The sequence below is a fragment of the Ceratosolen solmsi genome, unplaced genomic scaffold, assembly GCF_000503995.2.
Source record: "Ceratosolen solmsi marchali unplaced genomic scaffold, CerSol_1.0 scaffold39, whole genome shotgun sequence".
In the NCBI taxonomy this organism is placed as follows: Eukaryota; Metazoa; Arthropoda; class Insecta; order Hymenoptera; family Agaonidae; genus Ceratosolen; species Ceratosolen solmsi.
In genome coordinates, this window is record NW_011948433.1 from 890,875 (window position 1) to 962,963 (window position 72,089).

General features: G+C 26.9%; 6 protein-coding genes across 8 annotated transcripts in view; 3 read left to right on the forward strand and 3 right to left on the reverse strand.

Moving 5' to 3' along the window:
• The first annotated feature begins 7,224 nt into the window (after nt 1-7,224).
• On the forward strand, nt 7,225-16,684 carry LOC105364467 (required for meiotic nuclear division protein 1 homolog). The gene is made up of 5 exons (XM_011502390.1): nt 7,225-7,343; nt 7,740-7,854; nt 13,457-13,676; nt 13,765-14,119; nt 16,413-16,684. Exons 1-5 carry the CDS (start codon nt 7,254-7,256, stop codon nt 16,605-16,607), a joined length of 975 nt encoding a protein of 324 aa, XP_011500692.1. The 5' UTR covers nt 7,225-7,253; the 3' UTR covers nt 16,608-16,684.
• A 4,264-nt stretch (nt 16,685-20,948) lies between these two features.
• Nucleotides 20,949-30,730, forward strand: LOC105364468 (Rho GTPase activating protein at 71E). 3 transcript variants are annotated; one of them, XM_011502392.1, is made up of 12 exons: nt 20,949-21,066; nt 21,624-21,851; nt 22,533-22,593; nt 22,662-22,933; nt 23,048-23,249; nt 24,370-24,381; nt 25,197-25,359; nt 25,539-25,616; nt 25,705-25,862; nt 26,747-26,869; nt 29,020-29,164; nt 30,018-30,730. In XM_011502392.1, the coding sequence occupies exons 2-12, from the start codon at nt 21,742-21,744 to the stop codon at nt 30,368-30,370; spliced, it is 1,677 nt and encodes a 558-aa protein (XP_011500694.1). In that variant the 5' UTR covers nt 20,949-21,066; nt 21,624-21,741; the 3' UTR covers nt 30,371-30,730. The 3 variants fall into 3 exon arrangements, with proteins under 3 accessions (XP_011500694.1, XP_011500696.1, XP_011500695.1); XM_011502394.1 differs by lacking the exon at nt 30,018-30,730 and adding an exon at nt 29,411-30,007; XM_011502393.1 differs by lacking the exon at nt 24,370-24,381 and having other exon boundaries at nt 30,018-30,729.
• A 3,111-nt stretch (nt 30,731-33,841) lies between these two features.
• Nucleotides 33,842-37,535, reverse strand: waw (Translation factor waclaw). Its single transcript, XM_011502395.1, has 8 exons — nt 37,462-37,535; nt 36,268-37,080; nt 35,958-36,194; nt 35,583-35,848; nt 34,769-34,983; nt 34,388-34,600; nt 34,170-34,302; nt 33,842-34,082 (listed from the first exon to the last, which is right to left on the reverse strand). The coding sequence occupies exons 1-7, from the start codon at nt 37,533-37,535 to the stop codon at nt 34,177-34,179; spliced, it is 1,944 nt and encodes a 647-aa protein (XP_011500697.1). The 3' UTR covers nt 33,842-34,082; nt 34,170-34,176.
• Nucleotides 37,536-38,377: 842 nt separating this feature from the next.
• LOC105364594 (uncharacterized) lies at nt 38,378-39,371 on the forward strand. Its single transcript, XM_011502574.1, has 2 exons — nt 38,378-38,959; nt 39,291-39,371. Exons 1-2 carry the CDS (start codon nt 38,420-38,422, stop codon nt 39,369-39,371), a joined length of 621 nt encoding a protein of 206 aa, XP_011500876.1. The 5' UTR covers nt 38,378-38,419.
• A 2,334-nt stretch (nt 39,372-41,705) lies between these two features.
• LOC105364595 (spondin-1-like) lies at nt 41,706-64,997 on the reverse strand. Its single transcript, XM_011502575.1, has 16 exons — nt 64,951-64,997; nt 56,772-56,970; nt 49,741-49,969; nt 49,300-49,483; nt 49,055-49,219; nt 48,856-48,979; nt 48,613-48,743; nt 47,987-48,200; nt 46,756-46,927; nt 46,281-46,692; nt 44,261-44,477; nt 43,002-43,181; nt 42,597-42,704; nt 42,106-42,272; nt 41,940-42,021; nt 41,706-41,777 (listed from the first exon to the last, which is right to left on the reverse strand). The coding sequence occupies exons 2-16, from the start codon at nt 56,965-56,967 to the stop codon at nt 41,743-41,745; spliced, it is 2,616 nt and encodes an 871-aa protein (XP_011500877.1). The 5' UTR covers nt 56,968-56,970; nt 64,951-64,997; the 3' UTR covers nt 41,706-41,742.
• A 4,594-nt stretch (nt 64,998-69,591) lies between these two features.
• Nucleotides 69,592-72,089, reverse strand: part of LOC105364470 (spondin-1-like) — a 5,646-nt gene continuing 3,148 nt past the window's right edge. Inside the window, exons 8-14 of the mRNA XM_011502396.1 lie at nt 71,996-72,089; nt 71,702-71,909; nt 71,366-71,461; nt 70,611-70,809; nt 69,987-70,166; nt 69,823-69,914; nt 69,592-69,754 (exon numbers count right to left, since the gene is read on the reverse strand). The exon at nt 71,996-72,089 is cut by the window's right edge and continues 66 nt beyond it. Coding sequence (XP_011500698.1) covers nt 69,647-69,754; nt 69,823-69,914; nt 69,987-70,166; nt 70,611-70,809; nt 71,366-71,461; nt 71,702-71,909; nt 71,996-72,089 — 977 coding nt within the window. The 3' untranslated portion in view covers nt 69,592-69,646. The remainder of the gene's footprint in view (nt 69,755-69,822; nt 69,915-69,986; nt 70,167-70,610; nt 70,810-71,365; nt 71,462-71,701; nt 71,910-71,995) is intronic.

A 72,089-nucleotide genomic window follows, 5' to 3' on the forward strand; every position in this document is an offset into this window, starting at 1 on the left:
CTTTAATTAATTATGTTAGATGTCATATTTTATCACAATTATAACGCTTGGAAAGTTGATATAAGTTGATCGAGGAAAAAGTACAATCTTTTAAAAACAATAATACGATTCAGCATGATTTTTTAAAGCTATACATACAGGAAGTAGATTGTTAATCATTTTGAATAAACTTTATCGCTATTTTTGCGTTCTTAAAAGTGTTATTATTCTCTATTTTAGATGGATATTCCGAGTCGCCTCTTCTTGAAGTCACATTTGTATTGCAACTTAACAGAATTGAACATTAGTTAAAGATTGTATATTTGCGTTGTATTTTAATAATGAATCTAAATATCGTTTGCTCGTTAAACCAATGCAAGTTTATATTCATCATTTAAGATCTAATAAAAGCTCATATAAAGAGTTTGACTCGAGTATAATGCATATTTGACGCTGTAGATAGTTTATAGTGACTTTCACACGCTCACTACTAATGCTGATAAATTGGAATAAATAAGTTTATTTCTATGAACTGCGAATCCTCGAAAATTATTCTTATTTATTTCCTGCTTATATATATATATATATATTCGATAGAAAACTCCTCGTTTAATTATTGAAACAGTATCTGATAATTTACCAAACACAGGCAATAATAACAAACTCAATTGATTAGAAATATTATAATTTGATTCTTGTATAATATTCAATGCTTTTAAATAAATATTCTTTGATGATGGTGGAATATTTTTTACACTCGGAATTATGACGGAAATCAACTTGAGTTTATAAAACTTAATCTTCCTGTGACTTACAATCTTGGAATTAGTCGTGTTAGGAAAAAATAATATTACACTGATAATCCATATTGAGAAAATGTAAATCGAACAGTCCAACAAAGTTTCAAACATCAAAAACGTATTTAAATAATATGTTTCGACGTTTATCTAAAAAAATACAAAGAATCCCAGTATTAGTAGGTGTACGAAAAAAAATATGAAAACAAAAATTAATCCCTAATAGGCTTTCAATTATAGAATACGTAAAGCGTTTTATTCTTACTAGTCTCGAATAATAATATTTTAATTTACCTAAATTTTTTTTTTTCATATATTTTCATCCGAGTAATTGTTACATCTTCTTTGTGAAATAATCAAACGTTGCTGATAGTTTATACCTTTATTATCAAATTTCGTTGAAATTCCAAATGCAAGAAAAGAGTTTTTATTCAATTTGTCCTGTAATGTCGTGCAATTCATTTCGACTCGCTAGTTAATTTCTTATCTCGTCGTTGAATAAGCAAATAAAACAGATAATTATCAACGGACGCGCTACGATAATCAATGTATGTGTAGGACACGATTACGAACATATGTAAGAAACATTGGATTATCAATTGCTTAATAAGAAGCTGGATATAAGGGAGGAGAAACTTAAAGTGGTCGGTTGTAATTGAAAGTGATGGGGTGGCAGCAGGCTTAGGGTAAGAGAAAGGCGCATGTCTATTGTGAAAGAATGTAGTTTCGCCGGAGAAGAAAAATCCGAAGGCATTCGCTAAAAGAAAAAGGCGTAGAGGAGTCGGTTGATGAGCGTGACGGTGGAGGGTGGAGGGGGATGGATGGGTAGTGGCAATGATTTCCGACGCTCTCGGACACGTGTAGTGGGAATGTGCTTTATGGGTAACGGGGGCCAGCAGCAGCCGTCGACATACCGACCTTTCGGTGAATTACGTATCAACCACGTGGGCCCGTCAACCGCCACGGAGTGACACGTCCGGGCGGAGTTCGGTGGTTATGTTGCTGACTACAGGCCGACGACTGCTGGCTGACGTTTGCCGAAACAATCTCGGTTACTCGAAAGTGACGAGAAGAATAAGGCAGAAGAGAGTATCGACAAGACGAGACGTCCAACGCCCTTGTGATATTCGCATCTGGATCTCATCTACGCACTTGGTTCTCTCTCTCTCTCTCTCTCTCTCTCTCTCGCTCGCTCGCTCTCTATCTCTATCTCTCTATCTCTATCTCCATCTTTATCGAAGAGCTGCTTTTTAAACGTATTTTTCGATTAAATAATAAACCACTCAAGGATTTAGCAATGGCTTTCTAATCCTTTTAAATCGAAATAAAATTATTAAGGAATTAAAATACTGATTTAAAATCGGTTTACAGTTTTATTACATTTAAAATTTATCTGGCAACGATATTATTCAAATTACATTTATTATGAATTTCTTCCTTCCTTGAATGTGCCATGTAATATGATATAAAAGGCAAATTATATTTAAATGACATTTTGAAATTCAATTTTAATATTTGTATCTCAAATTTCTTTTTTTTTTCTCTTCTTGTTTAATAGCAAAGAAACGAGCCATTGATTCTGTTAATATAAACAAAATATAATATTCTTAAACATATCGGTTTTATTTCATAAATGTGCTAGCATAGTTTTTAACACTATTATGATGAAGCATAAATAGCGAAAACCTGTGTGCACAGCATACTGTCAACTATAAATCTCACTGACATAATTATCACATTTAATATGTATACTTGTAAATTTAATTGACAATCTTTTAAAAATTGTGATAATTATGTTTTATTACCTAAAATTCAGGGTAGATCAAACCTTTGTTAGCCATTCGTTGGAACAATGAGCGGTATTTTATTATCGAGATTAACCATGTTTAAAGTGTCTCCGAGATATATCCGCGTAATTAAAAACCATTTCTCTTTAACTGCGCGTAATTTTTATTTAAAAAAAAAATAATAATAATAATAATAATAATAATAGTAATAGTAATAATAGAATGCAACATCAAAATGTCAGTTTTAAAATTTTTTTTTTACTTTTCTACGTAAATTTTAGTACTCTTTGTTTCTGACCCGCTACCCTTCCTCCCCCCTTCCATCCTGTTCCTCCTCTTTAGCTATCTTTTTTCCCCGGCATACGCACACTGTCTCTTTTTGGTGCCGATAAACACGTGGCATCTGGCAGATATAATTAGTGACTTCATGTGCGATCGTAAAGGCGCTTGCCCTTTGATGTCGTACGAAATAAGCGCCAGGAACGCCCGGAAAAAAACTTAGCTTCTGAAGCGTCAATCGTCAATTTTTCCCTTCTGACTTTTTCCTTCTCTTTTTTCCTCGATCAATGTTAAGCAGCCTCTATCTATATAATCGATTCATCTTCGATTTTACATTTCGTTTTATAACAGTCGTTTAAATATTAATTTTATAGTGCTACCACTTAAGAGAAACTATTTACATTTTTATGGTGCCTATAATGTATTTATAATACGTTTATAATATACTGCTTGGTCAGGTTAAATTTTCTTGGATATTTCAAATATATTTCAAAACAAGCATCGAATGATTACCATAATATATTTGACGAAAATATTTTACTCTTTTTACAATCAGCAATCTTGTAATGTTTCCTTCAATACTGTCCAAAGACAAAGAGACTGTACAAATGAAAATGCTTTCGACGAAAATACATCGTAAATGTCTGCAGTATGTTCGGTTTTAGTTTGTTAAAAAGTATCGAATGTTGCGGAGGGGCCAATGAGAAGCCAAGACGTGACCATTGAGAGAAACAAATAAGCGGAGCCCTTATTTTTCGGACGCGTCTCGGAAAAATAAGAAAATGAAAAAAGCGGGAAAGTAGAGAGGGAGGGAGGGAGATAGAGAGAGAGAGAGAGAGAGAGAGAAAGAGAGAATACAAAAATAAAAATACGTGAAAGAGGCGGACCTGCAAAGGCAATTCCCAGGGCCCAGAGAGACTCGAAATTGCAGCGCCATTGAGTCGAAAAGTACCCAACTGAAAGAGAAACGAGTGCATATCAGAGACACGCCAGAGAGATTTCTTTTTCTTTATTTCTTCCCATCTCATCTTTCTTTTTTCCCCTCCTCATTTCCCTCTGTAGCTTTGACTTTTTTAATACGTGTATGCACATGCAATTTTGCACGGCTCTAATATAAATACACGCGGATCTATGTATATGTCCAGAACGATCGGATGAATCTTCGTGGCCTTCGACGTTTGCAATCGGAGAACCGTGTGCCTTTCATCATCATCTTCATCTTCTTCTTCTTCTTCTTCTTCTTCTTCATCTTCGTCCTCCTATTCTTCTTCTTTTTCTTCTTTTCCACGTCTCAAAAATAATAAAAGGTTTTTTACTTCCTTTTCACGTATGCCGCGAAATCGAGTCTTCCATTTCCACACCTCGTGTTCGGTCGCCCAATGCATTTTTATAATCGTTCCTTTCTAACGCAATCACTTTCCTTTCGATGGACCGGCGATTGTCAACGCAAAATTCTACGATGTCGCATTGACATTGATTCAAAAAGAAATGATATGGAAAATTAATTTTTATTTCATTAAATCACTCTAAGCACTATAGAATAAAGTAAATCGATTAATCGATCGTTATCCAGTTTATATTTATTACTGGCCGGTGTTGATTTTTTCACATAATTTCATCGACAAACTCGAAGCATATTACAATTATTCTTATGACTTATGACAATTATTTATAGAATGTAATAACATTTACATTTTATAAAGTAGCTATGTGCTTTAACGAGAGATTTATTTGCCCAATGACGATAAACTATGCAGTTAAATCGATTGATAAATGTTTGTCTTTCACGAGTGATGAATTCATCAAAAGTTTATAGAGCATCGGAAGCGGCAAATGTATTTTTAAGATAAACGAGTGCCTATTATCACTACAATCTTAAATCAAAATAATGCTACTTCTTTATTATCCTATGGTATGCGGTAATCAGTATTAATTGTAAGTGCAAAGACGGTCGACGTATTTTATATTTTATTTAAATGCAGCTGAGCTTTACTACGTATAGATTCATTGATATGAAGATAATTTATGTGGTCCTTTGATTACTCAATTGCTTGTCGTTGTAAACGTAACGAGTCCGACACAACTTACTAAGGACTAAAATATACAAATGTTTAAAATGAAAGGCATGCAATTCTTTATACACTCGCATTACCACGTTGGATTTGAAATAAAAATACATGGAAAAAATGTGTAATTGAATTTTTCAAAGTAGACAAACGTATGAGTAAGGCGCAAAATTTATTGGACATGAGAAACATAAATACAAAATAAGTTATTTGACGAAAGTTTATCAATAGGAGAATTAAGTTCCCTCTTTAATAAGCTAAAAGCCAGAGGGTAAATAGAAGATAATCCGGAATAGTCGGCTAAGTTGCATAAACGTCAAACGTAGCCGAGTCACTATTCAAAAAAGTAAATGTGCGGTAAGGCTGAACAACAAATTTTGTTCGACAATAGTAGGATGATAAAGGGAATGGGACAAATGTCGAAAACTTTTCGAGAAGACAAAGAAACGAGGGAGAGAGGCATAAAGGAAGTAAAAGGCGCGTATCGTGGTCGAAAAGAAGAAAGTAAGGATGGGAGAAAGAAAGAAGAGATATATGCAAAAAAGCTACAGCGGCCACTCACCATTGCTGAAGTCGACGATGCTGCAGAGGCAGACGGCTGTGAGGATGCCGAGAGGCTCTCGGAGTCTTGCCATATCTCCTATCGCTCTCTCTCTCTCTCTCTCTCTCTCTCTGCTTAAGTTTTCTCTCTTCGCACTCGTCCGTGTGTGTGTGTGTCTCTCTCTCTCTCTCTCTGTCTCACGCGCACGCACGCACGCACGCACGCACGAGTTATCTCTCTCTCTCTCTCACTTTCTTTTACTCTCTCAGAATCGACTGTGAGAGCTGGCTAAGTCGTCGTCGCCCACGTCGTCCTCCTCGAGTCGCATCTTCCTCGAATGCTTCTCTCCTCTCTCACTCTGACACGCACATCCGAGAGCCGCGTCTCTCCTCTCCTTGCTATCTTTTTCTCTCTTTCTCTTTCTCTGACGGTCTGCTTGTCGCCCCCACGCCGAGATTCCACTGCGGCTACCAGAAGACAAACCACGACGATGACGACGGCGACGGCGACGGCGACGACGACGACGACGACGACGACGACGACGACGACGACGGCGACGACGACGACACTCGCATCCTTCCTCACCGTAGTCTTACGCGTCGTTCTCAGTCACCGTTGGACTGATGCGTGCTCGAGCGCCTCCTTCGCGGAGTCCCGAGGAGCAACGTCGCGCACTAATGCCAAGCGCGCACTCCTGTGAGGGCCATACTTCCCTTCGGCGACTCTCGCCTCTGCTCCGCTCGATTCTTCCCCGGCGCTCGCAATTACAGAGACGCGCACGTACCAATAGATCGAGCGACTCGAACTGTCCCCCAACTCCGGAGCCACAGTCTGTTCGACTGGTTCGTCGCAACGGCGCCGCCAAAACTCGACCGAATCCCCCGAGTTCCCGCAACCCCGCAGCGAGTCGGTACTGAGGCGCTTCATTTTATCTTGAACGGAACTTGGGCGTCTCGTCTTTAGCCGCGGTCGATAATTTAAGCCTTCGTCATCCGTCCTTGTTTCGTACTCCCACTGCATGCAAACACAGGTGCAGTTATTATATATAAACAACCTTTACAAGCCCGTTGAAAATTGATCATGCTCAGGCCTATCATTGTGATGCTTTATTTTAGTATTTGGAAGGGGACCTTTTCTCTCGATCGATTCTTTTTTTGTTTCCATTGGCATTCGGCACTGTATTATCTATTTAACCGTTAATAAATTGATTAATTGTTAACGAATCCTATTAATGCTGGATACGATTCAAATAAAAAAACAAAATAGAATAAAAATGGGTATGCGCGTATGTTTATGTGTGTGAATTGCCACTAATGAACACGTGCCTTTGCGATACTATACATACGAGTTTGCACTGTTTGCATTGAAAGGTGGATAACCTTATTTCTCTCGTTGACAAACGTTTAGAAACTAACATATTAGAATTATCAAATTTTACAATTTTTATAAATAAATAATGTACAGTAGTAATTATAATATAGTAAATAATTTATACTGGTAATCTATTGAAATATAATCATTTATCCTCGTAATCACAGTTGTAGTAAATTTTTATAAAAATAAAGGTGCCGAAAGTGGTGAATACGGATAATTCCATTATAAATAATAAAATAATGTGTGTTAATTTATGTAGAAACTTAATATCACCAACGGCAAGCTTAAGATTTTGTCTTAATTTCTGCAGAAATCTTTCTAAAGTTTATGAAAAACATGATTCCACAGTTTTATCAAATAAAAAATTCAAGTATAAATGTCAAAGTGTAAGTGTGTTCAGTCCAAAATAATTTTAAACAATACTCAAGAAATGCAAGAAAACATTTCTGCAATGCAGATGAAAAAGAGACCAATTCGCAAAAAAAAGACACTCAAATCCGAGGCTGCATCTCCACTTGGTGTATGACTATTTATTATCTAAATACCGAAATTTAAGTAAAATCAGCAATTTGTACATTGGGAAATATTTATTATTAAAATAATTGCAAGAAAACTTATTTCAATTGTAAAACTTATTAATAGCTACAGATATATTGTAGTATATGATTATTAAGGCGACTCTAAAAATATTGTAAATTGTAGTACATTAATAATAAGACCTAATAGAGCATTGATTGCTTCCTTTCTTAGTTATATACTATTAAATATTAATATTAATATTTCCATTATTAAGTCTATATGCTAATATTTAATTTAAAATAATTAAACATTAGTTTTTCTGTAATAACAAAATTTATTCAAGTAATTTTTATAGTACAAATTTTAATTATACATATACTTATATACATGTTTGTAGTTTTGGAATGTAAAGGCATTAGCTACTGCCGAAGATTATGATTTGGAAAGCTTAATGGAGGGTTTAATCAAACAAAATCTGTATACACCCATGGAGATACAATCGAGTGATAAATGTAAGTATATACGACAAATTGAACAGTAAACCTCACTACATTTAGCCGCCATTTGAAAAATAAAATAAAAAAGAATTTTACTTTTTATATTTAATCTATTTCATAACGTTGCAATCAAACTGAATCACTTTGACAAACTTGAACAATTCATGGCATGAAATTAAAAAAAAATAATTATAAATTATAACTTTTTCAAATTACAAGTTATATTTTACCTTAAACAAATATATTAATTTTTTTATCAATTTAAGCTCTCGTTTTAATTGTAATTTCATTTTATTAAATTGTATTTTAAATTGAATTATATGTTAAATAATTTATTCTTCTTAAATTCGTATTACATGCTTCTTTCAATGTATACTATAACATTTTGTGACTTGAACGAGGTGTGTATTGTTTCGTATATAAAATAAACACGTTAGTATTCAAAATAAAAAATTATTATCTAACAATTCCTTAACAATTATTCAAAAATGGTTGACTAAAATATAAATTTTTAAAGTTTTGAATCTTTTTTAAATGGTAATCCGCTTCCGAATTTAATGATATTGGGAAACTTAATCTATAGAGGTAAATTAAATGTTCGAAAACCAATTTTGTTCAAGAAATATTATATTTTTTCGGAAAATGTAATGATAGACTGCCACAGTTACATAAGGTATAATTCGATATTTTTATTTCATTTTCATTCATTTCTACATTTTTATTCAATCAGTAATGTTTATAATATGTATGGAAATAGCATTAGATATTTTACAAAAAATATTAAATATTAAACTTTTTCTTTATAATTTAATATGTATTTAACGTATTATTAATAAATAAAAATTATAAAAATATTTATAATGAGTTTATTGATATGCTCGTTTATTCCTTCTCTGAAATTCCTTCATTGCTTCTTTTCTTTTATTTTATTAATATCCAACTAATGTCTTATTTTTTTTTTTTGTATTATATATATTAAGTTTTTGTTATCTTGTAAAAACAATTTTTTATTTTATTTATATAATTAATTGTATTCCTTTGTCAATCACTGTAATTTTATTTATATATTAACTATATAATTTTAATTTCTTATGTATTAATATCTTAATTAGTGCTATAAAATTTATCAAAAATATCAATATACTTGCAAAAGAATCGTAATTTTCATAAAAATTAACCCACACTTTCGTTATATGATTTAACAGTGGAAGAATACCATTATCCGATTAAAGAAGCACTTGAAATAATGATTCAGTATATTTAAAATATAAAATTGAACCATCCAGTGTTGAAAATTATAAAATTTGATAGATTATTTATATAATAAATGAAACCTTTTGATCGCGTATTTTCTTACGATTCAAGGTCGCCTTTTTTCTTAGTGGCACATCGAAACTCGTCACCTTTAAGTCTGATCAAATGTTTAAACACACTTTTGCACATTTATATCCTGTCATAACGGTAAATGTACGCTTTCTCTCTCTTTTATCATTTTCTTTGTCCGCTTTACTCATTTTATCTGCCTATTGTTATATGCGCATATAATTCTTATTCATTCATTATTTAATAAGAAGCTTATTACGTTCATAAATGTATATAATGTAATAATAATATGCGGAGTTAAAAACAGCAACATACTATTATCATTTTTTAAAAAGAATTCATTATGATAATAAAATAAACATTATAATTACAGAATTCTAAGTATTATAAGACAATGGAACCTGTAGTTAATATGACGTGATGCGATTGAATTATTTTTTAATAAATTTTTAACTTAAACGACTTGCTGATTAATAAATATTTGTTTGTTATATTTCAAAAGAATTTCAGAAGTTATTTTATTATTTTATAATTTATTTTTTTAATTACAAAGACTTTGTTAGTCAAGAATTGACAAGCTGTATTATTTCATAATTTTTATCAAATATTCAATAACTGTATATGTTATTATTTTCAGCTATCTTGTTTAATTTGTTCAAATTGGTAAAAAGAACAAATTTATTTTTAAAAAATATACGAAAATTTGTAATTATAAGGAAAAACATATTGCATCAAAATCAGTTTAAAAGTATTTTCTAATATGATCCAAATCTGTTAATAATACAAATTTAAATTAAATAAAATTTGAACATAAATATTATTGCAAATTAATTATGAAAAGTAGTATAATATTTTTTCTCGAAGAATAAATAAATATATTGATTATTTAATAGTCTTGAATATATTAAGGATTTTAAATAATTTAGATTTTATTATTCGTTGAAGAAATCGTATTTATCACTAGCACAATTCATTGTAATATAAAATACAAAACTAAAAAGAATAATGAATTTCGTATTATGAAACAAAAAGAAACTTAATTGCTATTTTCTTTATGAATTTTTATCAAACTAATAATGAATTCATAGTCATTAAAAATACATTTACTTAACATTAACAAAAAATAATATTCCTTTCAAATACTATCACTGTAGTTTGTTTGAGTATAATCTTTTTTATTCTGTATGTAACCATGTGGTTATTTATACATATATATATATATATGTGTGTGTGTGTGTGTGTGTGTGTGTGTATATATATATATATATCATTGTCTATATATTTTAAAATTTTTAAATAATTTGTAATATTATAGGATAAAACTTAATATTAAAATTTTTCCAATAACTATAGTGCTCAATAGTCTTATACATCATTATTAGTTCTCAGATAAATAATAACAAATATATGTTCTTGGAATTTAATTCTTTTTATATTAAAAATTTTTAATAATACTTTTTGTAATGGGTGAAACTCCTTACTTACATTTTACTAAGAATAATTGAAATTTCTAGTAGTATAGTGAATATTGGTACTTTTAAAAACGAAACAATGTTTTCTAAATGTAAATTTAGAGTATATTACTAAATATTAAGAGTTTCGAAATTTTTTCATACTTTGTTAACCTTCTTTATAAAATGAATTAGTATTTTTACTCAAATTTTGGCTAATAATTTTATATATTTTTATATATTTCAATAAAAAATTATTTGACATTCAAGATCATTAGGCATTAAATTAATAATATTTTCAAATTTTCAATCTTCACAAAATATTAAAAAAAAAAAAAATGTTTAAAAAAGAAATATTCAATCTGTATCGTAATACTTTTTTCTTAAAATCTGTACCAAATACTTATGGTACGTTACATATAATTATTACATTATAAAAGTATTACATTATATTTAATCGCCAAGTTGCTTTAGTTTTCTATCTTAAAATAATAAAAACATTTAAAACTTAAACTAGTTTCCCTTATTGTAATTTTAGCATTTTAATGGTATAAATTATTAAAGTGTCATTGAAATAGTTTCTTCAAATATTCTTATAAAATATTTAAAATTTATTTAATAATATTATTTGAAAATAATGTTAAATGATGGAAAGAACAGGAGCATCGGATACATTTTTTTAAATTAAAACCGTTACGAATCGTCTTTATAAGTAAGGGTTCGTGTGCTCAATATCTCTATTTTAAAGAACTAAAACATCGGATTAATAATTTCTTATTCGCTACAAAAAGTTGTAATCTCAAATTTATGTCGTATTTTAGTTTTCAAATCATTTAAAAATATTTATATTCTGAATGGAAACTGGTATATAATTACAAAAGGTAAAAGTTTCAAATTTTATAGAAATTGTAAGTTATGAAGTTTGAAGTATATCGATTGTTGGCATTTAAGACATTACATAATAGCTGTTGATTTATATATCAACCGCATGGGTATAATAAAATGAATAATTTCTATGTGTAGATATTTCTTATGCGAGACTAGTCAATGCAATGTTTTCCAGTAATCAAAGCCATGGTGTATTTAATTTTATACCCAGTTTCAATTAATTTTTACGATTGTATTTTTCATTTGTCAATTAACTTAGGATTTTGCATTACATTCTTTCACAAAATAATCAATAAATCATATTGCTTAAATGATTTTTCTTTTTTAAATAAACAACATTCCAAATTCCATTGAATGAAATGATAAAGCCGGATAATAATTAAATCATTTTTGACAATAACGACAGTTTTTCAATACATTATCCACTTTATAATTTGCAAAGATAATTGTTATATTGGATTAGATGTTATGGTTTATGACGAACAACATTAAGAGTAGTCAATACATATTCCAGTTACATTTCACACTATGTGCTTATGACTTTTTATTTATATCTTTCCATTTATATTTCTTTAAAGTTAAACGTTTAGTTTCAATACGATCGCAATCTGGTAAAGATGCACGGAATAGATAAATCAATCACTTTCGATATTGGATTTAGAAAGTTACCTTCTATTAAGTCTATAAACTTAGAAGTTAATTTTACATTGTTTGAAAATTTAAAAAATATACGTATCTTGATATTTATATATTTATATATTTATATTTATACATGTTTATATAAATATATATCGTCTGTCTTACGAAACAGTTGATAAGTATTATTAATTCAGTTTAATTAGTAATATAATTTAAAATTCTAATTGTATAAATATAAATATAAATATAAATAAAAAAAAAGAATTAAATTATTCAGTGTTTTAATAAGATAAACTTTGAAATTCAGTATATAAATTGTAAGTAATAGGTGAGTTTTAAAGAGGTTTATTTAGAAATTATAAATTGAATCAAATGTATGAAGACAATATTCGTCTTTTCAGTATAAATATTAATTTTTTATTGAATGTAATGAAATTTATTTAAAGTTTTCTCTAAATATAAAAATAAATATACTCATTAAATTACTTTATCTAATAAATAATTTATTTACGGTGGCTTAGTTAATAATCATTCATTGAAACCTTTTTTTTTTAAACAATAAATGGTATACATATTAATTATATTCACTATTATGACGATGAATGTTAAAAATTTAGGATTACAATTATCATCAAATTATTATAATTTATATTTAGGTGCTATTATATATGTATGTTAATAATGGTGTGCTGATATAAATAAAAACTTATTACCACAAATTTTCTAATATTAAGAAATTAATTTAATCTAATGCAATGGTAATATTTTATATGTGATAAACAAATAATTATGGTTCTTTTATAATAATTTGTTTATTTGTAAATTTTTAATTATCATAACAGAATTAGGCAAACAGTGCTTTAAATTAATTTACCATACTTTATAGTAAATAAATATGCATAGAAAAAAATTTACTCTGATAAAAAATTTATTTTAAATATTAAAGTTATTAATGAAAAAAAAACACTCATACTTGTGAGGTTTATAACAAAATTTATTACACGAATTGTATTTGATAAGTTAATAACTTTTAATAATTACTTTATGTATACATTAAATTATATTGACATAATATCTGTATATTAAGAATTGAATATCGAATATTTTACATTAAATTTAAATTAGTTGTTTTCCATTGCTTAAAAAGTTTCAATTTATTGTTCGATACATTTATATTTAAATGATTAGAATTCATTTTCCATCAATTTTTTATCATCTTATTATTTTCAAATATCAAATCTAAATAAAATATAAAAAATTTTTATGTTTCAACTTGTAAATACTAAAGTTATAAATAAATTGTACTTTACTTTCAGCTATTCCAGTTGCTATACACGCAGTAGGTAAATATGAAATCAGTATTGAGCCTCGTGAAATTTTTTTTTTTCGTCAGGGTACTATAGTCATGTGGAATACTACTGATGTTGAATGTAATAATTTACTTGAGTTTTTAAAATCATATGAAGAAAATTGTTATTCATATGACTTTGTTGAGGCTGAACAAGAAATAATGATGTACACTTATACAGAAGAAGGGTATTTTTAGCATTGGTTTTTTTTTTTAACGTTTTAGAATACATTAAATTATTCATTTTTTCCACTATTTAATATTATACAATTTTAGTAAAAGAAGTCATTTGAAAAAAGGCGATATATACCTTTGTCCGAATAAAAATTTGGATAAATACACGTTTTCAAATGCTTTATCACAAAGTGTAAAATTGGGTATTTGGGAAGCTTCCTTGGATCGTTATATAGATTCTATAGAATTTATTACAGAAGATTTAAAGAAAGGACGTAAAATTCAATTAACAAGACCAGCAGTTTTGATGAAACAAGGCAAACTTTTTGCTTTAAGACATATGATTAATTTAAGTTCAGATCTTTTGGATACTCCCGACTTTTATTGGGAACAAGATGATCTAGAAATATTATATCAACGAACTTGCGGATATTTTAATATTTCTAAGAGGACTAAAGTACGTTTATTATTTATTTAATTATTTATTGATATACATTCTTTTCCTTATTTATTGTTTCGTATTTTACTTTTTTAATCGTAGTAAATTTTAGTCGTAGTAATAATTTATTAAATCTTCCCGTATCGTGCACGGATTCATTTGACATTTGATTCTGAATTTTTTAGCGATTATGTTATTCATACATATTAATGTTACATATTACGTATACAAATGATATATTTTTTAGATAAAAACTGTACAAGTGACTAAAAACATATTTTAAAAAACATTCCAAAGAAAATGAAATGAAATTCAATTACGCAATTAGTATTTATTTAAGTTTTGAATGATTTTTTTTTTATACTTTTTGTTTATTATATAAATAATCATTGATTCGGAGAATTTTTTTTAGAAATTTTTAAAATATCATAAAACGAATTGAGTGTTGAATGTGAAAATCACATAACTTAATAATTAATGTTAGATACTCGGTACAAGCCAATGAAAATAATTCAGTAAGAAGACGATATTAATTTTTTAATTTTATTTGTTAGCGTCAGAATTGTGCATTTGTTTTTTATTTTAATTAAAAATCTTCTTATCAATCGAAGAATAAATATATGTCACAAATGTGACATATCTAGAACATTTAATTATACAATAATTTGATAAAATTTTATTAAAAATTATGTCTCGATCTTCATTTTATTTTTCTTAAACGAAATTTCGTGTTTTCCAATAAAATCCTACATGTTCAGCTTATTTACAGTTTAACATGATATATACATCCAATTCATCTTAATCATCGTAACTAATCATTACTACATTATTAAATGCAATAATTTCTTTCGTTCATGCTTAGATAATAAAATTTTGATTGAAATTAATGATTTTATACATGACAATAATTCAAGTAATCATTTTTCAGATCTTCTAATGTTTATTTATTAAGGATCCTAAGTAACCAATAGCGTAAATAATGTTTAGTTTCACTTTTTGATATAGTTTAATTATAACGCATCAATATTGCATTATTTAGCTTTACATTAGTCTTATGTTTTTAAGAATATTTTATTTTTCAATTATTAGTTTCTCCTAATATCACCTTAAGTAAAAAACTGTCTATCCGTATAATTATTTAATTTACTTATTCAAATGGTTTTTTTTTCATTTCTTCAATGGTGTTAGTTAATATACTTTTAAGTTGAATTAAATTTGTACGTAATGTTGTAATTGCGTTTTAATATTATTAATAGATAGAATGCATTAATATTGAGGTAATAACAATTAGAATATATCTTTGTTAAATATCAATTATCTTTTTTATATTAATTTAATTAACCCGAAATACGTAGTTTTGTCATATTCCCATCTTTTTTTAGTAATAACAATCTATAAACTATATGATTGTTTAAAAATTATAAACATATTTGTGGATTTCACTTTTTTTTTGATCTATTCTATTGAAATTTATAAAATTCGTTTTTAATAATGTATTCATCACGCAGCATAAACGTGCTTAATGAAATATTGTTTTAGAACAAGTGAGGAATCTTACGATGCCTCTAAATTTGTTCCAGTTGATTAATCTCTTTTTGAAGATTTAAACGATGATTAACTCTTGCATTCCTTGCTGTAAATTCTTCATACCATCAGTAAGCTGACGTATGTTAGAAATTAAAATTATTCTAAAGCCTTAATTTATTTAGGTATATCGTATTAATTTAAAGTCTCATTCTATTTTAATTTGTAATTCTGATATATATATATATTTAAAGTTAAATTCCATTACATAATGCTATTTCAATTCTGGTCTACGTTGCTGCAATTTATACAATTTTGTCACAATCTAGAAAATAATAAGAGTTCATGGCATTTAATGATGGTATTGTATTTAGTGTATGCATGTGTGATAGAGAGCTGTAACGCTAGATAGTCGTGACGTTGAAATTTTAGCCACGCAATTAGTAATTAGCCACGCCTATGAGCAAAAGACGGTATTTAACTTTGCATGTAGTGTTTCATATCCATATCATGTATTGGCTGAAAATCTGTTCGTAGAAATTAATTGAATAATTGAATTTTGTATTCTAATTTCTGATTCTAATGTATTTATTATGATATGAGATATCATTTCTCATTCAAATTGAGTTAATTATATTTGCACGGTATAATTTATAATATTTTGCAGGATTTGCTAATAAAGAAGTGAAATTTTTATTTAAAAATAATCAACTTAATCTTATTGTATTTTTGCATGTATACCACCAACAATTTGCAAATAATGTTAAGATAATTTATGTATTTTTAGGTGATGAATGAAAAAATTAATCATTGTATTGAATTGGTTGAATTACTCTCTTCACATCTCAGTGATAGGCATCATGTTCGCTTGGAATGGATGATTATTATTTTAATTATGGTAGAGGTGGGTTTCGAGACTCTACATTACTTGAATCGGTACTTAACAAAGTATGAAGAAACCGGAATAACGATGCAACAGTAATAACTTCATGGCACTTGAAAATTTATGTTTTTATTTGAAATATAAAAACTACAATTGTACAATATATTAGTTCTGAAGATAGCATTATAATAGTAATTGTAAAGATCATTATTTATAATTAATGTGATAAATAATACATATAATTTTATAAATTAAAATCATCAATGTAGTTTTTCAACAGTTTCACACAGTTTTGTTGGATTAATTTTATCAATTTATTTCAGTAATTATACAAATTATAATTATTATGATTTTTATATTTTATAAATATAAATAAAGTATATTTTTATAATACTTTATATATTAATTATATCATCATTTTATATTATTAGCATCGCAACTATTAATAATACATGATATAATAGTTATAATAATATATGTCATTAGACAGTGTCATACAATAGTATAACAAGAATAAATATATTCATATTAAAAAAAATTATAAACTACACATATTTATTAACAGTATTTTTGTTTCCATTGATGAGTCTCCTAAAAAGTAATATTTTATATGATATATTTTATAATTTTGGTGCGAATTTATCAATATTCAAAAATGAACAATAAATGTAATATAATAAATCTAATTTTATATTTTTTAAATGTAAACAAAATCTTAAACATTTACACACCTGAAAATGATAAAAAAATACACATTTTTAAAACAACTGTCAATATGTCTCATTCATTTTATGAAATTTGTTTTCAATAGAAATTAATACAAATCAGAACTTCTAAAGATGTACTGTTTTCATATATTTGTAGTTATTTAATTTTTTTCCTTATTACTTATATGGAAATCAACAATTTATTTAGTTTATTTAATTACATGATATATTTTATGTATATTTTTTAACGAATATACAGTTCTGTATCATGATTTTAAATTATAAGTAATTCGTTCATTAAAAAAATTATAAATTGATTTATTTTACATATTGTTAAACGCTGCTTTTTTCTAATGTTAATTAACTTCTTATTATTAATTACTTGTTAATTACTTATTAACTAACTACAAAATTGCTTATTAATCTATGAATAAGAATTATTTAGAATTCTCTTTCCAGTCGTTTTTAAGTGTAGTAAGAATTTTTTTTATAGTTCAAATCTTTTTATCGTTTTATCGATAAATTAATTGTAAAATAAATATAATTTATTTTTAGTGATAGTTATTTTATATGTATTCCTTTAAATAAAAAACATGTATTTTACATCGTTTTTTGAAAAAAGCAGTCCTGTAAGAATGTATTTTCAATACTAAATTAATCATTTCTTGAATTTCTATAATAATAGTGAATGAAATATAAAAGTATGACTCACACAAATAACTAGAATATATGAAGTATTATAATAAATTTTAAGGTTTTCTAATATACTTTATACCTAACTCGTACCTGTATTATGCTTTTTAAATAATATAAACATAATTTATAATATTAATTTATTATGCAATTTTATATTTATATTTTTCTATATGTTTATATGTCCACTAAATATTTAAAAAATATTTTAATATAGAATATATAATAGAATAGAATAAAATAAGAAATACATGTTTACATTCTTAAGTCACAATAAAGAAATTATTACTATTTTAATAATTTTATGAAACGATAATCAAAAATTATCGATGGGTGTAATGAAAAAAATAGGCATTTGGAATATTTATTTATAATATAAATTTCATTTGTAGTATAATTGTAAGGTTACAGAGTTCAGGTTTCTTTTCATAATTAGAATCTAACTAATTATAAAGAATTGATTGAGAAACTATAGTAAAAAATAATTGCAGTTCTTTATTAATAGTTTAAATAGTTGATATGAGATGCATATAATTTAAGCCTTTATTAATTTAAGAAATGATTTTTTTTTATTGGGCATATATATATATATATATATATTGTGAGATATTTTAAAAATAGCCAATGGATTATGAATTGTTATAATTCATGCAATAATATTGTTCTTTGATTTAAAAAAAAAAAAATATACTTAAGTAGTTAGAAACCTTGATTTTTTTTTTTGAAATTAAGCTTTGAATAATATGAATTCAATTTATTTGAAATTCAATACTTCTAAATTCTATATATTTAAAATATTTTTTTTTAAATAATATTTACAAGATTCAAGTTTCTGAAATTTAGTACCTTGCTATTCTAAATTATGATATTACATAAAGTTATATAAGATTTAGTATATGTAATTAAGTAAATTAATATTGTACTAAGCTTCTCGATATCAAATCATGTAATAAGAAGTGTTTTTGTATACTACAGATGGTTAGAAAATAAAAAGTAAAATTAAATGACATTTATTAAAGGATTTAACGTATACCTTCAAGTCGACACTTCAAGTATACAATGAAATATATAGAATATTTTCTCAACTGTAATATCTATATTTAGTGTTTTTTGTTTATATTAAAAACATATATAATTTTTTTTATAAAATAAATTGCTCATAAAAATTTCTAACAAATTTCAAAAACGATCTTATACGAATTTCCTTACATATAATATTATATTTCTATATTTAATAACATAAATAATTCTAAAAAGTGATTTTCACTTTTCACCCGTAAAAATATATAAATGATAAATTTAATTAAAATCTTGTTTAAAATTTCAATTACTTGGTTTGATGGATAATTGTTTGCATGATAATAGTTTTTACTTGAGCAGTAATTATTTAAGATTCATAAATATAGCTTTAGAATTTGTAAGCAATTTTATATTTATTCAAATGAAAAATTATGGAATTAATTAAGACTCTGAACTAATAATAATTTTCAATTTTATACTGTTATAAGACTTGTATATAATTTATTACACTGAATATTGTAAGCAAGGATTTCAGTTTAGGAATTGTATCAAAGCGTTTTGAATTTTAAAATATTTCACAATAATGGAGCGCAGATTGGATTTCTATTATTAGTAATTGTTTTTTTTTTAACAGTAATTGTAAAATTTTAAATAAAAATGAATTTGTTGATCCGTTACTAGTCAAATGAATTACAAGCCTGAATTATTTTAATTACAAATGAAAACACTTTTACAATTTAGAACGATACGAGTTTTGATAGAAATTAATTTAAAAATAATCTACACAATTTATGTTGAAATATAATGGTTTAATAAATTTTTTATCACCGTATATAAATGACAGCAGACGGAATAAAAAAAGTTCATTCTATTTATTTGTTAAAGCTTATTAAGTACTCTAAATAAAATTGCAGCAGTTGTCATACCACAGCAATTATTCTCATTACCCATTTTACAAGCACTAATCATATGGTATTAATAAATTATTATTATATGTCATTATATCACTATGGTTTACATAATAAATAATAAGTAATATTGAATAGTAGTGAGATAGGTGTAGATATTATGTCCTTGTCACTATATACACCATTATGACGGTCACTACACATACTCATTTTCTGCTTCCTTTGAAGCCATATTGATTTTTAGACAAATTTGCCTATGATACAAAAGAATGAAAAATGTCACACAACTAACGAAACTCAATTACCCTGCATTAAATAATTAAACTTATTTATAATCTACGCTGACTATTGCCTTAGCCTAATATGTATCATGTTTGAAAGTATTATGTTAGAAAGAAGTCGGTTGGGGAAACAAATTACAAAACATTCGGTGTGGGTGTATGTTTGTGTATATTTCGTTCTTCAATACTCGTGGAAAAAAAATTTTCCATTAAATAGATTTTGTTTGGTAATTACTCTTTTGTACGTGCCTGCGGTCCTATCATACACCTATACACGCTTGACAAAACGTGTGCGATAGAAGTCGCTCCTCGCTCAAAACAGTAGACGGGGAGAGAGTGTGAGAGAGAGAGAGAGAGAGAGAGAGAGAGAGAGAGAGGGAGACGAAGTCAAAAGATCAGAAGGTGTGGCTGACCGTAGTAGCGACCGTAAAAAAGAGGGAGAGAAACTATCGTGTAGCCGACTCTTTCTCCCCTCCTTCTCACGTATTCGGGCATTGTAACGCCAAGCATCAACGAGCCGAAAGGCGACTAAACTATCCTCTGTGTGCGAAGAAGTGCGAACAGGGCAGGAACCTGGCGTGCAGTCGTGCAGTGTAGTGCGTAGACCTGAGTGCGGTAGGCGTCGTGAGTACGGGAGAGCGAGCGCGACTGCGATGCCTTTCCTCGGGTTGTGCTGGGGAATCAGGTGGAGTAGCAGCGTCGCCGTTTGATGCGTTTTTGGAGACGAAAGGGAAAGCATCATACGGGAGGAAAAACATGCAGCCAACGTGTGCTGCTGCTGTCCCCGTGAGGACAACGTAAATATTAGACGAGAGGAGGAGACCTACCTGGGTCGCAGTTGTCTTTCTTTCTCCTTTTTTTTTCTCCATAACACAGCGTTTCGGCTACATCACAATAGAAAGACAAATACGTGCAATGATGATCCACGATTTCTTACACATCTTCCAGGGTTAGTTTTTATTACGAATTTCTTTTACCCCACATATCTTTTTGTGTTCTTTATGTTTTTTTTTTATTTCCATCTCTCTCACTCGCTGTCTGCCCGTCTCTCTCTCACTCACTCCCTCTCTCTCTCTCTCTCTCTATATCCAAACAAGATCCTAACTTTCTCTTTCCCCTCTCTTATTCGCTTGGTCGCCTTCGTAAGTTAGGGTCGCGCACTTAGGTTATGCCCTCTGAATTTGGACTCGTCGCCTTTATCATCATCGTCGTGAAGACGATTGTCGAGTCGTTGTTTTGCGCCAGTTTAGTAGACTTGACAGATAGCAGAGACGCGCGTCCGAAAAAAGGCAAAGAGCGAGCGAGAGACAGAGAGAGAAAGAGTGAGAGATCAAGTGAGATAGAGAGAGAGAGAGAGAGAGAGAGCGTGAGCGAGAGCGGGAGGCAGGGAGGGAGAGAGTGAGCGAGTGAGTGAAAGCCCTCTCTTTGAAGAGGGGGAGTCTGTATGTACGACATCGTGTAAATCACCGTTAATCGTGGCTGGATAACTAGGCTGCCCTTTTGTAGTTGCAGCTACTCATGATTATTGAAGAGTAGTCCTGAGTGAATTAACAAAGGCACATGTTTGAGTAACGGTTGAGTGAGGATTTTGGTCAACGGAGAAAGAAAGGCCAATCAAGTCACAATGAGTAGTTGGACGGAGAGAATGCATCGACGTGCAGCAACTCTTGGCAATGTAGTTACCAGTTGTGGACACCCTTCGTCCGTATCACCTTATCCACGAAGATTGGAAAAGTTAGTATCACCGTTATTATCTATTTAGATCAAGTTTGTAGAACGAATATTATTGAGAATAACTATATCAATTGACTACTTTACTTTATTTATTTATTTTTTCTTTTCATTTTTACATATATAATTAAATGCAAATAATATACTCTATATTATTCTATAATATAATCTTGTATAATCTTCTATTAATATAATTTTGTATTAAAAAAAATTAATTTTTTAATCTTAAAGTTTGTTATTAAAAATGAAGTGCTAAAATGGATGTTGTTTATTTGTTTTTTTACGCTTTTGGATATTTATAAGTGTAGTAGTCAAATTTCAAGAAATAAAATTAGCATAATACAAAAACACAAAGAAGACAAAATTATGTAATGCAGAATAGGTGCCCCTAATTATTATAAATATACCTACAAATGTATACAAATATTATTTATATATTAATGAAATGAAATTATTGAAAATTTAGTTTAATATTCTGATTTTAAAAATATTAAGGTAATAAATAATTAATTTTATTTTATTTTTGATATTAAATTAATACGAATTGTTTCATTAATCAATAGTGTTTGTATAAAATAAAATCAATAAATGATATTTTAATATCAGAATTGTACATTTAAAATTTCTTATCGACCCCTCTTTATCTAAAAAATTGATTTTATTATTTCATAAAATTTTTTAAAGAGTTAAATTTGGAGTTCCACTTGATGAAGTCTGTAAGAATGACATACCTGGACCATTATTGGTAAATTTTAGTTACTAAACTTTATAACAATAATGTATTACAAGCCTGTTAATCTCTTAAATTTGTAGGTTTTAATTTTGAAATTAAACAAAGAAGCTCCATTACGTAAAGATGTATTTCGAGCTCCAGGGCACCAGGGTAACATGAAGAAATTGATTCATTTTCTTCAAACTGGACGATTAGTGAACATGGATAATTTCAGCGTTTATACAATAGCCAGTGTTCTTAAAAAATTTTTGCGTAAGATTCCTGGTGGTGTTTTTGGAAGAGAAGGAGAACAACAATTGTTCAGTGTTATTCAACTGGATAGCATAGAACAACAAAGGGACCAGATTCACAAGTAAGATAAATAAAATACCTAAGAAGAAAACAAAATCGTGCTAATGATTTAAACATTAGATTTTCATTTCTTTTAAATATGTAATTTGTATTTATAGTGTAAATATTTTTACAGATTGATCACTTCTTTACCAGTATATACTCAACGTTTATTGGTATTGTTATTTGGAACATTTAGGGTGGTTGCAGTAAATAGTGAAAGAGCCAGAACAGGTATGACTAGTGAAGCCCTTGGTGTTTCCGTTGCTCCATCTTTCTTCCAAAGTTGTGTTAGTGATGGGAAAACTGCAAAGATGGAAGACGTTCTTAGGTTTAAGGTATCTTTCATTGTTTTTAAATGCATTAATAAATAAAGTAGGCTAAAGATTTTTGTCATAACAAGCTATTGTACAATTTTTAATTTCTAATTCAACATTAATATGGTTATTATTTATCAAAGAGATTAACACTTCACAATTTATGCATATTGAAAAAAAAGATTTGTTTTAATTGTATAATTTAAATTATAAAATCAGTATTATTTATTGTTATTATACCATGATTTTTTATTTTATTTTATTGCATCTTATAAGTGTTAAATTTAAGAATAAAATAGAATGCTTAAATTTCAACGATATTAATTCAAATGTCAATCGAAACTATAACAAACAAATCCCTTTTTTTTATGCATCCTCCATGTTAAGCCTTTGTCGAAGCAATATTATTTACATTGCTTAAAATATTAAAAGCAAATAATTAATAAAATTAATGAAATCAATATGTAACATTATATTATTATCATTCAAATTGCAATCATATTTGAAAACATCTCTTCTCTAATTTTTCTTATTTATTTATATAATATTTATTAACTTTTTAAGATGAAATTAATATTAACATACATATTCTAATATGCTGAAAAATGTTATTCAGATTAAAAGAATTTAATATTAAGAACTGGATTACTTTACTATAGGATACATTAAAAACTTTATATAATGCTTTTACCACTATGTTATAAATAACATAATTATAATTAATATAATAAATAAAAGAGTTTAAAGCTTTTCTGTAATTTTCTACACACAACAGACTGTATGGTAAAACTACTTCAAATTTGTTTTTATAATAGTAAAATAATTATAATTAAAGATTGAACAAAATATTTTAGTGGATAAAAAAAAACATTTAATAAATATTTCCCGTTCAATGTTGTTTGTAATATCGATGATATTGTGAGAAATACCACGTTTGGTTATTCACATTATTATTAAATATTTAAATTTATGTATTGTCGTATTAAAATTATTATAAAGGGTATAATTGACATAATACTTATAAATAAGAAACACCAAATATCAAATTACCCATTCATTCCATGCATGCCTTTTGGCTTGAATCAATTGTAGTACAGTATGATTCTTTTTTTTTTCATATTTTGCCTTCAATCATCGACAGGCGGAAGTGTCAGTAAGTTTACCATACCGACATTATGTTGTATGTTTTCACTTTCAACCAGTTCTGAGTGTTTAAAATATTGTGATGACTCTTGTCGTAGATTTCCTTCTATTATCGTCTTTCTACAAATATTATCGTATAGTAGATGAATTGCGTAAAGCAAGCATGAAGTGAAAAGCAGTCGACTAATAAAATCAATATAACTTAATTACGAACGAATTTATTAATGCTTAACAAATTTACTATGCAATTAGTATGCATGATGATTTAAATACAGTAGGTTATTTAAATTATTAAAGGGGATGGAGCCATGATAGACGTTCAGATGCTATAGGGTAAAAATAAAAATATTACATCTCTTGACAATATGTAAGACATTTCAATTAATTTTAAATTTCGAAGTATTAAAAATAAAGTTCGTAATATCGTAATTTTAAATAAATAATAATAATAATAAATCGATTGAACGTTAATTGCAATAATTTTCCCTTTCAACATATGAGCATGGCATAAGTGCTATTGTTATTATCTATTCGAATTTAAATATTGAAAATGATATCATTGCTAAATCTCCTTCGTTATTTCTTATTTGTTTTATTATTATTTTTTCTTCTTATAACTTAGATACAACCGTTTATATTTAAAAATTTATATATTTTTAAAATAAATTATAAATTATGGTTTCCATATAAATTCAATGATGTTATTGTAGTAATCATGAGATATATCGTAGAATATTTAAAAAATATGTTAGTTTAAATCGATATGTCAATTTTTTGTATAATTAATTAAACGAGTATTATTTATATTAATTTGAAAATGTTTAGGTTGCTACAAGAGTAATGAAGTTCATGATAGATAATTTTGGGGTTTCGAATTTATTCGGAAGAGAGAACTATGAATTTTATGCACGAATTACTGGACGAATACTAAAAGTCGAAGAAGACTGGATTTTTAGTTTTCGTTATCCCCCCGATACGTTAGTATCACGTAAGTATCTAATAAAATATATTTATTATTCACGTTATTGTCTTATCTAAGAAATATTTCGGCTTTAATTTTTTTTTCAAAATTTCTTTTTTTCATTGCTTTAAGTAGTGAATTTGTAGTTGTTAACAATAAAATAATGATGATTATTAGTTACACCTTTTTTTCGTATATCACTGCAGGGCAATTGTCACTAGAAGCAGAAAAGACTTGGTTACAATATGAATGTGAGAGATGGGGATTGAAGTTTAATCTAGAATGTAAGCTTGCACTGTAATACGAAAAATCGCACAAAAACTTCATCCGATCATATTTTTATAAAGTACGGTAAATCTTTTTGTTATATAGCAATGTCTCATCAAGAAGAATCACAATCTACTCCAGCATTAATTCACGTACCAGAATCCTTAGAACTCACATCGTCGCTTGGAATGATTCCAGAAAATACACTTCTAGAAAGCTATACTCGCCTATCAGTTAGTTTAGAGGAAAATGGTTTTTTTCAAGTACGTAAACATATATCAAACATTTAAATTCAACAATTTACGGTTTAATTTATTTTTATATTACAAATTTTTCATTTTATGAGAAATCAAGCCAGGCTATTTTTATTGTATAAAAGTTACCATCTCATTTTACTTCGTTAGTAATATCAAGCATTTTTAAAGAAATATAAGCTATTTAGATGTGATTTTTAATGTGAAATATTTGTCTGTATTTTATTTACAATTAATTTTTGGAAGAAATAATGTATGGACCATTTACTAGTCGGTAATTGAAACTCAACAAAAACTACAATCGAAGTTTTTCAAAATAATATATTTTTACTTAGAAGATAATACAGAAAATTAAAATGTATTTTCTCGAAGTTTTTTCATTAAAAATTTTTTATTTAAAAATTTTGATAATATGAAATGTAAATAATTAAAGCGAATTTTAACATGATATATATTAAAAATTGGATATTATAAAAGCTCGTAAATTAATTTTTTTAATAGTGATTTTAATTTTTTAATATAATATTTTATATTTTTCAATGCTTCATTAACACCAACTTTTTTTTTCTTCTATTTATTGTACGTATACAATTTTCTACTAAACATTTCAACTTTAATTTTGATAAAATTAAGTTAGATTGCATCTGTATGTGTGTTACGTAAATAATAATAAGAACAAAAAAGAAAATAAGTAAGATAAATAAATAAGAACAAAAATATTGTGTAGATCTATATATATATATATATATATATATATATATATATAGTACAGTATATGCAGGAATTGCCAAGTTTAAAGATAATTAATTTTTGAACTAAATCTCTTAAATATATATATATATATATATATATATATATATCGTAAATGTAAATAATTTCGATTCTGATTGTAGGCTTCGAGTCGGTCATCAAGCAATGGGAGTCACCACTCGCGTCATGCAGGAATGACACTGGACGAACTTCGAGCAGTTAATCGTTATGCCGAAAGTACGAAGAGTCTCAGCTACTTGCCTCAGGTAGGCGTGGGCGAAGCTTAAGCGAAATGATATCGTTAAATAATTAGATTTTTCGATCGAACATTAGTCATTTTTAAAAATAATAACACGTATATAGGTCTCAAAAATTTACGTGATCAAATGAAAGTAAAAGAGAATATCTACATTAGTACATTCCTGAACTCGATCGGGTTTTGAGATTAGTATATCGTTGTAAATCATAAAGAGAATGTAGATGTATTCATAGCTTAATTATGTTACATGGAAATTTATTAATTAGTAATTTAGCATGCCATGCGTTAATCATGTTTTTAATTGCACAAATCATTTAAAGAAACGAAAATTCCAAAATCATGCACCTTAAAATTTAATGCTTCTTTTTTGCATCACTGCAGTTTGACAGCACCACACAAATTATAATTATTAATTAGCAAAAAAGAAGTAGGATATTGACATTCCATGTTTGGCTTTTAAATTTGTATTAAAGCTACGCGTTAAATCATCATTAATATATCAAATTAATTGGTATAACAAGTTCTTTGCTATACTAAAAAAATCATGCTGCATAATTTTTCAATAAATGCGAGATCCCACGAAATTACGCGACATTGCTCAATGCGACATCGAGTATAAGCAAGATACTGATACAACAATTAAAGAGAATGAGACTGCATAAGTGTTTTTAAAAAGATTTTCATGTTTACGCATTTAATTTATTGAAAATGTTTGTCCATCGTATTTAGTGTAATTTCATTTGTCGTTCATAATTTTTGGTTATTTTTTTGTTCATTTTTCTGTTGCGTTCTATTATAAATAATTAAATAATTATTGCGTTTAAATGTAGCTTTCATGGAGTCAATTTGCTCATTATTGTTGTTCATGAAAAAATTTAAGGCATCTCACGTCATCGAATTAAGAAACAAGAATAAATGCATTTAAAAATAAGAGCTTTATTGCATTAATCTGGGTTATTTAGAATTGTGAAGTTTTTAATTAAATTACGCGCGCACGTAAATTCGATAAGAGCATTATTTAAAAAAATGGAACTGAGACATAGCGAAGTAATGCTAAATAGTTAAAATAAAATGCTAAATTAAGTGAGGAGCCTCAAATTTTCATCAATATAATAGTGGTTACATTTATTTATACGTTTTTTGTATATGTATTTATGATTAGCGGATCTGTAGTAGACTTTTTAAAATTGTTTAGATTATAGGCGTTTTGAGGAGAAGGAAAATTTTTTTTACAGTAAATTGCAATACTTATAAATGAGGTGAGGCTTAGATCACACGTTAATCTGTATGTACATAAAGCCGCACATTGAGTATCATCTCGGATTAAATTTTCACCTGCTTGAATGTAATACCGATGTATAAAAACGCCACCTTTTGCACTTTCTTTATACAATTTTTACGCTGGTTTGTGAGTGCACAGAACTTATGTATCAAAGACTCAAGTAATATAATATATGTCACATAAATCTTGTTTTTATTTTATAAAAAGTGGTATGATTCTGCTCTTTCTTGCACGTTGCACGTTGTTATTAAAATAAATGAATGAATATACTTTATCCCTTGGGAATAATAGTGAAGTACATCCTGATATCGATACATGATAATTAGACTCTTTCGCGCCCACATTACAATGTTTACGAATTGCAATTTAATAATAATAATAATAGTAATAGTAATAATAGTAATACTAATAATAATAATAATAATAATAATAATAATAATATTATTATTATTATTATTATTATTATTATTATTAGTATTATAACAATTGCTTTTGAAATAGAGGAAAACTTTAGTACTGTACACATGTGATCACGGTATGTACTTATACATTATATAAATTTGTTTGAGGACCTTCTGTTGTAAACAGCCTAATTGTTCAAGTCAATGGCAGTCAATTGGATATCACCAAGCAAATTCTTATCTTTATTTATCCAAGTTACTCTAATTAAATAATACTTTAATATTTAATAACACCTTCCATCATTCTTTTAACTAGCTCTAACGAACTACAATTTTTTTCGCCACGTTGTTTACACTTTAGAAATTGGCTTTCGCACCACTTTGTTAAATATTGCTGCTGATTGTATAATTTTGAACTAATAACAGTCCAAAAGTCGAAACAACTATCCTTGATCGATGCACGATTTTCGTCAGGTACATGAGCGACAAACCGCACGCATGCGAACTAGGTCCGAATGGTTTCTCACTCCCGTGAGCGAAAGACTGGCCGCGACCGACAGCGATCCTACGGCTATACACGTCCTTCGCGGCTCCAATCGGTCGTCGTCCGGCAACATTGGTAAGTTCTCATTCAAATTACTTTTCCATCCTTACGTGCTACATTGTTGAATATCGTTGTAAGGCTTAAGAATTGGTAAAACGGAATAAATACGTGCACGAGCAGTGCAAATGCAATACTTTCCTAATTATCTTTCTTGAATCAATCATTTAACATTGCCATTAATTTTGCTGGTAATAAGGAGGTGGGCACTTGATCAGGCCAACGGCTTAAGATTATTCTCATTCGAGGCGTATATTTTTACAGAAATGGATTTTAAATATGAGCACGGATGATGTTTGAATGGATTTCTAGAAACGACGAGCCGAGATACGACTTTTGTAAGCTAACGAGCCGAGCAAAGACTGCAAACGTTCCATACATTCTAGCCAAGTCGGTATGAATATGTAAGGGAACGGACCCGAGCTTAACACACCCGCTTCCAAGCTTTGCTACCTGTGCGAGCCTTGAAACACACCTCGAGCCACTGTAAAAGTTAACGCAGAATCTAACTTTATAACTACACTAGGGCCATCGTACGAACTCGTTGTCGTACGACTCGCTCAGACCAGAGAGCCAAACGTCGTTAGTCTGTGTCGCAGGAGCGAGCTTTCGAAGCTTTCGGCTTATAAAATTTATATTATTTTTGCAGTTGTCTGTCGTTTTAATTGTACAACCGAAAGCCTCGGTTACGCTTGTCTAGTCGTTGCCTTCCCATCAAGTATTAAAGCCAACAAGTATTAAATGAACTAGCGCTACGATTCGCGCTAACGTCTAGCCAAGTCACGAATGTTGTCATTGAGAGAGAATGAGAGAGCCCGAATCAAAAACAAAAAATCTGTACGAGAGTCGTACAAGTGTTCTTTGTTCGCAGCAACGGGGTTAAGCGCAAGCGCTGAATCGGTGAAGCGTCCGAGTTTACGAAGGAACTCTTCACGGGAGAAGTCTCGGCTGCACCGTAGCTCCTCCCGACGCAACAAGGAGAATGGGGCCAAGGTTCGAGGCTCCTCCGAGAATTCCAAATCTCGCTCTCTCGAGACTGTGAAGGTGAAGGGGGCGCGGGTAACGATCGACCAGCAGTCCGCCGAGAAGATTATCAGGAATAGCGAGGAGCAGCTTGGCGGCAAGATGCATCAGCAGGGGGACGTGGCTATTAGGCCCCAGGACTGCACCGAAATGGACGTACAAACTTTTCACGTCACCCTTACCTACAAGCCGCGAATATAGGAAATTTGTACTTTATGCAACACTCGAACTCACTGCGATCCCTTCCGTCCTACGACATTTATATTTATTACTTTCAATTTTATTCCACGTTATTCTATTACCTTTTTCCTTTCACACTCTTTTGATTACTTCTAATCACGCGCGACTTGGCTGCTTCGATCGTATTAATTGCACTTTATTTTACCTGCAACTCTTTATTCCTCGTTATTTACGTAGTATCTCAATCTATTTGCCTGGACCTTTTCGCATGGATGGATCTTTTTGCTCGTTAACCTTTAAAGAAAATATATTTTGATACATTTCAATTCATTCTTATTAATAACGAACACATTTTTGTGTTATTTTCGTTGTCTATATAAAACAGAAAGTAAGTTTACAGAGACATACGTTCGCTATCCATTACATTTTTCTATTTGAAAAATTCGTTCTATTTGAAAAAATATATATTTTTCCTTTCTAATACGTTGTTATGAAATAGCTGACTGTTGTACAAGATTATCAATAAAATACTGTGGACGAATCTAGCAACATCAGTATTCAAATAAAAGGAATTATACGTAGTATAATTTGTAACAACGATAAAAACAACAATAACAATTTGTATAATAATAATTGTAATAGAAACGACATACTATTAATTATAACAATATTAAAGCTGCTACTAGCACTACTACTACCACTACCACTACCACTACCACTACTACTACTACTACTACTACTGCTACTACCACTACCACTACACTACTACAACCACCTATACTACTACTACTACTACCATTAATAATAAGAACAGCAACAACAATAATAATAATAATAAATATAAACAATTATTCCACGAATTTATAAATTAAATTTTATTGATTGTAAAGCTTTAGAAGCAAAGAACGTATGTATCATTGAATACCGGATTTCATATCGTTTAATTATTGAAGCAAGTGATACAGAAGTCGGTAAATGGCTTTAAACCAGTGTGTAGATATACAATTTGTATGACGGAACATTAGCAGTTATATGAGAGACAAAAGATTTTATGCAATTCACGTAGGTCGTAAAATCATAGCCAAATTTTTTAACTTATTTGATACGTCTATGTCGTAAGTTTATACCGAGTCGATCATCGTACAAATTCATTTTTGTATAACTGTATTCGAGTTCGATATAATATATTAATTATTTAACAGTCCCTCCATTACGAAGAAACAAAAAAAAAGGCAAAACAACAAAAAGCGAAAAAATTTACATTTTAAACTTTGTTACTTTATATTGAATTTTGCATTGTATTATCGAAACGAGTTGTAAAGCTTGTAAAGGCCAGCATCTCAGATGCTACAAAAGATGCATTTGAGAGAAAGATAACTAATATATATGTTTGGTGTCGTTGATAATTTTAATTAACGAATTTTGTATATTTACACGGTATATATATTACGTTTGCTTCAAACAATATTGAATTTTAGTGATTATAATAAATTATAAGGGTTGAGATGAAAACAAATTATATGCTCATGGTTTGAGTGAGGGGTCTTTTTTTATATTTGGCTTGTATATATAACATTCAAGACCTTAAATAATAATGACTGAGAAAAAAAATAAGATTAAATATTTCGCCGTTGAATCGAGCCAAACTAACGTATATGATATATATATGTATATATATATCTATATATATATACGAAGATAACGGGGAAATTCGTTTGCATTTTAGCTATAAGCTCATTCCATGAATCGATTTTTATATTTTACATTTTTTATGATTGATAAATCATACAGCACCATTCCAAGCGCATTTAAGTATAAGTGTAAAAATTCGTCATCTTTATCGAATATTGTAAATTGTTTATTTCTCATTGACTTATTTGTATGGTCGGAAATATATTAGAGAACACAAAAGTATTAAAACAATCGTTGTATTGGCTAAAAGCCGAACAAAGTGAGAGCTCTCTATTAAGTATCAAAAGGAAAATGAAAAAAAAAACAATAGTTAAACGATTACTTGCCATTATATCAAGACTCTGTTCGATATAAATCTCAAATAGACGTTTGCCTTAAGCTTCATAAAAACTTATGAGAAAATAGTTTTGTTTCAAGTGAGGTGAATAATTTTTAAGGTGTGACGTCATATACATAAATATAGAAACTTGTGCAATCCACATAATAGAAGTATGATAAAAAAATTAATTTATACCCGTAGTGTACTCAACGTGACGTGAATTCATCCCATCTGACAACAAATGTTTTTAAAAACTTAGCGATTCTTATATATGAATATATATATATATATATATATATATATAGAAATACACACTACAAAGAGCACACACACGTATATAAATATACATATGTATACAGATGTACATTTACACGATTTTTTCGTGCTGAGTGTTTGATATTACGAGTATTTAGATATTTTAAGATTAAGAACATAATTTAATGTATAAATTTTATTATTTAAATAATTTAAAAATAATCTTAATGTTATTAAAACATTATTACGGAGAAATGGAGTATTATTGCATTATATTGCAATTAAGTACAATTGATTTTTGAACGATCTACAATTTTAATAATTTTTCTTATGCATATCTGACGATAATGTCAATTAGTATCTTTAGTATTATTTTACATAAATTAAAATATAAAAAAATTTTGAAAATAAAAAATATGGAATGAAAGTGACTTTTAAGTCTTAATTTTTGTTCGATTTAGCAAACGCTTGTTTTTGCAGCACATTTAGATATTATTTTACAAATAAATACAAAATAATAAAATTAAACACCACATTAAGCCCACCTATTGTGACGTAGTTTAATCTATGCAAATATACATTTTGGTTTTATACAACAGTTAGGAATATATTTCTGCAAGTAAATCGAGTCGACATCGCGTTGTCGCTTTTCTTTAGAAATGTTTTAAATTTTTATAGTAAAAGATTAATTATATGTATACACACGCATGCACACATACTTATACACATGTATGCTCAAGCGCGCATACACATGCTCGTACAGCCACATTGTATGTGTAAATCTTTTCTTGACTGTTTTAATAATTTTTTGTATATACATAATGAATTTTAAGATAAATATTATTCCATTTGTTAATGAAAAAGAAGCATAGTTGTGACGAATTAAGTGATATGAAGAAAATGAAAATCGTCATTTTGTTGTCAGGTTTTTATGTATCTATTATTTTATTTTTGCTAGCACCAAAGAAATTTTATCAAATGTATTATTTCATACTATTATTTTAATCTGATTACAGCGATAAAAATATTTTATCCGTGACTGAGTTTTTTTTATACAATAATGGTTGGAGTAAATAATGCTATAGAAAACCATTTTTTGATTCATAATTTTTTATACTAATATAATTAGGGTTTAAAAATTGTATCGAAATCAATGATTATTACAATATGAATATATAAATATTATATATTGTTATTTATATTCCTGCTATGATCAGTATTTAATATTCATTGTAAAAATGTTTTCTTTTGCAATATTTATCATTAATTTATATGTAAACCTATAAAGTAACGGTTTTTCTTCCTTAGCATATTTGTACTGAAATAATAAATTGGTTTTTCTTTATGCATAAATAAATCAATCTGTGATCTCTTGACACCGGATTATACATGAATAAAGTGTTCAATAAAAATTTTTTGTTTTTGCAGTTGAAACACCTATTTACATCATTCCCATAGTACAACTATCTATAAAGTTACAAAAGTTTTATTAATATTATATGTAAATATTTTTTTTATTTACTACAATTTATTTTTGTTTAAATAAATATATACATCTGACTTATGTTTTTAATAGATCTACAAAGACTTTACGAGGCAAAGCAATGTTGCCTATCATTCGCATTTTTTTTTTTCCTTGTGCTTGATTTTGTAACAACTTTATCCTTCTTGTAACGTCACCGCCATACTAAATACAATTTAATTAGTCAACTTTATAAATACTTCAAGAAACAATTATTAATTATTATTTAAATTGTAATTGAAAGTATTACCAAATGTGCTGTAACATCCTTTCTTAAAGCTGGCAAGTTTTCTCTTGCTAAAATTTTGCTTCCTATTCGTGCTTGAATTGAAATAAGAAATTGTTGTCTCGGTATTACATTTAATAATTTAGCACATATTTTTTTTGCCTTTGAAACACTTTTACTCATATTAACAATTGTACTAAGCTCTTCCACTGGACGTCCATTTAATAATATTTCCATCTAAATTAAATGAATTAACTATTTTATTTTTTACTGTTTATTTAGATAAGTATTTAATTATGCTAATTTTACTTAAAACAAATTTGAAAAATTGTAATCTTTCAGATTAGAATTTTTTAATTGATTTAATTTACAATTTTATGTTTTACCATCACAGCTTATTTTTACCTTTGCTATGTCACTTAACTGATAACCATAATCTTCATAGTCAAAACTTGCATATCCAGAGGTCATACGTTTTAATTCGTCATGAAAATCGGTAATAATTTCGTTTAAAGGTAAGATAAATTGAAGTATAATTCTTGATTCATCAATGTTCTTATTTGATTTTTCTATACCTCTTCTTTCCAAACAAAAATGTAGAATAGATTGATAATAATCACCTAAAAAATTTACAATTATTTTTAAATATTTAACAATTTTTATATAATAATATATAATTGATATATTTTTAATTATTTATAATGTTTAAGCTAAAATTTAATGATTTAGCATAAATAATAAAATATTGAAAATAAAAAAATTTATTTTGAAATAAAAATTAGTAGTGAAAGCTGAATATTATGAACTAATAGTAACATTCATTTTCAGTATAAATTTATTTATACTATTTATACATATAAAATGTTATATACCGAAATAATTTTTATGCGACAAAATAAAAAATAAATAAAAATAATATCTCATTTAAATAATTTTTAAGTTGCAGATATTCTATTATTAATTTATACTTTTTTATTTCTTTCTCATTCCACAATTTACAACAATATAACGATTATTTCTTTTCATATAAATTAAAAAATATTTGCAATACAATATGTAATTTACAAAGTCATTAGAAAGTAAACTTTATAATTAATACTAAAAATATATTTCATGTATTCTTCAATATAAAAAAGAAACTATTTTATTTAAAATTATATAAAGTTACTTTAATAGAAGTAAATAAAAAGAAAAATAAATATATTAAAAAATAACAAACCTGGTGTTATAATTGTTCCTAAAACTGTAGGTTCATACATTTCCTTTACTATACTTATGTTGGGAATATGTGATGGATTACAAAAATAAACTTCATCACTTTTATAATGAGTAATATTTTTTTTACCAAAAATTTTTGCTTTATATACAACTCCAGGTGTAGTAAAAATTGATGGAGTATCAAATTCTTGTTCAAGTCGCTGGCTAAACACTTCCATATGTAATAGTCCAAGAAAACCAAGTCGCCATCCTTGACCTAATGCTGGGCTATATAATTAAGTGAAATTAAATTTTATTTATTGTTTATTGAAATAAAAACATAAATTAAACAGCATATTTCTTTCTAAAAGTATCGGTGTTAGTATACATACTGTACCTAGATTCATTTATTATTGATACTGCATTGTCATTTAAAGTTAACTTATCCATAGCATTCTTTAGAGAATGATATTGCGAACTATCTACTGGATAAACACCAGCATAAACCATTGGTTTTGTTGTGTTAAATCCAGGAAGAGGTTCTACTGGGTTACCATATAAGTAAAGAGTATCTCCAATGCTAGCTTCGTCATATTTCATTTTACAAATAATGCATCCTACTTGCCCTGCGTATCTATTTGTAGAGAACAATTTGTTATATATAATAGTTTAATATTATTTTTTGGAGGATTTTATGAATTTCATACATTTTGTTAACCTTTTCTTCCTCTGGCCTAAGAAGTAACAATAACTTCACTTCGTATGATTTTCCTGTATTACAAGATGTTATACGATCTCCAGTTGAAATAATTCCATCTTTAATATAAACTAAAAGGACTGCACCTCTATAACTATCATACCAACTATCAAAAATAAGTACTTTTAATGATTTATCTCTGACACATGTTGGCTTTGGAATTCGTTCAACTACAGCTTTTAAAACTTCATCAACGTAGGTACCATGTTTTGCAGAAATTTTAATAATTTCATCACCATTTATGCCAAATATAGTACTTAATTGTTGCTCTACTTTTTCTGGATTTGCATTCTTCAAATCAATTTTATTTATAATAGGAATTATTTTAAGCTTATTACCATGAGCAAGATAATAATTTGCTACTGTTTGTGCTTGAACACCATCATTTGCATCAACCACCAATAAAACACCTTGGCATGCTGCCAATGAACGATGCACTTCGGATGAAAAATCAACATGCCCAGGGGTATCTATTAGATTGAGTTGGTATTCTTTATTGTTTAGCATATATTTTAAGGAAACTGTTTGAGCTTTAACTGTAATTCCTCTTTCCTTCTCTACTTGTAATTTATCTAATACTTGCATTCCAGAATTTATTTTTATTGCTCCTGTAATTTCCAAAAGTCTATCGGCTAATGTACTTTTTCCATGATCGATATGTGCAATAATACAAAAATTCCGTATATTTTCTAACGGAATATTATATTCTTTTAATTCATCAGTGTTTGTTGAGTAAAAGTTGGAAAATATCATTGAAAGATAACTACAATATTTAATGAATACATAATTAAAAATTAGTTAAAATTTTTCCATCATAGTATTTTATCAAATTTTAATATATAACCATTATAAATTTTAAAATATTATCAAAAAGATATATGATAATTAATAAAATATAAAATTTATAATTTACAATAATTTAAAAATTTTTAATCCATAAATTTTGAATCATTAAAAATAAAATAAATTTTTTTTTTTAGATATACTTTAAAAATAATAAAAATTGACATTTATTCAATTTTTCTTTATAATACAATGTAACCACTTTATAATGTTTAGTTCACTTAATAATGAATAGATTTGTATTTTACTTATTTATAAATATAAAATAGTTATAAAAAAAAAAAATTTTATTATCGCCTACCTTTGTTTATGATTTAACTTTAATCTATATTTAAAAGAATAACTAGTCAAATTATATAGTATTTTTAATTTCATAATTAATGTTAAAATATAACTTTAGTTTAAGTAAAATAATTGTAAAAATGATTTTACAAATTGTTATATAAAATAAACTTAATTTATATATTATGTAAATCCCACGTGAACTGTAATTTATACTCTTCGTATATTGAAATCATCAACAGCTGATTTCGGTTTTTGAAACTAACTTTATTGGTCCTCAAATGTCCATTCGATTTCATTCGAAGCATTATGTATAATTATATGTCAAAATGAAATTAATAAATGTTTAAATGACTTGATTTAATAATGAAAACTCTTTAGATAGTTTTTGTATATTTGTTTTCATACATTAGTTGACATTAGTACAGTTTTTATACATTTGTATTTAGGAATTTAAAAAGAAATTAATTGAAACATAATTTAAATAATTGGCTTAAAATTAATGCTCCTGAATATTTGAGCTTTTATCAGTATATGTATAAATATATATATATATATATATATATATAAATAGCAATTAAAATTTATAATTATAATGAATTATTGAAAAGTGGAAAAATCTACTTTTCATTATATGAGAAAAAATAAATATAGTTAAAAGTTAAATTTAGAGAAATTCTTAGAATAATGAGCACGCGCATATTTATTTAGTAAAAATGCATTAATGTAAAATATAACTTTAATAACATTTCATTATATTTATTTATGTACATATTTAAAAAATTTTATATAAATATTAAAAATTTTATTTCTTATTTTTCATTATTACAATTATATAATACCATTATTTTATATATAATTCATAAATATTAAAGATTTTTCAAACCATCAATTAATAAAGTAGAATAAAATGTAAATCAAATGTAATGCGATTATCTAACCACGAAAAGCAATATAACCTTATATAATGTACGGAAATGGCATTAACAAATTGTTTGAAAATAGTTGAATTATATCAAACTTTCCAAAAATTTAAAACTAAACCGTTGAACCTAAAAACTATTATAAATTTAAACAATTTAGTATCATTCAAAGTTTTATCCAATAAACGTTTTAATTCATCTAATGCCTGTGATGATTCAAGTGATGCAATCCTGAAGAACTCGTTAAATGAACAAAATGTTTCAATTTTGCTTAAATTACCTGGTAAAAAGATAACGTTAACTACTCTTTTAAAAGCTAAACAATTATCTGCCAGTAAAGACATGAAATTGGTGAAAATTATCGATAGCAATGAAAATAGTAAGCCATTCTACAAGCTTATATCCATAACGGATGAATCAAAAAAAAACTCAGAATTTAAAGTATCTAAAAAGCAGAACATAAAGCATATGTATATTTCAGCAAATATTTGTGATCATGATTTGAAAATAAAAATTAAAAGCATGACAGGATTTCTTGAGAAAAATTGTAAAGTTACACTCAGCATTAATGCAGTTTCAAATCCATCCAAATTAGTAATTTTAAACAATTATTATCTTATTAATGTGGTAACTTTTTATTATAAATATTTTATATAATATTAAATATCTTATAATATAAAATACTTTATTAAATTTATTTGTTAATAATAATGAATAGCTGTCAGAAAAAATAAATGTTTTCTAATAGAAAGTTTCCATACAGTAATTATTGAATTTACAGATTTCTTTATATATAATAAATTATTATTTTTAAAGGATGAAATTTCAAATACCGTTATTAAAGAATTACATCAATTGTCCAAGTACAAAAAGCAAAGTGGATCAAAAAATATATCAAAACTCTTATTTATCCCATTTATTCAAGACGATACAAATAAGGATACTAATTCATCAAATGATAAAATTGACAAAACAGAAGGAAATTAAGAAGATTATAAAATACTAAATTAAATTCTGAACATTACCGATAATTATGGATAGTCAAATGATGGATTAAATAGGATAAATGAATATTTTTAATTCAGTTTGTATACACATTAATTTTATTTATTTATTGAAGTTCTAATGTTAATCTCTAACTTGTAAAAAGTATGTGAGACTTGTAAATTAATAAACTTGTTAATATAGATTATATTATGTAACTAAATGTTTTAATTAGGCATAAATGTAATTTAATAAATATAATACATAATTCTTATATTTATTTTGTATATTATTTATTAATAAGATTCTACATTAAAAATTTGTTTGTCAGTCAATTGTGTTTTCACATTATAATTATAAAGTTTTCATTTTTCTCATTAGTGCCATTTATATATTGGACAAAACTGCAGATATTTTAAATATGTAAATGATAATTATAGTTAATAAGTATGTAATTATAATATTGTGTACATAATTATACAGTAAATATATATTATATATAATAAATATGGTATATATAATATATATAATTACAGAATTATTTTACATTACTAGTGCAATATACATTTGATTTTTTACTATAATCTTTTTGTACCAATACTCACATGTATTAGTTTGATTTGTGCTTAATAATAGAACCAAAATATTTATAATGTCAATGTTAATGTGCAAAAGTAAAATACTATTATAAAACAATTATTCTTAGCTCCAAATGGTCTCGTAATTTTATAATAAATAATTAATAACATAGGGCAATAAAATTAAGAGAATTTTAAACCATAACTGTTAAAAATTTATATAAACAGAAGTAGCCAATATATTAATTACAGATAAAGAATACCTTGTAAAAGTATCCGATTATTATTAAGGTCATGAAGTAACATTCTCATGTGCTTGTAAAGAAACGTTTGTCGTAGTAATTGGTGTGCGTGTACCGGTTCTCGTTCATAATTTATGGAATAAACAATATTACAACGAGCAACGGGTATTATTGCAACTCATAATAAAAAAAACTTGTTAGTCTATAGCAGCTCTACACTTTCCAAAAGAAATATTTGACTGTAGTAGACTAGGAAAAGAATTATGTCGCGTGTACCCGTCGATTACTTGAAGGAATATATTCCTAGTATGCAGGAACTCTGCAGTTCTCCTTTTCAATAAGGGTGGAGCATATTCTATCGGTTAATCCTCGTGGTGCCACAACAATATTTCGCGTTCGTTGGCGTTGTGACAGTCCGGAAGTCGCTGTGCAGCTCGACCATAAGCTCCATTGACTTACCCGACAATGTCTCGATGCTGAAAAATGTAAAAATACAATTTCCCACTTTACTTGAAATTATAGTAAGGCTTAGTCGACACAAAGCGTAAATATTTTGATAGATAAAAATAATATATGTTATTTAATGATACAGCATAAATGATACATCATTTGTTTTCTTGTACTAAGTGTTTAATAATAAAAAACAATGGTATAAATTATGACTAAATAAAAATAAAAAAAAAAAAGAAGAAAGTATTCACATAATCTGTAATTATGTCTATTATTATCTGAAATCTTGCTTATTATATTGCATTGGATGTTTATTAAAGTTAAATTAGAATAACTTTATGAAATGCCATGATATTCAAATTAAATGTTGTTAAAGGTTATTTGAAATACAATATCTTGAATTATGCTAAAGTTTTTACATTGTAACAACTTATATTTTACATAAATTATAAAAAATTGTATAATTTTAACAAAACTAACAAAGTGATAATTATTTTACACAGATTGTAAATGTAACTAAGAATAATAGCGTAGAATGAAATTTTGTGTTAAGCAATGAAAATCATCATAACGCTGTTCTTCATTCGTTTCTTCATTTTTTCATACCAGTACAAGAACGATTGTAATTAATGCAATCAAGTAATAAATTATAAATCTATTGTTAGAACAAAAATGAAACATCGCAATAGATACTATCAACTACATTAAACTTAGCACATACAGTTCAATTAATTGAAAAAGTAAATTAAATAAATTGGTAAATCAACAATTATTGAGTCTTATTTGTTTATAATTTATTAGGAAGCAGTACAAAAAATAATTCCTATTTTATTTGAACTTTGACTATTATAGATGAATTTCACTCCAATTTTTATTACCGTATTTAGAAATTACACGTAATATATGAATTTGATTCTGTATTTTTTATAAAATATAACTTTAGAAATGTTTCCAATATTATTATAGTATGGGAAAATACAGAAATTTTTTTATAAGAGATCTTGTAAGAGATGTGTAAATAATAGTGATTATTTTTTTTTATAATTGAATGACTTTAGAAATGATTATAGAATTTTACTTTTCTACCTTCTTCATCCATAGGATCTGCTTTATTAATAATTCTTTACTTAACAATTCGTTTGCGTCTGCTCTCTCCATCTGAAATATATTTTAATAATAAATATTATGTGTTTACAAATACGTTTGCGATATAAGCGAATATTATTATTTTCGATTTATGAAATTTATTAGCTTTGTGCATTTCGTGTATTCTATAATATTCAAAATTTAAATTAAATAACATTGATTCTAAATATTTACCACACTCTTCCATAACTTTATGACACTTTTTTATTCGAAATCGCTTGGTTGGACAAGGTTTACCTCCGTTTCTAGCTTCTACCTAAACACGACAATTACAAATTCATTCTCAATAATTAGTTAATTGGTTGGTCTATTTATTATTTAAGAGTATTTATAAATATACCAATACAGTGCGATTGAGTACAAGATATCCATCACAACTCGAACATAGAAAATTGATGTTCCATTCTGAGATTTTACAATCTACTTTCTCATCGTATGGCGAGTTTGATTTGGTCCCTTCATGATTCTTGTGCTTTTTCTTACGACGTTCGGAATGATTTTCTTCGTCTATCAAATCAGAGAACATTGACATGAAATGACACTTTATGCCAGTTTACTCGGTTGCCTTGGTACATTTAAAAATAATGGCGATAAAATGAAGATAAACGAAAAATATCAATCGCATTTTAAAAATTACAATTATAGACACCGAATTAATGATAATAAGCCAAATAATACGTTCGGTATATGCAAATTAAAGAAGCATAGTTTTAAATAGATGTATGATAAATATATGATATGACAAGCATGTTAGAAACTATTAGCAGAATATATTATTGAAACTATATTTTTATATGAATAACAAAAGAAAAAATCGAATAGATAAGTCACCACATATACGTTTGATCTTGAAGTTTGTTGCATCATCGATTAGTGGTACATTATAAGTGACAATACTGCTCAGCTGTACTTTATAATTTCTTAAATTTGAGTTATCTTCTGCCATTTCACCGGTTAGTAAGCATACAAATGTTTAACAAAAGCTTTTGTTAGTAATCGTTGAAGTTATTATTAAAATTCTATCGTATAAAAAAACAAAAAAAAAACAAAAAAAATTATTCGTTGATAATTTTTATTATTAATATTCCTTATCCAACAAATGAATATTTTGTATTTATTGCATATTTATTCCCATTTCCCCGCCATTTACTTGCATTAAATTGCAGTTATTTTTGTCGGTATTTTCAGTCCTACAGCCAACTGTATTAAAATTGGTTAATGCATGAATGAACTTACGGAATGTACTGCAGGTTGATTGGCATTCTTGAAACGTTCGAAAATTGTTCATATTACCATTACAACCGGTATAATGAAAAATTATACATGTGCCCTTGGCTTTGTCAAAGTAGTAACGCAAAGAATTGTCGTTGTGTCCGTCAGGACACTCGCCAGGTTGTTTCGGCTGTGAGCAAATCACTACACCACCACAAAAAATTTTTCATTTAAAAGATTTTGTATTTTTGTTTCAAATTTTACGGAATTAAATGTTTGCAATGTCGAACATTTCCATGTAATGCAGGGTTATAACGTAGAAAATTTCAGAATGTCATTTCAATTTGAAGTAAGCTGAAGAATTTCAATGTCTTCAATGTGTTTTATACTTATTGCAATACGAAGTATTAATATAATTATCAAGAAGAAATAGTCATGTAAATTTAAACATCAATTTACAATTAATTTACGTATACGTATTAAAGGTAACCGTCAACATATTATTTGAACGATAAGTCTATACTTCTAACTAATAAACTCTGCAATTTAATAAACATTAATAATTTGTGTAATTAAAAAATTGATTTAAATAAGGATTTGTAATTTCATTTTTTTAATTTTTTACTTTTATGCGATATATCTTTCACCGAATAAAAACATTGTGGGAAAATTCTGCATGAATTTTGATAAGTCAATTTTTAAAGACGCCGTAGCTTTATCTGAAAATTGAAAGATGTATTATAAATTTTATTTTTATAGAATTATATTATTTTTTTTAATTATTTCACTGCAAATAATATTGTTAGATATTAAATTTGTTATATTTATTAATATGAATTATTAGAAAACTAATACAAAGTTTTATGAAACACATGGAGAACTTTCTTATTTTTATGAAGTTTTTAATTAGTTATGTGTTAGATTGATTTTCATAAACACATATAGAATAATTCTTGAGTACGTGAATTTTAAGTGATAAAGGACATGTAAAAAAGGAAATTGTCAGAACGTTATATTATCTTCAAGTAATAAGAGGTTTTATTAAAAATTTGTGTAATATTAAACGTATGAGTTATAAAATTAATTCCCAGCACTTGGTAATTCTTATATATTTGAAAAGTTTAAGAAAATTGATGCATTTAAATAAGCAGTAGGTATAACGTAATTCTTATTACGTAAATATGTAAGATGAATTGTCTGCAAGTGCATTGAGCGTAGTATACTATCTATAATGTATATTATAAAGTGATTTTTTATTTTAAAATAAGAATGCACGAAAATACCTTCTGTCCTCTCTTTAGTGATTTGGCAGAATTTGGTTTTGCCCTCGCACGACGTTAATTGGTATAGACACTCGTTAATGCTGACATCTTTCCCGACGTCTGGTGAATTGTTCCATTCGGGTTTGATTTGTCGAGATCGGCCTTTCGTACCTAAGCCACATGACACCGAGCAGGGACTCCATACCGACCAATGGGTGAAGCGTTCGTTTATGCATTTCTGTTCAATTATTAATACGTTACTGCTTACTGTAGTCTTATATCTTAAGTTTTTTTTTTTTTTTTTTTTTTTTTTTTTTTTTTTTTTTTTATCTTAAAAGTCTTTTAATATGTTGAAAAAAGGTATTTTTAGTATTTATATGCCATTCAGGAATCACTCAATGAAGTATTTCATTAATAAGGACATATATCTGACTTTCATAAATATTGCCAAATGTAATAAAATTGTATTTTATAACACGAAATCTATATATTCATAGTGAAAATAAACAAATGTAAATATATTGTACATTGATTTCATTTGTAAAAATATTGAAATATAAATAAAAATTGATGTTTTCAATAAAATTGTAGAAAAGCTAGAAACACTTTTTCCTGCAGATATCGATATGAATAATATTTATAGAATTTAATTGCAGTACATAAGTTAGAATTTTTTTTCCTTGTTATATTTCACATATTAAGATGGTTATACAAGATATAACTGTTGTCCAATAGTATCAATTTTGTTAACGACTTTACTTTTTCTATATTTAGAGATATGGAAATAGAATATGTTTTGTTTACAATTTTGTTTACTATAAGATAAATTAAGCATATGTTATGCAGTTTTTTTTAAATATAGTATCTAATTAAATTGTTATCTAAAAAAATATAACTATAGGATTCTATATATTTTTTTAATGTTTATTTGACAGTCATTTTATAGTGATCAGCAGGCACAGATTAATATGCATTATTTGAAATGTCTAAGGTCTTTTTATAAAAAGTATTTTTTTAAATATTTGAGATTTTGAAGCTATTATTAATATATTTATGACATTTTTAAAGAAAATGAATTTTTTCTTATACAAATGATTTAATTTGAATAAAATAAGATTAATGTATTAAATGAAAAATTCATGATAGGCTTGTATAAAATTAATTAATGCACTCACACACACATATATATATATATATATATATAGCAATTACAAATTTGTACAGTAATTTTTGTTATTATAGGTATTATATAATAAAAAGACAGATCGCTATGAATGTGATTTCGAATAACTTTTTTAATCGTCCAGCATTAATATTATTTATATGTTTGAATATATATATTTGATTGAAGACTAAACGTTTGATCAAATCTATTAAAGATTATTATTATTTTTTTCAATCACTTTAAAAGTAATAATCAATAAATTATTATAAAAAAAAGTTGAAAAATAAATGTAATAATAATGTTATCAAAATTAAAAAAAGATCGTTTATATTTCGAAGTTTGTTTCTAACAAGTAAGGTATATTTTATTAACCAATGATGATTATTCTTTTACGAAACCCATAAATTGTATGATTTTAATTGCATAGTTGAAAATAGTTCCCTTTATAATCCCTCTTAAATACATGCATAAGTGACATTGGCAAATAATTCATAAAGACGATACATGAGAATTGCAATGATAGTAGCAACGGCCGATTTATACGAGACGCTCTTAGCTTGGAAGTTAAAACAGTTACGAAATTGTTAATGGGCAATTAAATAAAGCAAAATGAATGTATAACTTATCAAACTTGCGTTTGATTTGCATTTCACTTGATGAAGGAGAGAGAGAGATGGCGAGATGTTCAGTCAATGGATTTTAGTTAGTCTCTAGTTCTTTGTTAGTTTAAAAGTGACACCTAATGGAAAAGTGAATATTATATTAAAATACGTTTACATTACTACGCATTTGACATTTAGTAGATGTTCCACTGTGAATTTTTGGAATAAAAAAAGCTGATAGCAGTATCTTCAGCTATCTCTTTTCACCGGTTACCTTCTCGCCATTCTCCACCCTCATCAAATCCTCGTTCAACACCTCGGAAACATCGGCTGGGGGCTCGCTTTTCTCTCCCATCTCGTTCATTTCTCTTGTCTCGTACATCTCATTCATCTCGCTCGTCTCGTGCATCTCGTAAGTCTCGCTTACCGGTTCCAGTTTAGCGATGTCCTTGATCGTAGTGTCGGAGATCCCTGCGAAATCCTCATTATTGCACGACGGGTTCTTACAATCCATGGTCTGCTGGAGCTCTATACTCGGATATAAATGCTTGCACTTTTTGTGGTGCTCCTTCGATCGGAAGTTACGTTCACGCGTTCGACTCTCGGGGCCACAAGTCTTGGTGCAGGGCGACCACTCGCTCCAGGGTAACATCGGGCACTTTTTTTCATCGACTTCCTGGGGAGGACTGTCGTGAACAAAGAAGACGCTTTAGCCACTCAAGGCGACGTTTTTACACGCAGTCACTTACCATATGAAGTTTTTCTCGGTGTAGCAGGGGATCCTTTTGCTGAGTGGTATGTTACAGTTGTGCTTCATCGCCGATTTTTCATTCTTGTACTTTCGTTGTCTGAGCTTTATGCCTACGCCGCAGGTGACCGAGCAACTCTCCCATTGAGCCCACGCAGTCACCTGACACGCCTCTAAATTCCCAAAAGCTTCAGGTTACTTTTATCCTCATCCTTCTTTATTAATTTTTTTTCTACCAGTCATGCACTACATGAGGGTTTTACTTCAATTTCGCGTGTGCTTCGTGACAGTTCATTAGGAGATCTCTAATCATTCTGCTAGACTGTTCTTCGGAGAAATGATTATTTGCTACGAGATTTCGGCATATTTACTCAATACGTGTACCGCATCATTCGAATACCATACAAATTAGGAATGACGTGTTAACAACATCCAATGCATCGAGTGCAAAGGACTTTCAAAATGCTTGATACATCTTGACACGCGAATTCGTAAATTAAAAAAAAAAACAAACAAAATCATTGGAATAATAATTTGAAATTATAATTTGTTTTCATATATTTTAAATTCATTGACACAGTGTAATATTAATTAATGAATAAGCTTGGCTATTTGATCTAATAATTATCCATAACCGTATATTCTAAATTATTTATACATTAAATTTATAATCAATTTTATAAAAAAATCTATCCTCGTGTATACGTACCGTATAAGTTAATTAATTAGCAAACAACAAATGTTATATTTTAAACTATTTGCAGTGTCAAATGCAAAATTTAAACAATTCTTATAATAAAATTTCTTTCGTTACCTACGTTATCTAATTCTCATCTAATTATCTATATTGCTCTCTCCCTCTCTCTCTCTCTCTCTCTCTCTCTCTCTCTTTATTTCTCTCTTCACCCTCTTGCTCTTTCTTACGCATTCTTTCTTTATTAAACGAAAATAAAAAGCTTACTTAAAAATTATATATTTATCTATTTGAAAAAGCAACAGATGAATGAATGAACGGAAAGAAAATTTTTACCACTCTACGGTAATATTTATTACCTGCATTTCATAGGATAAGCGATGATCAGTTTAATTTTATTTATTATTTACGTATATCATACGTATATAATGTGTGTAATCCATATGAATGTGAGTTGATTGAAACTAATGGTTCAAATGAAGCTTATTATAAATATTTAATGTATGCAAATAAAAATGCAAATGCAACTAATACTTGCTACGCATAATCGGTTGATTTACACCTTCATTATTCTCGATCACCGGCGACTTTTCACAGTTTTTTTCATAGATCCGTTGACGTTTAATATAAAGTTTGGCTAAAGGATTCATGTCGATGGCTGTTAAGTCGTAAAAAGGCGAACGTTCGTCCTCCGGCCACTTTGTTGTTATTCTTCTAATAACATCACGGGGGTTTGTCTCCGAGTTTATTGCCTATTGCCAATAGTATGTAGATGTACATTTCATTAGTTTTAGTTACCTTTAATTGTAATTTTTTAATTTATGAAAATTCAAGGAGACCAATTGCTTATACAAATTTTATATTATATTGGATTCGTTAATACAACGATGGTTTTTACATATTATATTCCAATGTTACATATTGCATTTTCTTTACATATTGGAAATGACATTTAATTGTATTATTTCTAAAAATAATTATTTTCCATAGGTAAAAAAAGCATTTTTTTAACGCGCCTTAAATTTTTGCCAAAAAATAATCGAAATTAATGTACAAAGGAAAAATATGAAAATCAAAGCTAAAACGAACTTGATTAAATAATACATTATAAGACTATAAAAAAGTGGATAAATAGTATAGGATTGCACTTATAAATTAACTTACTTCGTAAGTAATGCCATCATCTGTACCTGCGTCAATTGGATACAAGTTGAGCTCTTTTTGCTCAATCCAAGAACAATTAGGTAAACAGAGCTCTAATCCAGATACACCAACGAACCAATCAGGCGATGGATCTAAAACATATTCCCTCAGGCATTTTTAATCGTTACACGCCTCTCTATCTTTTCTATTCCTTACTGAGAGTGAAAGGCATAAAAACTAATTATAGTTATATTAAGTATATACCTATCATCGAGACCAGTGACATAAGATGGTGTTGTTGATCAACTTTAAATACTGCAAAAGTCTTACTAGTTATATTTGGAAAGTTTATACCTCTAGCTTTGATGATGGTTCTTATATGAATACTCTGTAAATAGAAAAAAATAAAATTTCAACCTAATGAGCTGGTAACTGAGCGTCTAACTTATTGTTCAGATTGTACTTTGTTCTTTAGCTCCGATTCTAAAATTCGAGTTAAGCCATTTTCAGCAACTTGCTTTAAGCCTTCACTAGCAAAACCATTGTATTTCCAAAAACGATATTTTGATGCATGTGAAGCGCCAATTACATCGGAGAATCTTGCATTCCACGGTTTACTCGGAAAATTCTGTTAAAAAAATTCAATTTAACGAAGAAATTCACCTCTATAAATAATTATATGTAATTATAACACAATGTGCTCATTACTTTCGGATGAGTATATCTTGACCAAAGTCCTTCAAAGGCGAGCTCGTACTTGGCCTCGTTACAGGCACAGCATTCTGTCAATACAGGACCAGGATCATCAACGGTAGTTTTGGGATCCTGGCAAAATTTTTTGTCCAAGTTCCCATCCATGAACCAAATTGATGGTGATTCCATTATCGACACTCTATGAATTACCATATTCTCTATTACTTAATCAAAATAACGTTCATCTAATTATCTTAATTATCATAATTATTATAAAAATAGGAAAACAAACTCTTACATTCTATTGAAATATAGACATATAAAGCTTTGTAGATATCTTTAAAACTTAGTATATAGAAGTGTTATTAAATAAGTAAAGATAGCAATGATTTCTAAGAACTCGTCATATAAGCTATGCAAAAGACCAATGTAGAATTGTAATAAAAATATTTTCACCTGACAATGACGCATCCAAAGCCTTCTTCAGGACTCGTCCAATAAGTGGAAATTTCATCTTTTGCAACTTGCGATACTTGTGTAATTGCATCTGGACAATCCTGAGAAAATTCGCTTATTTCATCGTTATAAAGCTCAAGTAAACCATGAGGAAGCGATTTGTTTTCATTTTCTACAGTTAAGTAAAATCTAATGAAGGTTACATCTTCTTCGTCTGATTTTACAACAACTGAAATCGTTTAAAAGAATATTACGAATAATCAAATTATGTTCTTATTGAAGTAATAATTGATTTTCATATAATTTAATGGAAATTTAAAGTAAATATGTATATTTAAAATGATATAATAATTTAATAATTTTATAACATTTTTAATATATATATTGAATACAATTTACAATAAATAACTGAAAATAACGTTGCAATAAAATTTATATACTTTAAATTTAAAATAAATATTAGTTTAAAATTATTTATCAATAATATAATAAGAAAATTTTAAAGATATAATATTATATGAATATATCTTATTGAGAATTTTAATGATATTATTTAAGTAATTAGTAATTTAGTTTAATAGTTTAGTTTGATAATTAGAAATCACACAGCTTAAATATATATACCTTATAAAGAATATATAAAATATGTATTTTCTAATAAAATAATTTTTAAATGTATAATATAAAAATTAATTTATACTTTCTTTAATAAGAAGAATTAATTTCACTTGCAATCTATTTTTGTATTACACTGCATGTGTCGATATCATTTATTCTTGAATGTATTATAATAAAATAATAAAACCTCAATATATTTAATTATTTTTTTAATTTCTTTTCTAATTTTTATAATTTTTAGAAGAAATATTTGGACGAAAACAAATTTTTTTTTGAATAAATAAAACTTTTTGAGACGATAAATAATAATGTTAAACCAAACATTTTTTTAGACTTCAAAAATGCTAAAAACCAAATATTTTGTTCATAAACGTTTCTTTAAGTTATTTATATTTTATTTGATATTTATTAAATTAATATATGCTACTTGCAAATAAGAAAATTTGTAAATGGGAAGACTACTGATAAACACTTTAATGTTACATATATAATAGATAAATGTAGATATCCTTTTTAAATATTCTTTTTACATATGTTTTTATATTAATATTTATTAGTGTAATAAAACCAAATAAATCGAACTTTATTCACGATATTAATAAATTCTACAGTTATTATGAAGGTAGAAAGTATAAATAGTGTAAGATATATATAGCGAACTATTTTTTTTTTTCGAAATGCTTAATAAAAATATAGTTTAATAAAATTTTATTTACATAAATGAATAAATATTGCTCACTTCTTCATTATTATTTTTATCCTTCAATTATTCGGTTTTATAACTGTAAAGAATAATAATTTTACAATCGTAATATTACACAAATTGATTCTAGATTAATTTTAATAAACATTTAATTTATCAAGTCAAACAGACGGGAGTTAATATTTTGGAGTGGATGTTTGATTTTTCTTAATAAAGAGAGGATCTAATAACATAATAGACCATTACTTGCTTTCTCACTCTGTTCATCTTTATCTCTATTCAAGCTGCGTCCAGCTGTTGACTGAATTTATGGCTTCGTCCCTTGCATTAAAGGTCTTCGTTAGTCTGTACTCAACGAAATATATATGAGAGAAGAGGGCAGAAGGTGAGCATTTAACTATATTTAGGGCCATATATTGCCATATTATAAGTGATATATACATACATAGAATGTCTGTATAGTTTAGTATAAAAAGTATAGTGTTTAAAATTTTTTAATCGTAAATTTAATTATCAATATCAAATATTTCATACATGAAAGGATAGACTGAGTATAAATTAGGGTATTCGCATACTTGATCATCCAAGAAATGTCAGTTATAACGAAAAATACGTTATGGTTTTAGTAAAATATTCAATACAGAAGAATCTATATAAAACAGCATAGTACACTCGACAAAGTGAGCAACAATACAATGCTTATGTAGAGTTACGTAAATACAAAATTTATATAAAAACAAAATTTGACGAAGATCTCATCTTACTTTTTGGCAATTATGATCATATTATAATATTCATATTTCAATATGTATTATTTAAAGTTTATTTGTTATTCTAAAATGAATATACAATAAACGATTCATATATCGCTATGATTGCTTATATTAAATTTTTAATTATTAATAATTCTTAAATTATTAAAGCAATAAGTACTATCTGAATATATTTTATTTATATACGTATAATTTTAATTTATCCCAATTACATTTTAATAAAATGAAATCGGTATTTAAATATAAAGATAATTTTACTCGATATTTACTTGAAAAAGTAAGTTTACGTTTCTTAAAATAGGATAAAATAGAATTATCCAGTAATCAAGATTAAGTTGATTTAACCTACATTCAAGCTTAACAATATAGATAACTATATATATTCTATAAAATAAAATTCACGAATATCATTTATATCTTAGATTATTTTATTCGATTATTGATAATAATATTTATTATCAAAAAAAGGTTGTTATTTTTAGTACAATATTTTTATATCGATTATATAATACTTTAAAAATAATTAACAATTACAAATATAGGTACCAGTTAGTTATTATATAAAAATAAAATAATCAGGTTTTAAAAGAAGGTTAAAAATTAATTATTTTTATACACATGATGAGCTGTCTGATTCTTATTACGTATCATTACAATAAGTAATTTTTTACTTAGCAAATATATGTAATTTTAAAGTAAACATGATTACAAATTAATTTTCATTATTTAAAAATGAATATATAACTTATTTTAATGTTAATTTTATCGAATTTTATCGAATTTTATCTATTTTATAACGAATTAAATAATTTAGTAATTTAATTATTTTCTTTAAAAAATGTTTATTTCTAGTATACAGTTTATTTTTTAATATCTATGTGTATAAGTTATTATTTCATTAAAATAAAATTTAATTATTTAAGTAAAACCATTTCAAGAATTTTAAGTCGAATTGAATTGAAAAAATTTTAGTTATTTGAAATAAATAGAGCGAGAGTATCTTTCTGAAATAAATACATGTGAGATACCGGAATTTAAAAACAGATATCATTAAATAGTTCTATTTATTATTAAATTATATTTGCATTTTCTAAATGCTGTATTATGGTATAGTTTGAAGCATTTTTGAAACGTGGAAAAACATTTCCCAAACATTAAATATGCGCTTGATTTAATAGTGTAAGATTTTTCTACATTAACTTAAATGCTGATTCGTAGAATTTTAAGTCAGTCGATCGCGCATTAGTGATAAATTACGTAGTATATGTATTGTTAATGTAATTAAATTAAAAGATGAGAAAAAGCATATACGATCATTTTCGCTGATTAAAATTGACGGAGTAAAAGTAAATAATTGAATATATGCAAAATATTTTAGTGGAAATATTTGGGTGTGAATGAATGTCTGTAAAACCTCATGTCTAACGCGATTCATAAAAATGTTTGGATTAATTTGCAATTTTGATCTATCATTAAATTTTGGAAATTCAATGGTAAAATAATGAATTGTAAAAGAATTGTGCGCGTTAAAGAAATCAAAGGTTTTATATATTTATTTACTGTAACAAGTAAAGGCAAATTTCTTCTGTGCTGTATACGGAGTAATATCATTGATTATCCTAAAAAAGAAGATTAAACAAGTATAATTATGAAAAGATTAAATTCGATTAAAGGATATGTGCTTTAATATTCCATTTTACCCACGAAATTTTTCAGTGGCCATAAAATTATAATGATAGATGGTCAGCTTAAAGAGTTCGTTCGATAAACCATTGTTTCGAACAAAAATTGTTTTCTTATAAATTATGCGCGTACCGTTTTTCAAGATAACATTCAATGAAATAAAAATATTTCTTATTCCATAGAAACGGATGAACATTTCAAAGCAAAAAATAATAAATTATAGATAAATAAGAATATGTCTTGTTAATGTAGGAAAATGTTAATGTATTGAAGACTATCATATGTGGTAATCAATCGATCAAAAGCTATCAAACTTATGAATCAAATTTATCGGAATTTTCTTTTTAACGAGGAAATGCGTTAATTTGTATGTTCCACATGTTTAATGTTGATAATATCTAGAGCATTCAAAAGCTTTCGAGTAAGACTCGAGTCAAACAAAAATATAAAAATATGAAAATTTTAATCGTACTTAAAATTTTTTAGCCAATTGAATATATTATAATATATCAAATATTATATGTCATATTACATATATATTTGAATTTATAATAAAATTATATGATAATTCGCCAGCTATAATTTTAACGATATTATTAATTGAATAAATATTGTATGCAAAAGGTCATGAAACCTCGTAAATATTCAGTAAATATTCTGCAGTATCCGAGTAACAAGATAATTATTGATCCTCGTGATACGTTCATAAAATAAGCTAGGACAATTCAACCTAACATTATTCAATTAAGTGAAGAGCTTAATAATATAATTTCATAAATTTAAAGTTTTTCAACAATTTTTTTTTCGTAATTGTATGACTCGATAATGAAGATATAAACAAGACCATAAATATTCGTTGCTACTATATAACAGTTTTCTATTCAGATTATAGAAGAAACTTCAGAAGGTGTGTTATTTATTATAAAATAACGATTTTCAAGCTTCAATTAAAAGAAATAAATTATTGATAATGATAATGGAAAACATAATTCTTAAGAGATGACTGATGACAATGTAATGTAGAAATTCTATAATAAAAAAAAAGAAAAAAGCTAAAGAAGACAATAGCTTGTTATTTTTTTATTAACAATCACTATCAGCATTACCATTAATGACACGATACATATCTTATGCATAAATAATTTTTATTACAATTTTTGACAAAGACTGTACCATCAATTCTAGGTGTGGATGACACCACGAAGCACCTCGCGGGTTTCTCAGCCTTATTCTTCTACAATCTTGAAAGGTAATTTCGACTGGCGACTTGCCAGACTTTCGCGACAATATCACAGCTCGTGAGAGTTCATTATTTTTCTTTTTTTTTTCCTTTATGCAGAACGTCAGCATTATATATGGCCTCTATTGCTGGATTTTCATTATATTCAAGTATCAAAATGCGATTAAAAGCGCTAATACATTTTCGTTGTTTGATCAAGATGGAAGCTTAAATTTATTATTACATTACTTTTTTTTTTATTCTTTATCATTCTTTATCATTATTCATCATTGTTTTTGAGGCATACAGAGAACAAGTGAAAAATTTGAGAACCGAAGACGAGTAAGTAAGTAATAAGTTCGTAATAGGGTTAGACTCGAGGACAGGAATTGACGAGAACAGGAAAATGCAAAAGTATTGACTTTCGGATGTCATTGCTTTGGTGAATGAAGTCAACTTTATCATCAGGAATAAACTTTTACTGTCTTTGCCGTCAAGTCTAGAGTTTAATGAGTATCAGAATATTAAATAATACTCTAATTTTTAGTCAACAGTTTTTATAATTGTAAAATATTTATAAATGTTTATATTTATTATAAACTACTAATAAATATTACCATTAATAGATAAAATATATAAATATTCGTTTCGATGAATGTGAAACCGACTAGTTTAAAAATACAATCGATCAAAAATTTATCTCCTGCAGTTAAATATCATATTTATAAACATTAAATTATTCTTTCTAAATTATAAAAGAATTACACTTCATTTGGTAATGAAAAGTTATCAGTAGAAAAAATTTTTTTTACTTGAATATGTAATTATTAATTCACTTAATAATTTGTTATAATGATATATTGTTTCTCAGTAATACATTGCAAACTTTATTTTTATCATGAATATATTTGCTTAATTAACAAATTTATTTATTATCGTATGTACAATAGGATAATTGCAGTTAATTATAAAAATTTAAAAAAAAAAAAATGATTATAGCACTACCATTATCTTTATAAAATTGAATCAATTGCTGTCGTGGCAATTAAGTCTTATATTAAATTGCCGACAATTCAAATATATAATGCATAATTATGCTCTTATAATACTGCATCAAGAATTGTAGAAAGAGCATTTGAAAATTGGTTGTAATGATAAACCGTTTTATTAATTTAATTGATATATAAATTTATATATATATATATATATATATATATATATATATATATTTAATTACGATCGACATTATTTTGAATATTCATCGGACTATGATCTTTCAAGAAAATTATTTTAAAGTTTTAAATTATTTTTCAAAAATAAATTACAATTTATATCGTATTGGTGTGTAACAGGTGCCTACGTTGATAGACAATAACGAAGATACGGAGCGAAGAAGAAATAACTAGATAAAATGAGTAATTAACCGAACAGTTAATTGAATCAGTAGAAAAAAAAAGAAGAAGAAAATATTGCAATAATAGGACGTTATTTCTGACATCAGTTAGCGATCTATTAAGAATGATTTCATAAATTAGCAACAATATAATACAAATTATTATTTCGTGAAACATTCATTATAATAATATGCATTTCATCGTAAAACTCCTTGGACGTTTGTTGTGTAATTGTCAGTCTTTTCATTAATGGTTTCAAAAAATGGAGCTCTTTAATACTATGAATTAGTATTGTTCACATTACAGTGCAGAAATTTTTTATAGCGAAATTTTATTATTTAATGGCGAAAATAAATATTAAGTTCAGTTTTAAACGAACAGGATATAATTAGGCTTATTAACTATAAAATCTTGTTACGCATAGAAGGTGAAAGTAATAATTAAAGTTATTGATTTAACACAATTTACACCTGCTTAAATTTAGAAATACCGGCTATTCGAACATTATAAAAAATTGATATAATCTAAACTTTAAGAATTTGAAAAAAAATCAATCGACCACAATTAAGGGTAATAAAATCATGCAACGAAATCAAAACAAACAACAAAACTATATATTAAAATTTGATATTATAACTTACTTTGATATTTCGTATTGGGTATATAATTTCTATATTCTTCGGTAGTGTTGATTTTTAGTAAGCGAATATGGTATGTATATGTAATTGAATGTGGTGCTTTGATGTCATCCCATTTTTGTTCGCAATGAGTCGATGCTTTTGTAGTTATCACAAGTAACAGAAGAAATATATTCCATTCGTTGAAAGCAGAGGACATTTTCTATAAAATAACAAAAACAAAAAAAGAAAAGAAAACATGATCTGTTAACGAAATATGTTTGTTAATAAAACAAATATTTGGTTTTGTAAAAATATATTCATTACAGAGATAAAATTAATTTTATAAACAGAATGCATGTAGGTGTATTAATTGAATTTAAAATTTTTCTCTCTATTAAACACGTTTTATTTCAATTGATGCGAGTACACTCTGTTTTGATTTCATAGCACTGTTAGTTATGGTACTCGGAATCGATGCAGTCTGAACTGCCAAAAATTTGCCGCAATAAACGATGTGCGCCTGTGTGTTTGTGCCTCTTCCCTTGTCACTTCGTATCTCTTTTCGTTTAATCGCGCCCTTCTTTATTCTATTTTTCATAAATATATACGCAATTTTATATCACACACAGTAGGCACTTAAATAACTCATAATTGATTGTTGAAGCCAGTGTTTGATATATTTAGTTCGAACCAGAATTAAGGGATCCGGTACAATAGTAGTGTATGCTTGGGTTGCACCGATACAGCATTAATGAAAGGACCTGCTAACACAGTCTCTAATTATAATATTAATTTATTTAATATTTATTGGCTTGTAATTTCATGTTATACTATGATCGATTTTTATAGTTGGTTTATGGTCGAATACCTAATATGCCAGAGTCCTCTCTAATCAAGAGAGAATTTTTATTAGAGATCCCGTGGTATATGTTGCTACTACGGTGTAATTACTTATAGACGTTTATTAGTATATTTATTGTACGTAATTATAAGGCTCCGATGTAAATAATAGCTGCATTTTTTATTAATGACCATAAAAGAGTTACAATGGAATTGCGAATTTATTTTCCGAGTTATTCTCGGTACTTTTGCGTCTCGGAGAGCAGACATTTGAAATAAAAATACAATACTGAACGATAACAATACATAGAGAATCCTTTATATAAAGATAGAAAATAATAGACTCATGTTATCATTCCTTGAGTAAAATAATGAAATATACGGAAATTCAATCAGGTTGATGACTAATATCTTAAGCAAGCTCTCAATATATCATATTTGTTTTATTACCAATTACCAATATAAAATTATAATATATAATTTGTGTACTTATTATGGGTAATTACTATTTAACTTACATATATTATATCGTTAGATACTGTATAGCTCACAATTTTTTCTTAAAAAAAATATTCTAGAAAATATATTGTTTTTATGATTTTATGAGTGAATACATCATATTACAGTTATTTATTTCTATATTGCGGTATAGAACTATATACAACGAAGAGAATTTGTATAATTTTTTTTTATATATTTTAAAATATTCAGATTTAATCAAAACTTTCTACATACTTTTAAAGTCTAGGAAATAAAAAATTTGAACACAATGTAACATTATTTCTACCATATAATTTTACCTTCGAGTAAAGTGATGTAAAGATAATATAAGCTTTCTGTAATTTAATTATATATTATATATATATATATATATATATATATATATATATATATGTACTATATATTATTATATTATATTGTATTATATATTATATTATATAATATTATATGTATATATATTATATATTATTATATATATATATATATATATATATATATATATATAGTATACTATATAAGATTTCATTATCATTGAAATTTTATTCAGTATTTTGTTATACAACGTCTTAATAATAAATGGCTATAAAGAAATTCTTTAAATTAAAATTTAAAGATAATAATATAATAAAAATAATATTCTTAATTACTAGTGCCAATAACAATTAATTTATATAATTAGAAAAATATAACAAACCGTGTGAATTTATAAAGATCTAGTTGTATTATGAATAAATAACATTGTTATTTTACAAGTACATTAACATTTTAACATTGTTGAAAATATCTCGTAAAAATTCATTTGCAATAAAAATTTTATTTACCATTTAAACTAATATAATCTAAATACATTCACTGAGTTGTGAAAATATATATTTATAAGATTATTATTATTAAATATAAATTATGTATTTAATTGACAAATTATACTTTAAAATACAATGCATTTTAACGTTATAATATGGTAAAATACTTTATTATGAATCTTCATGATCAAAAATTTAAACATCGCGTCTTATGTACTCACAATAAATTCACAAATGAATAAAAAGATAATGTCAATATCAATATTAATCGAATAATTAAAATATTTTAATAATTTTATACACAAGCATTTAAGCGGAATGAAAAATAGACTAACTATCGATTCTTTAATTTTTTAATTTTGGAAAGGTAAAATAAATTTCGACTGATCTGAAATTTCTAGTTGCAAGGATGAATTCTATGTTGTAATAAATATTGAAATATGTCTGTTAATTAATGGTTTGAAGAATTATATCGACTCATCTTTTTCAATGATACATTTGACAATATTATTACTTTCAGTATTTAGTTTACTATTCATTTTCATTTTTCTTTGAATTATTTCTTTATTTGATAAATTATATTAGGAATCTTATAGTTTCTAAATCTTGCGAATACATGAAAAGAAGTAAGTAATTTCTAAATACTAAATATTTTGAATTTTCTTTAATAATATTTCATTCTATTCTATTACATTTACCAATAAATGTAAGCGCTCGTTAAAAATAATATATTACTTATATTGATAATGGTTATTTTGTTTTAATAAGCGATATTTTATATAGTTAGCTGAATTTCTATTACTTCCAATATAAATCAATATGGTGCAATAATAATTGGTATCAATTAGTTAGGAGTCAAATTCGTTGAAACAATGAGAGCCATATATCGCTTACCTTGCTTTTTCGTAAGATGTAAACGTTCGAAAAAACAGCTATTTTTCACATTGGATGATTCTATAAATGAACAAATTCTCTTCTTTTACTGCACCATCACAAATCTAACAGACATGATAATATGCGGGCTCAGACCCTTTTCTGTCTTACTTTATCAAACAGCAGCTTATTTACAAATAATACGCTTTTAAAATATTGTATGAAACAGACACAAATTTACTTCTCTCCCACGCCTTTTTCTATCTGCATTTGATCATTCATAAATGTTTTTATTATAGTTTATGCAATATTAAAGATGCAGAAAATTTCTTATTTATTGATAATATTTAAGAGAATTTCATAATTTTTATCTTCAAAGGTTACTACTTGTATAATTTATTAGTAAACAATTTCTTTTTAATTAATTACCATTCTAATAGTTACTAGATTTAAAAATAATTATTTTTATTAACAGTCACGTTAAGGCAAGTAAATAAAGTAGTAGAAAATGTTACTGGCAAAACGTTTCTTTGACAGATGCCAAAAATCAAAAGGAAACCTCGAAAGTTTAGGTTCTTGAGAAATGTATTGAGGTGTAAATCAAACTAAGAACACTCAACCAATCTTCAAACCAACGATTGCTTTCTTGTCGAGTATAAAGACTAAAAGAAAGATAAAAAAGACAAAAACACGATAGAGGGTGGGAAATTACCGATGATCTGATAAAATGTGTGAAACTTGGTGAAGTGTATTTCGGAATATAAATTTTTTTATAACTTTTTTAATCGATATTCTGGTAGTTTGATTATACCACAATTAAGATTCTTACAACGTAATATATATATATATATATATATATATTGCTATTTAAATAATTCCATAAATCCGTATTTATCATAAAAAATACATTCAATTTTAATAACATGTAAGGATTATTCGGATTTGAAACGTAGTTTAAATTAATTTTATTTTAACGACCAAACGTTTCATACAATTAAGTATACATTACATATAAAACTATAATATTAAGTTAGATTATAATGTAAACCATAGCCAATAAGTAAGTTGCAAGTAATCTATACTGGAAAATACATGGTAAATACCCCATGCTAAATATTTATAATAAATTGACAAAGAATACTAATTTTTAATAAAAACACTGAATATTTTTTTACGTATTATTGATGTATAAAATCATTTATAGTACGTTTAAGTTCTAGTTCTGAATGTGAAGTAATTTAATTATTAATTGATTAAAAATAATATCATAATTTAAAATTATATAAAGTTGGTGCATTTTAAAAGGATTTATATTAAAATTTAATTACTTCATATATTATTTTGTTCAAAGTATTCAATCGTGAAATCGAAATAGACTGACATTTATTATTAGTAAAATGAAGATGGTTCGTTATTTCGAGTAGTTATAAATTATAATTAGACAGTATTATTACTGATATAATTTATTACTGATATAAGTAGATAAGTTTAAAAATAATATAAAACGTTCCCAATACAAGTTCCCAATGTAATCATATTTATTTCAAACTATACCAAATTAATGAAGGTATGAAATTAAATTTATTGTTTTCTGTTTTTTTTTTAATAAATATTCTATAATAATTGGGTATATAATTCTTTTTAATTTGAAGTTTCTGAAAAAATAAACAATTAAAGAATATATTGAGTGTAATTAAAATAAATACAGTCAATAATTTTAAAATAATCTATTTAGTTATCGTTTATGTTGAAATAATTTATTTACAATGTTGAATACATTACAATAAAATTAAAGACATCATTTACGTTATTAATAACAAAGGAAAAAATACTTTTATTTGAGTGAAATTTCAATATTAATATTTGCCTAGTTTGCATAATTTGTTGCATAAAATTTATTATCTACATATTATCCTCAAAAATTAATCTATAATGAAAATCTAATTTCTATTAATCAGATAAATATAAATGAAAAATAATTATATTTTAACAGATTTAGGAAAATAAATATCCCACTACCTAGTAAATAAATCTAGTAATAATGTAAAATAAACTAATATTTTATTTAATTAATTATTTGATTACGTTTAAGTTCTCTGGATATAAAAACGATCATTTATTTTTAATATTTGATTTTCACGATTTAATTTATGTATATGACTGATTTATGTATAGTGTACTATAAATAAATTCATGGTTTATAAAACTTTTACAAACACAAACTAGCCAATGCTATTGGTTGATATAAGAATATGACAATTAACAACATTTTATAATGGACTTTATAATGGACAAACATTTTATATTGGAGAGAAAAATGATAATTGGAGGGGTAAAAATAATTTTTCGCAGATAAATTATTTGGAAAATATTACCGTCCCGAAATAAGATTCATTAAACTATTTCCAATATTTTTGTTTTTATTTATTAAAATAATAATGGAATAGGATGAAATACACATTATTTAAAATGAAATGTAGATAGTTATAAATTAAAAAGGTAACTCGTTCAGCTTGGAAACGTGTCATTTAATAAACATCTACTGGAACTAAATTAATGGGATATTAATTTCCCTTCGCTCTAAAATTCCAAGATAATTTCCTTCGTTCAAAGAACTTTTGCTCATTATAATCAATGCAAAAGTGAAAAAACAATGATGGGAAGATACGATCTTATGAAACATCAAACTATTCCAGATTAATAGAAGTAATTTTAATTTTCCTAGAAAATGACAATTAAATGAAAAAGGAAAGCTTCATCAATGGATCGATAGCTATAATTTTTAAGCTGATGAAGAGGAAATGATAAGGAAGATTTACGGAACATCTTGAGTAGAAAAGAATTTTTATTGCCTTCGTTCATTACTTTCTTCTTACATTATACGTTTTTTCTTTCTTGAATTTTATGCATAGCTTTTGAATTCCTTAAGATGTAATAATTTTTTAAGATATTTCTATTTTTTTTAGGAATAAAACTTTTAAAGTTCAATAAGTTCATGATTTTAGTTTCATCGCTTAAAAACTTTGTAATACGTATTCTTTTACATCAATGGTATGGATAAGTATAGTTATTTAGAATATATTATCACCAATTTAATGAAGTCGTCTAAGTTTCAAAGTAGTAGAGTTTTATTTAAAGTGTAATAATAATCTTGTATGCCTGGAATCTGTCTGAAGTCTTAATCGATAGAATTAAATATTTAGCTGTACATTCAAGCTAAAATTATCGTTAGAATCGTTAAAAATATAAAGGAGATATAGTACAGGAGATATAGACGGAGAAGTAGTGCGTTCAATTTGCGTTATAGTAGGAAAATATTTTAATATAATAAATAAATCCAGTCATATCTCTAAAGCAATATACGGTTGTTGATTGTTAATTAGAATTAATTATCATGTTTTAAGAGAGAAGAATCTGATTGAATTACTTTCAATTACTTTCTATATAATCTAATACATGTAAAAAGTTGATAAAAAGCTTTTGAGCGCATTTTTAAATATGGTTATTAAATCTCAGGCTGAATAAATTAAATAATAAAAACATAGTATTATAATGTTCTTAAATATTTTCATTTATTTGTATCATTTATTATGAGTATTTGTTATTAAAATTTCTCTAAAACGATGTTTGTTATGCATCCAAAGTTTATATAAAGAAATAATACGAGATAACATTTTATATAAAAAAGTGTATATATATATTAAATATATAATTACAAAAAGAATTTCATTACTTTTTTTCAGTTCTTATCGAAATGAGTATAATGCTCTCAATGCAGAGATTTTATTTAAATTTAATTGCTACTATTGTAAATTCATTTTAATATCAAACCTTATAACTGAAATTCTCTATATAGTAGATTAATTAAATGCATAAAGTAATTGAAAATTTGTAAAAGAGGCTCTTTTTGTAAATTCTAATTAGATTCACTGGAACTCACTTTATTTACCGACAATTGAATGAGTGTATTCAAGTAATTACTTAGTGTATATTTAAAATTTAATCGACAATCTTGACAAACCGATGTATATTATAGCTACACTAAATTTTTTATCAAAAATATCTGAGAAAAAAGGTCGCAGCTTCGATGATTTAAGCAGCCTCAAATAAGTTGGAAAAACGGAAGGAAAAGCAAAGTGGGAACTGAAAAAGGCGGATTGGAATAAGTCATAATTGAAGACTTCATCGAAACAGCTACTCCGCTCATTTTTTTATAAGCCTCAAATAAGTTGGAAAAACAGAAGGAAAAGCAAAGTGGGAACTGCAAAAGGCGGATTGGAATAAGTCAAAATTGAAGACTTCATCGAAACAGCTACTCCGCTCATTTTTTTATTCAAGTAATTTTAATTCTATTTGCATCAACTTTTTCCGATGTCGGGACACGACATTACATTTGTCAACCAGCCGATCTTGTTCACGCTTCCTTTTTGCTGATATAAACATTTATCGGAAAAATCTACATCATGCAGATTTCGAATTACGCTTTGAGCGGTGTTTTTGATTTTCCACATTCACGACTGGATTAAAATTTTCAACGTATCACCGAAGAAGAGTAGTTGATCCTTGGGACGCAGCAAATTTTATTAGTGCATATAACGATCATCGCTACTTTTTCAAGGCGCAAGTATTAATTTAGCTTCGCATGCAAAAAATAATATTGAAAACGAATTTTAATATATATATATAATATAAATAAACTATTGATAAAAAAGTATTAAATTCTTAAAAGATGTTGTGTTCTTTTCCACAAAGAGTTTAGATGGCATAAGGACATGAATGTCAATAGTAGCGAAACGGAAATCAGAAATAAAGTTTTTTTCAGTCCAGCACAATTGTAACAATCTTGAACCAAAAGAGAAAGTAAAAGCAAATACAATGACGACTCGTAGTGAATAAAGAATCAGATGATTTAGTAACCAATGATAGAGTCTGGAGGATTGTCATGGGTCCGACGATTGCTCCGTGCGATCTCGTTTCCTCCGGCTATATAACTTAAGCTTTTGAAGTTTATTTCTAATCCGACCGAGCTCAGCACGGATACCAGTGCAAATTACTAAAAGACGTCAATTCTCTCTCTTTCTCTCTTCTCTTTTTTACAAGAATAAAAGAAGATTTGATCGTGGGATCTTACATACACGTAACTTTCCTTATATTCTTCTATACAATCATAAACTTGCACTTACCAAGTTTGTCGAGGTCGTTTAGAGTGTCCTAAAATATTACTCGTCCTGTCTCTTTCACAAGCTTCTCGTAATATCGAATGTGCAGCTAATACTTACGTCCAATACTTCGGAGGCTTGTGAACAATTAAATGCGATCCGTTGTCAAACACTTTTACTATTCGTTTTTATTATCTTCCACTTTTTCAAAGTAGTACTGCAGCGTTCGTTTTTATCGTTTTAAATATATCGAATAGAGATATCTTAAATTACGTTTCAAGTTGGATTTATTCGTGTAATCTTTATAGATTTAAAGTACGGTTGAAATTCATTTTATTTTCATATAATATATATATATATAATTAGTCGTATGTAGTACGTAAAAAAAATATCTTTTTCATCCACTTTTTTCAAGCGTGAAAATATATTTTTATTATTTTTTTTTTAATGAACCTATTCATTTAGAGAAGTTTTAAAAGCGAATTCCCTTATATAAATCATTTACATTATTCTTTTTAATTTAATATGCGTTTAATTAGATATTGTCAATTTATCCTCAAAGTGACGTATTCTGCTCATCTAATTTTACAACTGTGAAGTTCATAGTTAGATTAAGATGTAATTAATGCATTAGATAATGGACTCATTTGTTTGTTGCGTTCAAAATTTTATGCAAAAATATCCAGTTACTTTGTTGTTATAAATTCAATGTCTTGTTTTTAAACAGCATCAATGCTTCAAACTCGTTGAAAAATGAATATTTTTATACAGGAGTGTGAGCAATATTCAAATAAAGTTACGCCTTGAAATTCAACTTGGTATATACATACAAATATATGCGCACATGCACACACACACGCACGCACGCACGCACGCACGCACGCACGCACGCACGCACGCACAATAATACATATATGTGCGTGCGCGCGTGCGTGCGTGCTTGTATGTGTGTCTGTGTGTGCGCGCGCGTATATTTACATGTGTATATATTTTTATTAAAGATGGCGAAAGTTTTGCTGATACCGCAGGAAAAAATAATTAGAATGAATTTATAGCCAATATTATTCGATGCCCCTTCTCATATAGATAATATATAGATAAAGTACACGTATCAGAGTTTCGGGTAAATATGTAATTTGTAAGCGCGTCGTGGGTGAGGCGAACGAGGTACTAATAATCCGCGATGTTACCTCAGCAATTAGTTGGGCAATTTTTGGTAAACACGCTCTCCCGAGTGTGAAATACGATAGCAAAAAGGGATGAAAGTGGCGTGCATCGATGCAGCCGGTTCCCGAGCAACTGAATACACCGTCGAGCACTAGCCGTCGTTTCCCTCTGAGGCCGGCGTCGACCGCCGGAAACGGCCTTGTAGCCGCGCGCGCGGGAAATTCGCGCACGCGCCCCACAAGGAAAATTGCTCCAACTCACCCCGGCTGATCTCTTTCCTTCTCCTACCCCTATGAATATTGTGGATCGTGGCTGCGATTTTAGCTACTATTGCCGCTGTTCCTTCTGTAGTTGCTAACGTTACAATAACTGATGAGGCATCCCTCGTCGTTACGCCTCCGCTCGTTTCTCTTGCTGCTACACGGGTAAATGGACAAATTAGTATATATTTTTTTACGTCAAATTATTGTAAGATGAGTTTTCTAAAAATACAGGCATCTCGCTGTCGTTCGCTTGATTTGCGCTTAGTTAATGACAATCATCGTATGCTAACGCAAATAAGTTTCCCCTTGCAATAACGCAAATTAACACTGTTACTGTAGTAACGAGCGCTGAGTATTTATAGCTTTCTTTCATTAACGAGCGGGAGCTGTGGGTTTTATTTTCTAAAAGAGAATAATAACAATAGTGGACAATTATAAGTGATAATCGAAATTCTGTCGATTAACTTTATTTGTAGATATTTTACATTTAAAACGAACGAACGTTGACGGTATAGAGAACATCAAATAACTTCGAGATATTAATAGGTCCATTAAATTCTGAGTGATGTTAAATGAGAGGAAATAAAATTTATATTTGCGTAGTTTATATATATATTTGTATATTAACAATAGAGAAATAACGCTAATTAATGAATTCGGCCTCGCGCTTGAGGCTTAATTGTTCTATTTACGAAGCAATTATGAGGTTGAGCTACTGTTTTCTTCTACAATAGTATACATTCCAATAATAATTATTTATGCATCACGTTTCATTTGCTAACAATTATACGATTGTTTTCAATTTAACTTGATGTTTGATATCTCTATTACTTGACTATTTGGAAAACTTTTACATTTCCACGCTTATTTTAAAGATTAAAAAATCTTATTATTTAATTCGCAATGTTTTTTTAGCAATTTCGTTAATATCGTTTATACGTAATTTATTCCTGATAATTATTATATTAAAAAGATGTATTATTATTCGATGCGCGGTTATACTATAAATATTTCATACCAACAAATTTGATACCTATAAAGATTTTAAATTAAAAACAATTATGATAAGTTCAAGCATTCATACGATAAATTACCATAGGAAATATGAAAATTGTACCTAATGTCAGATAGAGTTTTGATAACATTTAATGCACAACGTATCATGAGTATAATAATTATAATTTGATTTCTTTTATTCCTTATATGTAAATTATTAGATTGAATTATCATTATAAACATATGAATGATCACTTTTTTCCATCGAAGAAAATTTTTTTAACTGCATTATAGTCTTGTAACTATATTTTTATATTTTATTTAAATATGAAATTGCCGAGTTCCTGAATTTCAGAAAAATACAAAATATTAATTCAGTTTTACAAAAAGATGAAGAAATTAATTGACGATTGATATTTGATATAGTATGAATGAATTCCCAAATACATTGCAAATAGAGAGTCGTTTAATATAAAAAGTAAAAAAAAAAAAAATTAAAAAAAAACATTGGAAGGTAGTAGAAGCATCGAATTTGGTAACGAATATTCTTTTGCGTGGAAATTAACTTTAAAGTACTTGTGAAGTGATAAATTATATCTATATAGTTTTCGCCCTAAATTGAGATTCAGCAGGCTTTTATTTTTCAATTGAGCATGTATCCAACAAATTCGTTAGTTTGATTGAAAACTTGTTCTATTCATTTCCACTATTTGCCCGAGTAGGAGACTATTGAATGTGAATTTTCCGATAAAACCTTGCGTAATACGGATTGTACAAAAGCTCGAGGAAGAAGAAAACCGAGGTAATAAATAAGTTGTAACTCGCGCAGGCACTACTTTTTATATTACCAAAAGTTTTAAGATCGTTTACGGATTTTGTGCTTTACATACCCTTCATTTTCAATGGCAAGGCGATCCGCGAATATTGCGCTGAAGATTAGAGCGGATTTGCTCAGAAAAGAGGACACGTCAGGTGAAAGAAGCATGGAAGACAAGTGTACACAGATAAGAATAATGCGTGAATAGCTTAATCTCAAAGACGAATCGATTTCAGTTGAAGAAAAAAGCTCAATACGACATTAATGATTGCTGAGCTCTCATTATGAGTTTATTTAGTTCATTCGAATCCTCAATGTAAACAATCCAGTTCCAGAAAATATTGTTTATTGAGTTAATATTGCTCTATTATTTACTTTATAAACATTTTTGTTAAATAAATCGTTACTTTGATAAATATTCAGATTATCTTAACGCGATTACAGCTTAATTTTTTATAATATACTTGGCAAAATATCTATAATAAGTATACAAATTTATGGAAAAGCTAGTAATAAACTATTTCAAATTGATTCTCAATCGTTAAACCAAATACGACGAGTGAAAAGTCGATGCTCATTGATGGCCGGAAATAGTGTTCGAATAAATCGTGTATTATCAGCGTAATGACCATTTCATCATTTACACAATCAAAAATCAATCTATATTCATATTTATCGATAAATAGTTTTTGCGTACATATAAATACGAGATTCATTATTTATGTTATCAAGTAAGAATACATGTGGGCCGAAGATGGAAAATTGGAAAACATTATAATAAGTTATTCATCTATGATTGTAATATCCATTTATAGTAAAAATGCACACCTTGATTTATGTTTATACATTTAGCAATAATTAAACAATTTAATCAATGATTTATTATTATATATTCTCTAAATATACGAATTTTTGTGAATTATTGTTAATATGTGAAAGTATATTTCAATGTAATAAAGTTAAGTCGTCTTTGTAACATTAAAATTAAAAATTAAAAAATAAACAATTATTTTTTCATAAAGAGAAAACCTTATTGTTTAAAAAACGTATTAGTATAAATATTCAAATGGATTTTTTTTTAAACTAAAATTTGATGTAAATATAAGTTTTAGTTGGCACGAAATTTATTAAAATTTTAATTGTAAATATTGGCGTTAATATAAAATATTCAATATGTAAATGATCAATCCTGATTTAAATAAATTTTTCTTCTATTATAAATGATTATTAAAAAAAAAAGTTGATTAATGCAGCATTAATCAACAATTTTATTAAGGAATTTCTAAGCTAAGAAAAATTTTAAATCAATAAAAAATTATTTAACTGTCGTAAATAGTATCGACGAATATTCGCAATATATATATATATATATATATATATATATAAAAGTATAAATTTTTAATAATGTAATAATTAATTAGCTCATCATAAAATTAAATTTATTATTTTAACGATATAAAATGTAACAAAAAATTTCTTAGCTAATGGTATATCGCTGTTGTGCTTGACATATTGTTGATTTACTGCAGGATTCTCTGTGCATTTTTGTAAGAGGGCACATTCTTCCCCCATTTTCAGGATGAATCTAAAAAATATTAGAACATTAATTTATATAGATTTTACATGTAACACCAATATGATTATGAATATTACCAAAATAGTTTTTTCTCTACTTCGAAAGCCGTTGCAGCTTTTGCAAATAGACCACGCACTCCACATTGACATTTCGCAGTCTATTTTTCGCCCTAAAATAAGTTAAGTTTTATGTATATATAAAATCTATCGATATGAATAAAATTGCTGTTACCAATGTTTACCATGTATTATGCAGGCCTGCTTACAAGCTTTCTCATCGTTAAATCTATTATTGTTTCCACCACAGCCAGTATATCGAAATGGCATGCACGTACCTCTAGATTGATCATAATAATATTTGTGCGAGTTATCGTTATTTCCATTCAAGCAATACCCTTCGTCAACGCGTAATAAACAATAATCTGGAGAAAATGTAATTGTTTAAGAATTTAGTTGACATAAAGCAGATTAAAGAAATTTTATTATTATTATTTTAATTATTTACTTTTAGTATATACAAGCATATATAAGAGTAAATAAAGCATGCGTTTACAATATAATTTCTAGAAATTGAAATTCTGCCACATGCAAGCGTTATTCTAGAAGTCTATTTAATTTTTAAATTCGATATGAATAATTAAACAGGGAGAAAACAATTACGATCTTGTAAAAGCAAAAAATGCAAAAGGAAACTAATATCTTATTTTCGACATTATTATTATTATTATTTTTTTTTATAAATATACTTTCATAAATATCAAATATTTTTAAATAAGTTATTTTATTAATGAAAAAAATACTAACAATTTGATAGATCAAAAAAAAAAAAAGTACAATACTTTTTAAGTAAAATATTTGCGTATTACCTGGCTTTTCCATGACTTTTACAGAATGAGCATTTTTTTCTACTTCTTCATTCAATTCGGAGAATTCTCGAATGCTTTTTGAGTTCATAGAATTATTGATTGAAGGAATATCTGAGATTTCACATAAAGTTGTATCATAAAGGCAGGAATTATAACCATAATCTATACTATCGTCAAGATCAACTATCTTAAGGTGTTCCTAAAATATGTAATATAATTCATTTTATATATTGGAAAAAAATTATATTACTACTTCGAATTTAATTTTTAAATTATATTTTGAATTTTCATATTACATGAATACATTACTTTGTAATGTTAAAATTAATAATTTTATATAACTTGATATATATGATTTATGATTATCAGGGTAGAGTTTTTATATTAATAAAACGAATTATTGCATGTTTCATTTCATATATGTGTGAGTGTGATTAAAATTTCATTTTATCTCTTTATAATATGAATAATTTTTAGAATATAATTATCATTTCAATATCTAATATATATCAACATATTCTTTTAATTATTACCTTCAATTTTATTGCTATAATTTAGAATCGTACTTAAATATAAAATATTTTCAAATATACTCGTATAAACAACTTATAAATATTAATTTTTTTTCTCGGAAGAAATAAACAGTTTTTGAAAATTTCTATTCATCTACACGAAAATATAATAATAATATTTTGAATGGTAATTTACGGACTTCTTAGATAGATTATAAGTATCGTTACAATTGTGCAAATTACCTTAATTGTTCTATAGCGAAATTTGATTCCATTTCCTTTTATATGTGTACAGGGAGACCATTCCATCCAATTACTGTATCGTCCATCTACGCACTCCTAAAACAAACAATAAAATTTCCATACGAACGCATAAACGCATATAAATCCGATAATATAAGGATTTACAACACATATAAACATTTATTATCAATTTTAGATAATCAGTGGTTTACGTTAACACCAATTAAAAAAAGAAAGACACAAATGCAAATTTAAATTTAAACTTATTATATCATTAGGATTAGCATAACGCAACGATGCTTAATGTGATTGTTAAAAGTATGCTTCCTTACTTACAAATTTATCATTGGGACAAGGTGGATTACCGCAATCTCTTTTTTCTTCTAAAATCATATTACCATACGTTTCGGTACATGCTTTTTGATAATCATACCATTTGAAAGAACGCACGCGCTTTCTTGACTCTTGGCCACAGATCTGTACACATTTTGTCCATTCGCCCCAATCGGTTAAAGAGCAATCTTCTTTCGAGACATTTTCAATACTATGAAGATTTATTTATTTATTTATTTATTTTTTATAGTTACTCTACGAATTACTTAAATAATTAATAAATAAATTATCCGTTACCATTTGTGATTTGCTTTTTGACAAGTTTTTGACTCTTCCAGTGGTAATGAGCAATTATTCTCATTGTAATATTCAATTATAGATCTAGATCGCT

Bases quoted from the DNA above. Each gene is read 5' to 3' on its own strand.
- LOC105364467 (XM_011502390.1), top strand. From the start codon at position 7,254: ATGCAAGAAAACATTTCTGCAATGCAGATGAAAAAGAGACCAATTCGC. The intron at 7,344-7,739 runs GTATGACTATTT...ACATGTTTGTAG, and splicing joins AGGCTGCATCTCCACTTGGT to TTTTGGAATGTAAAGGCATT. The intron at 14,120-16,412 runs GTACGTTTATTA...ATGTATTTTTAG, and splicing joins ATATTTCTAAGAGGACTAAA to GTGATGAATGAAAAAATTAA.
- LOC105364468 (XM_011502392.1), top strand. From the start codon at position 21,742: ATGAGTAGTTGGACGGAGAGAATGCATCGACGTGCAGCAACTCTTGGC. The intron at 25,863-26,746 runs GTACGTAAACAT...TTCTGATTGTAG, and splicing joins AGGAAAATGGTTTTTTTCAA to GCTTCGAGTCGGTCATCAAG. The intron at 29,165-30,017 runs GTAAGTTCTCAT...CTTTGTTCGCAG, and splicing joins GTCGTCGTCCGGCAACATTG to CAACGGGGTTAAGCGCAAGC.
- waw (XM_011502395.1), bottom strand. From the start codon at position 37,535: ATGAAATTAAAAATACTATATAATTTGACTAGTTATTCTTTTAAATAT. The intron at 35,849-35,957 runs GTACAGTATGTA...TTAATTATATAG, and splicing joins TCAATAATAAATGAATCTAG to CCCAGCATTAGGTCAAGGAT. The intron at 34,601-34,768 runs GTAAAAATAAGC...CATTTAATTTAG, and splicing joins AGTTAAGTGACATAGCAAAG to ATGGAAATATTATTAAATGG.
- LOC105364594 (XM_011502574.1), top strand. From the start codon at position 38,420: ATGGCATTAACAAATTGTTTGAAAATAGTTGAATTATATCAAACTTTC. The intron at 38,960-39,290 runs GTAATTTTAAAC...CATTTATTCAAG, and splicing joins TTTCAAATCCATCCAAATTA to ACGATACAAATAAGGATACT.
- LOC105364595 (XM_011502575.1), bottom strand. From the start codon at position 56,967: ATGTCCTCTGCTTTCAACGAATGGAATATATTTCTTCTGTTACTTGTG. The intron at 49,970-56,771 runs GTAAGTTATAAT...AAACGATTTCAG, and splicing joins ACCCAATACGAAATATCAAA to TTGTTGTAAAATCAGACGAA. The intron at 42,273-42,596 runs GTGACTTATCTA...CTGATTTGATAG, and splicing joins CAAGATCAAACGTATATGTG to ACGAAGAAAATCATTCCGAA.